Source organism: Malaclemys terrapin, chromosome 6 (genome assembly GCF_027887155.1).
Source record: "Malaclemys terrapin pileata isolate rMalTer1 chromosome 6, rMalTer1.hap1, whole genome shotgun sequence".
NCBI classification, from domain to species: domain Eukaryota; kingdom Metazoa; phylum Chordata; order Testudines; family Emydidae; genus Malaclemys; species Malaclemys terrapin.
This window is the reverse complement of record NC_071510.1, coordinates 62,492,692-62,564,780: the sequence shown is the minus strand read 5'-3', so window position 1 is coordinate 62,564,780 and position 72,089 is coordinate 62,492,692. Positions and strand designations below refer to the sequence as shown.

General features: G+C 43.2%; 1 protein-coding gene across 2 annotated transcripts; it reads right to left on the bottom strand.

Moving 5' to 3' along the window:
* Positions 1-20,542: 20,542 nt before the first annotated feature.
* TRIM36 (tripartite motif containing 36) lies at positions 20,543-70,051 on the bottom strand. 2 transcript variants are annotated; one of them, XM_054033183.1, is made up of 10 exons: positions 69,485-70,051; positions 50,258-50,495; positions 34,287-34,612; positions 30,842-30,988; positions 29,121-29,216; positions 27,617-27,870; positions 25,976-26,100; positions 23,542-23,835; positions 22,912-23,209; positions 20,543-21,500 (listed from the first exon to the last, which is right to left on the bottom strand). In XM_054033183.1, exons 1-10 carry the CDS (start codon positions 69,719-69,721, stop codon positions 21,146-21,148), a joined length of 2,370 nt encoding a protein of 789 aa, XP_053889158.1. In that variant the 5' UTR covers positions 69,722-70,051; the 3' UTR covers positions 20,543-21,145. The 2 variants fall into 2 exon arrangements, with proteins under 2 accessions (XP_053889158.1, XP_053889159.1); XM_054033184.1 differs by lacking the exon at positions 69,485-70,051 and adding an exon at positions 52,010-52,119.
* Positions 70,052-72,089: the final 2,038 nt, after the last annotated feature.

Below are 72,089 nucleotides of genomic sequence, written 5' to 3'. Positions count from 1 at the left end.
CCCCTGCCAAGCGCCGCCGGAACCCCCCTCCAGCACCATGCCCGCGCCGCCCCCCCCGCCGAGCGCCGCCGGAACATCCCCCCCGCCCTCCGAGCGCCGAGCTGCCAGAGCCCGCCCCTGCCCACCGCCAGAACCCCCCCTGCAGCACCGCGCCCGTGCTGCCACCCCACTGAAGCCCCCCCCACGGAATGCCACACCGCGCTCCCCCTGCCACCCCTAACCAGGTGCCACCCCAAGCATGTGCTTGGGTGCCTGGAGCCGGCCCTGCACTTATAACACAGTAAGATTTTTGGGCTCCCAAGGACAGCATTATATCGGGGTAGAGGTGTACCTAATATACATCTGCAACCAGAAGCGCCTTAGAAAGTTTTTTAATGATTTGTAATATTGATTATAGCTGCATATTTTAAATTGGTGTCCTACTTGGGCCTTCATTTTTCTTGTCCCATCTCTCCTAACTGTGGTTGTCTGAGATCATGGCATACTGCGAAGGAACATAATTTTTATTTTGTTATATGGTTTTGTATGAACAGTCGTCTAACCAGATTTGCTTATGGGCATTCTGGTCTATAACCAGTATTCAACTTTACAAATGGAGAAAAATAAAACTTTACAAAGTTACCATTTTTCACTAACATAAAGAGACACTATGCTGTACAACAGTCCACAGGCAGTGCTTGGTTTTACACCAGAGGCACTGGGTACAGGTTCACAGTAAGAAGCAAATCCAACCCCAACCTCTGACCATGGATACTTCTTAGGCAGTGGAATGGGCATGGTCCTACCAGGCTAGGGAGAGGGCTCAGTATGATGGAGAAACTGCACCCCAGTGCATGCCCCCATATAACAGAGTCCTGTGCCACATGAACTATCTATGCAGCACTGCCCAAGGCCAGGACACAGACAGGCCATGGGAGGGTCATAGCTGGGGAATCTGTATTTAGGATGTTCCTTTCATTCCCTCAACCTTCCTGATAGATGGGGCTTGAGATAGGAATAGTCTGTCTGCCCACTCTGTATACAGCTACTTGGCCCAGGAGCTGGGCCGTGGCATGTAGCCTACATTATTCTCACACTCTTAGCTGCTGTCAAACATTGGGGCTCTCTTTTTCCTAGGAAGAGTTGCTACAAGTTATTTGTTGGTGATTTTTCAAATCAGCAAATGCAGTGAAAATTAATTTACAGCAGCTATTTCCAGCTTTACAGTATTTTACTAGGAGATTAAGTCATCTGTATTGAAAGAATAACTTCACAGAATGAGTGACTGGGTGCTTCTGGGTAGAAGTTATTCATGCAAAAAAATCTGCTTTTATTATTAATCATTTTTCCAATAATCTCATGAGCTATGTTTTGAGGCTCTAACTAAACGTCACCTAGATCTGTTAATAATAGAACTTCTGGGTTTCCAGCAGTAATGTTTAATGACTGCAGCCTAGTGAAACTAAGCATAAAAAAAAACCCACCACACTACACACCACACAACTTATTGATATTAACAGTCAGAATTGAAAAAGCCAGAGAGAGTTTCCTCTCACCATCCCAGTTGCAGGCCACTGTTGGTCAGTTTTCATGTTTGGGCTGCTATGTGGGAGTAGGCCATCAGCAAAACGTTAAAGACATATGACTTTTCAACTAAAGATTACCTTACCCAAAACAGACCAAAAAAAGTCTCTTATGGAAATCACCAGCAATTTCACATAATCCCTCCAAAAAGACTATATTAACTGCAACAAACAATATCTCTCATAGATCAAAATTCAACAACAGGCTTAAAACTTGGCTTGGCACCAGAGCCACAACATGGAAGGAGAAGTAAGGTATCAACAGAAGTGGGTGAAATAGGAGAGGTAAGGAAGTCAGAGGAACAAGTCTGATAACTCTCGTGGAAAGCTTATGCTCTAATAAATTTGTTAGTCTCTAAGGTGCCACAAGTACTCCTGTTCTTTTTGCGGATACAGACTAACACGGCTGTTACTCTGAAATCTGATAACTCTGAGTGCTTTGATGGAAAGAACAACAGATTAACTGGAGATCTCAGCGACAAGATTTCAAAACGGCAACTGAAATATCAAGAGCCCCCATTCAGTATTCCTAAAGCAAGTGAGTTTGACTTGATTGGAACTGCAGTTCCACAACATAATTGTGTCATAAGCTTTGCCCCAAGAACATATGGATACTTCCTTTGTCCCCCAGTCCTTTCTCTTACAGCAGGGTTTGCTGTAGAGTTGGTCTGAGGAGCAGCTATATCCCTCCAGCTACACCCCTTGCTGGGGGTTAGCAGTAGTCTAAACCAAAAAGGCAAAACTGAACAGTCCTACAGCCTACACACAATCTGGGTTCACCGCACTCTTTGCAAGGCAACTGGATCAGCAGTCTCCAAGCTAGAGCTGGGTTTATAACTGCCCTTCAGTCTGAGGGGCCCGAGCTGGGCTTCCTAGGCTCTAAGGAAAAGAAAAAGAAGAAAAAAATAAGGTAAATATTTCTCTACTCACCCAGAGGGTCCAGGCAGCAGAGACTCTGCAGCAGCAGCAGCAGCAGCAGCCCTCCTAGCCAGCAATTCTCATCCTGGGTATTCAGGGAGCTCTAGCTTTGCTTCTCTCACAGTGCAATTCCTCACTATGCTTGGATTCTCCCTTTTAAGGAGCTGCTTTTCTCCAGGTGCAGCAGGCCTCACAGGTGCACTCGGTTGGAGCTGCTTGTGCCTAGATGAACTCATTAACCCCTTTCTGACTGGAGTGGGACAGAACCCCACCACAGGTTGTGAAAAGGAAAACACACAAAGCATCATGAGTACGTACTGCATAACCCCTTTCCTAAAACAAAACGAGGTTTGCGGAATCTGAAGAAGGCTATGGAGGTTTCTTTTCAAGGGTTTATTATTTTAAGTATGCTAGGGACCACAGCTGCTACAGTATAGGAAGGCATTTATTGTCATGAGGAGATACAGACCTTGATTCTTCAAAGATATCCATTTGGGCAGACACCTGCTCCCATGTGTAGCCCCCCTGAACTTTATTTAGACTTGGTGGGAATATATTCTTTTTGGCCTCTTTCAAGGGTCTGATCCTGCATTTATGAAACACACACAACTCCCACTGACTTCAGTGAAAGCCCCGCTCAGAAAGGGCTGGAACCTAAAGCAAAGAATATGAATTTAAATAACTTTCTCAAACTTTGCCTTGTCCTATTTGTTTGGATCTCTCTCCCAGAAAGCTTTTGTATGGAAGATGGCAAATAATACAATCAAAGTTAATCAATACCAGCAATTCAAAACAGTGACAAGAAGTGAACAAGTGTCTGATAAGTTAGTCACCTATCAACTTTCAGCCATCCCTAATTGCTCAACCATAAGTGAGGAGGCATGACAATAAACTTTAACTTTTCTCTCTGGGCAAACTTTTTGGCCTGAGGACCACATCTGGGTGGGGAAATTGCATGCAGGGCCATGAACGTAGGGCTGGGGCAGGGGGTTGGGATGCAGGAGGGAGTGCAGGAAGGGGCTCAGGGCAGGGGGTTGAGGTACAGGAAGGGTGCAGCAGGAGGCTTAGGGCAGGGGGTTGGGGTGTGGGGTGTAGGCTCCGGCCTGGCACCGCTTACCTGGAGCGACTCCAGGGTGGCAGCGGGGAGGGGCTCCGGGTGCTTCCCTCCCCTGCGGGTACCTCCCCCGAAGCTCCCATTGGCCACGGTTCCCCATTCCCAGCCAATGGGAGCTGCGGGGGTCGGTGCCTGGAAGCAAGGGCAGCGGATGGAGCCCTCTGTCCCTCCTCCCCCAGGGGCCGCAGGGACATGGTGCTGGCCGCTTCCAGCAGGGGCGCGGGGCCTGCGGCGCTATGGGGGTGCAATCCCGCGGGCCGTATCCAAAACCCTGACAGGCCGGATCCGACCCATGGGCCGTAGTTTGCCCACCCCGAGCTAGAATATGGTGTGCTGTGTACTTCCAAATGAGATAGGTGATCATTCTGAATATCATTCAGATGCAAAACATACTCTCTTTCTCCCTGCTTTTAAAGGATAGTATTGTCTTTAGCACCAAATGTGCAACATTTAGGGTGTGGGTCTTATTTTTTGTGCATTAAAGGGTAGCAGTCACAGTATTTCTAATGTCTCCAAGTTCTGGACATAGAATATTTATCTGAATAATCTGGTTTTGATGATATAGTGGGGTATACGAGACTTTAGTTAGTTACAAATCTCCACAAAAGCATTTATACCTTTTGTGACGTTATTGACATAAACTGGGACCATATAGATCATTGTTGCAACCAAGGTCCTGTAGTGGCACCCAAATCTTGTATAAAGGGGGTCAAATGGGGTGTCTAGGACAAGGTTATGGTTTACTGGTTATGATTATGCTGTCTATATGTGTGTATCAGTTTTGTAGTCGAAGTTATGAATATTGGCTCTATACTGTCTGTATGGCAAACTTATGCTATGCTTCTGGGTGACATCCCAGACAATCTGAGATTAGCTCTGCCTAGCCTGCTTGATGGCCCATTAAGGACCATCAGCTATACAATGGACCCATTGAGAAAAGGCAGATACGCCTTGTACCTCAGCAAAGTATGCAGGGACTGGCCCATGTGACTCCAGACTCCATTTTGCTGTAATTTTCCACAGTAAGAACAAAGAGGTGTTCTTACACCTGGAAAAGACTATATAAGGCTGATGCCTGATCTCCATCTTGTCTTCAATCCTGCTTCTTACCTCTGGAGGGACTTTGCTACAAACTGAAGCTCTGAACAAAGGACTGAGGACCCATCCCAGCTGGGGATGTATTCCAGAGACTTGATTTGAACCTGCAGTTTATTCCATCGCTGCTGCAAGCCTGAACCAAGAACTTTGCCATTACTGTATGTAATTGATTCCATTTAACCAATTCTAACTCTCATCTCTATCTTTTTCCTTTTATGAATAAACCTTTAGATTTTAGATTCTAAAGGATTGGCAGTAGCGTGATTTGTGGGTAAGGTCTGACTTGTATATTGACCTGGGTCTGGGGCTTGGTCCTTTGGGATCAAGAGAACCTTTTTCTTTTACTGGGGTATTGGTTTTTATAACCATTTGTCCCCATAACGTGTGGCACTGGTGGTAATACTGGGAAACTGGAGTGTCTAGGAGATTGCTTGTGAGACTTGCGGTTACCAGTGGGATGAGACCGAAGTCTTAGTCTGGCTGGTTTGATTTGCCTTAGAGGTGGAAAAACCCCAGCCTTGGGCTGTAACTGCCCTATTTTAGCAATTTGTCCTGAGTTGGCACTTTCAGTTGGGTTCCGCCAGAACCGCATTGTCACACCTTTAATGGTGTGGGTTTAACCCTACGGTGATGTTTTGAATATGGTGTTAAAGCAATACTATCTTCTGCATCGGTGGAAGCAGCCTGTAAGGACCAATTGTGTAACTCACACAGAACAATTTTGTGGAAAGCAAAAGGTTGTTAATGTTTATTGCATCATGTGTTAGCTACAGAGAACCAACTTGCAGCAGATTAGTGCCCATGTAAAACAGAACTTTCCGCCTTTCCATTCAGCAAGTAACGTGACAGCTGTCAGGCTTTTAAGTTGTAACACTGTGTCTCCTTTGCATCCTGGCTGGGAGAGAAACCCCAGACTTTCAAACAAATATTGCCCGTGTGTCTGCAGACATTTATGCCTCCTAAAATAATAACAGCAATGAGGCGTGGTTTCATGGTACAGTGAACAATTCTGGTGTAAATAAAGCCAGGACCAAAAAAGGCAAGTTTCTCTTGTACAAAGCCAATGACATTTATTCAAATGTTTTCTGTGAAAATTTCCCACCATTTCTTCCCTCCTCCCTGTAGTTCATCCCTTTAGTGACTTTAGGCCATAGTCCATTGATGTCAATTAGGCTGAGCCCATTGACTTCACTGGACCTTGGAACAGGCCTGGTGGATATGTCCACATAATTATAACCAAGTTGGGGGCCCTGGTTACAACATGGTTGTCCTCTGACCCACTTAAACACAATTAAAAGCTGTAGTACAGATGAAACCTAACCAAACTCTGTCACTGGGTTAAAAACACGGCATGACCTCGACCTTGACTCCATGATAGAACACGGTTATGGCCCTATCGTCACTAAAAATGATACATTTGTTGTAACAGAATCGGGGGATAACCTTTAGTAACTCGTCTCTTAATTCGGTGCTAGTTGCAGTATAGATGGGACCTTAGTGTTCATTTTGTAGTCCGTTGAGGAATTTTGACATTCTTTTGAAAAAAGAAAAAATGGTTTTTGAAGATATAAAATTTCTATTTGCTTGTTATAAAAAGGCACCAGGAAAAAAAAAAAAGTGGTTTTACACCATTTTGGCAAAAATCAACCAAAAATGTGAAATTTGCCAGTCTTGCTGTATGCCAGAGGTGGGCAAACTATGGCCCGCGGGACCCTCCTGCCCAGCCCCTGAGCTCCTGGCTCGGGAGGTTAGCCCCCGGCCCCTTCCCCACTGCTCCCCCTTCCCCACAGCCTCAGCTCGCCCCGCCACCGGCGCAATGCTCTGGGCGGCGGGGCTGCGAGCTCCTGGGGCAGCGCAGCTGCAGAGCCGGGGCCTGACCTGGTGCTATGAGCTGCATGGTGATGTGGCTGGCTCCAGCCGGGCAGCACAGCTGCCTGTCCTGGTGCTCTGGGCAGCACAGCTGTAGTGCCGCCAGCCACCAGTGCTCCAGACAGTGCGGTAAGGGGGCAGGGAAGGTTGGATAGCGGGCAGGGGATTTTGGGGTGATGGTCAGGGGGTGAGGATGGATAGGGGTCAGGGCAGTCAGAGGGCAGGGAACAGGGGGGTTGAATGGAGCAGAAGTCCGCAGGGGGCAGTCAGGAAGGAAGGGGGGGGGTTGGATGGGGTGGAGGGGGCAGTCAGGGGCAGGGATTCTGGGGGTGGTCAGGGAGAAGGGTGGTTGGATGGGGAAGGGGTCTTGGGCGGGGGCAGTCAGGAATGAGAGGAGGGGTTAGAGGGGTGGTGAGGATTCCGGGGGCTGTCTAGGGACAGGGAACAGTGGGGTTGGATGGGGCAGGAGTCCTGGGGAGGCTGTCAGGAGGCGAGAAGCAGGAGGGGTCAGATAGGGGGCGGGGCTGGGCCTCTCTTGGCTGTTTGGGGAGGCACAGCCTCCGCTAACTGGCCCTCCATACAATTTTGGAAACCCGATGTGGCCCTCAGGCCAAAAAGTTTGCCCGCCCCTGCTGTATGCACAAAACTTCTCATAGTTTTGGTTTCAAGAGCAGTTCATGGACATTTCACCTCATCCAAAATACAAACACAGAAAATTATATATTCTTCTTATTATTCAGGGACATGTCTAGGTGAGGGTTAAACCTGTTAAAGAATCTTTATATATCAGTGACAAAATGTAGGAAGCTTGATCATTTTTAGTAACTGATCAAGCTCTCCTGATCTTCAGGGAAAAGCATTTGTAATCCCTTCTGAAGTTAGCTGGCTTTAGTAGAACTGATTATTTGTCTTCATTTTTAACTACTTGATTAATTATATATTCATTACTCTCATTATTCTCAACAGCACAGCAACAAGAAAATCCAACAAGTGACTAAGAAGTGACCTTTTTGACAAGGTAAGTTATTATTAGGTTAAAGTCTTATAGTTAAAGTCCAGTAGAATTCTCAACACTTTCCAGATTAGGTTTTGCTAAACTCTATCTAGATTTTTCAGGTACAATCTCTTTTCCAACAAACTTGAGTCATTTAAAATAAGAGAAAAACTAACATGAATGATGAAAGTATTCTGATACTCAGAGTGGGTCATTAAACCATCAGTGCACAAACATTTGACTGATGTGGGTCCAACAAGCAGCACTGCCCTGGACAGATATGCATAGTTTAGGAAAGCGTCTGTACAACTAGCATAAAAAAAGTGGAAAGTAAGAATGCGTCATTTTGGTCCCCTGCATCTCCCAATCCTTTTGATTGCCACTCTCTACCATTCATCAGCCTTGTGAATGCCATGTCAAAGAAACCGGCAGCCACAAGAGCAATGGCAACACTATTCGGTTTGCATTTCAAAGGAGAAGAAACATTTCCCAGCTTTACTTCAAAGCAATCATTCAGTGTGTCTTTGCACTCATGTATATCCTCTACTAAATAACAATGCTACCAGCATAATTGAAACTAGATTAAAAGAGAGGGTTGGCTCCATGTCAAACACCACCTCGAGCAATCTTAAATCTTGTGCCTCTTCCCTCAGAACTAAATAAGTACTTGTGAAACTGCTGGATTGTATACAATTAGACACACACACCCTTACTTGACTTGGGCTTCAGAGAGCAGACATATCATGTTTCCCAATACTGGGATGCTGCTACTGGCTGCTCTAACACTACCTATTTTGCTCTCTTCTACCCACTTCCATTTTTAATTCTCCCCCTGAGTCAGTACATCCATATGTTTCTCTCTTTTCTATGCACATTCTGAATAGCTTCAAAGTGCTGTTACACAGTTTAAAATTTGTCCATTTGCATGAGGGCAAATCCTGGTCCCCACACATCATGGAGGGAGAAGGACCTGAACCTAGCAGAACAGGTGAAGGAAGATGAGGAAGCCTGCACAGAGAATCCACACACACTGCTGACATAAGTTGGTCTACCCAAGCTGGGAGGTTTGCTCCTAGCTGCAGTGGAGATATCCCCTAAAGGGCCAGCCCACCCTATGCCACCTGTTTACATTCCTGTAGCTATGCTATTCCTGTACAATGCTAGAGAAAGACTCAGCTTTAAAAAAATATTGGCTAGGATAACCTTGTTTTAAAAATATTCTTACACATGTTCACACTCAAAGTTTGCATGATTTATGACATCACATTTTTACTACAGCATTGCCTAATGAAGATTAAGGCCCCCACTATGTTAGGTACTGTACTTACATATAATGGACTGAATCCAGCTCCTACAGACTTTAATGAAGTTGGATCAAGCCTAATAAGAGACAGCACCTGCCTGGCAGAGTTTACAGTCTCACAGCTTGATCCTACACTCACTGAGGTCAGTGCCAAAGTACCCATTGACTTTAATGGCACAAGCTCAGGTCTTTAGGCCTTGATCCTGCAAACACTTAGGTTTCAATTATATAAAGTTGTGTAAAAACATATACAAGTCCCATAGTCTTCAATACTTTTCATACTTACAGTTCTTTTTCAGCTTTCCATTCTCAGCTGCACCCAGCTACTTTCTTTAAACTTTTTAATGGTCTCCTGCACTCTGACCTGCTGACTAGAAGGGAATCAAAGACAGCTGAGTTTGTTCTCAGCCAGCTTCCTGCTTAGTCCATGCTCCCAGCACTTTCCCTCACTGCAGAGCAGAGAACAGGTAGGCCTGGCATGGCAAGGAGGGAGCTTTACCTGGGAGACTAGCTTTCCTTCCCCTCAGCCAAGCAGCTCCTAGAAATGTGTCAACAGGGAAAAATCCTGGGTCAGCAGCACATAGTGTGTCCTTTTTTAAAAAGGAAGAGCATGGAAGGGATGAAAGCAGTGAAAAGCATCCTGGGAAGAGGGAGACACCTCAGGTGAGGAGAGGAGGGAGCAGGACTGGAGAAACTAGCATCCCCTAGGCAAATCTTGCATTTCACGGGCATGTACTGGTCCACTATCAGGCACAGCAAAGCTCAACATGGAGTGTTGCTAGTCCAGCCCCAGCTATGTGCATCTTTCCCAAAACATTCAGGGCAACAGAATGGGATATTCTGGGGGAGCTTAACTACTTTAAAAGCTTTCTTTTTCTTCCAGACACTTAATTAGCCCAAGAGACTGAATGTCTAAATAGTTCATTGACACACAGCTTTGCTTTCTGCTGGCTGTACACATGCCAGCAAGCAAATTTCACAAGTGTGTGAAAGAAAAACAGAATCTTGTTAGCTACAAACAGTATGAATGATTATAAAGAATTTTTTAAAATGATTTGTTACTTTTCAGAGAAAATTATCCTTCTGAGGATTCTTTCTATACTCAGGCAAAAATGCTAAAAAAATAAATCAGTCACCATAGTTGGAGATTGATAGGATTCAAACACATTGTGAACTACTGAAATTAATAAGTTTATTTAGAGAGAGGTAAGGTTCCTGGAAGAGAGAGCAGGCTTCCAGGGATATATTTGTTACATGTCTTCAAAATGTCATGACATTAATAATCTAGGCCTGATGTAATAAATTATCATTTTACTCCGAAATGAAACTAAAAGGTCATCCATGGTGGTTTCATGGATTTTCTCTTAGGCCTTGTCTACACTACGAGAGTAGTTCGATTTTACTTAAATCGAATTTTTGGAATCGATATTGCAAAGTCGAACGTGTGTGTCCACACTAAGGACAGTAATTCGACTTTGTGAGTCCACACTAACGGGGAAAGCGTCGACATTGGAAGTGGTGCACTGTGGTCAGCTATCCCACAGTTCCCGGAGTCCCCGCTGCCCATTGGAATTCTGGGTGGAGCCGCAAATGCCTTCTGGGTAAAAAAAATGTGTCCAGGGTGCTTTTGGGTAACTGTCGTCATCCGTCCATCACTCCCGCCCTCCCTCCCTGAAAGCGCCGGCGGGAAATCAGTTCGCGCACTTTTCTAGTCAGTGACAGCGCGGACGCCACAGCACTGCGAGCATGGAGCCTGCTGCAACCATCACTGCAGTTGTGGCCGCTCTCAACGCCTCGCAACTTATCATACACCTTTCCCTGAGGCAGATGCAGAAAAGTCAGGCGAGGAGGCTACGTCAACGCGGTGATGGCCTGAAGTCTGAGAGTAGCACAGACCTCTCAGAAAGCAGGGGACCCAGCGCCGAGAACATCACGGTGGCAATGGGTCATGTTGATGCCGTCGAAAGGAGATTCTGGGCACGGGAAACAAGCACTGAGTGGTGGGACCGCATAGTGCTGCAGGTCTGGGATGAATCCCAGTGGCTGCGAAACTTTCGCATGCGGAAGGGAACTTTCCTGGAACTTTGTGAGTTGCTGTCCCCTGCCCTGAAGCGCAATGACACCCGGATGCGAGCAGCCCTGACTGTCCAGAAGCGAGTGGCCATAGCCCTGTGGAAGCTTGCAACGCCAGACAGCTACCGGTCAGTCGCGAACCAGTTTGGGGTGGGCAAATCTACCGTGGGGGTTGTTGTGATGCAAGTAGCCAAGGCAATCGTTGATGTACTGCTGCCAAAGGTAGTCACCCTGGGAAACGTGGAGGCGATCATAGATGGCTTCGCAGCGATGGGATTCCCAAACTGCGGTGGGGCCATAGATGGAACTCACATCCCTATCCTGGCACCGGAACACCAGGCCAGCCAGTACATTAACAGAAAGGGCTACTTTTCCATGGTGCTGCAAGCACTGGTGGACCACAGGGGACGTTTTACCAACATCTACGTGGGATGGCCGGGCAAGGTTCATGACGCTCGTGTTTTCAGGAACTCTGGTCTGTTTAGACGGCTGCAGCAAGGTATTTACTTCCCGGACCACAAAATAACTCTTGGGGATGTGGAGATGCCTATAGTCATCCTCGGGGACCCAGCCTACCCGCTAATGCCCTGGCTCATGAAGCCCTATACTGGCGCCCTGGACACTGAAAAAGAACTCTTCAACTACCGGCTGAGCAAGTGCAGAATGGTGGTGGAGTGTGCTTTTGGCCGTCTCAAGGGGAGATGGAGAAGCTTACTGACTCGCTGTGATCTCAGCGAAACCAATATCCCCATTGTTATTGCAGCTTGCTGTGTGCTCCACAATCTCTGTGAGAGCAAGGGGGAGACCTTTATGGCGGGGTGGGAGGTTGAGGAAAATAGCCTGGCTGCTGATTACTCACAGCCAGACAGCCGGGCGATTAGAAGAGACCAGCGGGAAGCGCTGTGCATCCGGGAGGCTTTGAAAGCAAAGTTCCTGAGTGAGCAGGGTAACCTGTGACTTTAAAGTTTGTGTATTGAGAAGCTAAACCTGCCCCCATTTCTTTGCCCAGTTAATGTTGACTATCCTATCCAGTTACATACCCCCTTCACCCCACTTCCAACACACGTTTCAAAATAAAAATAGTTCTACTTTGTTAAAGCACACCGTTTTCTTTAATACTGTATTCGCGGGAATTTTTTAAAACTGGGACGCAGACTGTGGTGCGGAGCGGGTGTACTGTAGTGGCGCGAATGCAGCTTCTAAACTCAAGGATTGACAGGCTCCGCTGCGGTGGGATGGTTGTTTCAACGGAGCCTGTCACCCCTCCTGATAGGGACTGTGTGTATGGGGGGGGTCTATGTGACTTTGTGGCAGGGGGAGGACGGTTACAGATCCCCTGCTGTGTGGCTCTGTGATCCTGCCTAAGGACCGCCGCTTAAGATCTGTAACTGCCCTCCCCTGCCACAAAGTCACAGAGCAACCCACCCCCCACCACATAACATGAAAACAACCTCCCAGACTAACCAGGGTAACTAGTCACTGCATCACTGCACTATGTATGTGCCCTGCTGCTGTGCCTGCCCCCGACTATATACCCTGCCAAAGGTGACTGTCCTGTCGAATTACCAACCCCCTATCCCCCCCTCCTGCAAAAGAACATGATGGAAACAGTAGTTAACAGAAACGTATTTTTTATTATCAACCAAACATGGAACTGGGAAAGTGAAACTTGGACGGGGGCTTGTGTCAGGCGGGAAGGAAAGAACTTGTCAAATTTTGGGGAATGAGAGCCTTCTGCTGCTCGAGCTCTCTGCAGGGGTGGAGTGAGAGTTAGCAGGGACTCTGCCGCCTCTCCTTCTGTGCACTTTGGGTGAGGGGAGTATGGGACTTGGTGGCGGGGGAGGGCGGTTAGAGATGGACTGCAGCGGGGCTCTGTCCTCCTGCCTCCGTTCCTGCAGAACATCCACAAGGCGCCGGAGCGTGTCCGTTTGCTCCCTCATTAGTCCAAGCAGGGTTTGAGTCGCCTGCTGGTCTTCCTGACGCCACCTCTCCTCCCAATCCATGTTGGCTTGGTGCATTCGGGTCAAGTTCTCCCGCCACTGGGTCTGCTGTGCTGCCTGGGCTCTGGAGCAGGCTATAAGCTCCGAGAACATGTCCTCCCGTGTCCTCTTCTTCTTATGCCTAATCCGCGCTAGCCTCTGGGAGTGTGATGACAGGCTAGGTTGTGAGACAGTCGCAGATGGGGCTGTGGGAATGGGAAAAAGGGAGTGAATTCCTCAGAAAGATAAATGTAGTTGTGAACAAAGAACATAGTCTTTCTCTGTTAACAAGACCATGCACAGCACCTCTCACATGCGCACTCAGCACAAGGTCGAATTCTCGGCCTTCGCATTCAGTGCCTGGGGTCTTCTACAGCACATTTGAGAAGCCTCTCAGGAGAACGGAATTTCTGTTGCAGGCAGACATGGTAAGCCGTAGACTTGTGGCAGCTTAAAACTTTAATATTAGCAATGGCCTCATTTCACATTGAAATCAATGTCGGTCCCTGCTGCCAGCAATTCGGCAAGCAGGAAGTCTGCTCCTGTCCCACACCCTCGCGGCTGTCCCCGGGAACGATCCCTTTCGGCTGCCCCTCTCCCGCCTCCACCGCGTGGCTGCAAACCAGCGGTTACAGTTCTGTAAAGGAACGGCAAAGCAGTCCCAACACTAACATTCCCCTACCTCATTCAAAGCAGGTCATCATGAGCGACATCACCCTCATGAGGATCTCTGACAGCGAGAAAGAGAGAATGCTCCGGGAAAGCCTGCAAAGACCAGGGCCGTATGCCGCCATGCTGTGCAGAGCAATGATTCCAGAGTACTTGATAGTCTCGTGGCGTGGCAACGTGTCCTACTACGGAGGACCCAATAAGGCCGCTCTCCCCAAGAACCTAATGCAGCGGATTTCCAATTACCTCCAGGAGAGCTTCCTCGAGATGTCACAGGAGGATTTCTGCTCCATCCCCGGACATATAGACCGCATTTTACTGTAGCTGCTGTAGCAGTGACTAACCAGTAGAGCGGCTTGGGCAGGACAATCATGCAAAACCGGACATTGCTAGATTTTTTTTCAATAGTTGCACTGCCCATGACTGAACCGTTAAGCTAATCAAACTAATCATGAGAAACCCATTTTTTAAATTGTTAATATTCCTGTTCTGTTACAAATAAATGTTTAGATTTTTACAACACTTACTGGCTGATCCTTCCCCAGATTCTGTGTCCGGGGTAACGGCTGGGGAGGGTTGGTAGGGGATCTCTGTAAGGGTGATGAAGAGATCCTGGCTGTCGGGGAAATCAGCGTTGTGAGCGCTGTCGACTGCCTCGTCCTCCTCATCTCCTTCCTCATCTTCCCCGTCCGCTAACATGTCCGAGGATCCAGCCGTGGACACTATCCCATCCTCAGAGTCCACGGTCACTGGTGGGGTAGTGGTGGCGGCCGCACCGAGGATGGAATGCAGTGCCTCGTAGAAACGGGATGTCTGGGGATGGGATCCGGAGCGTCCGTTTGCCTCTTTGGTCTTCTGGTAGCCTTGTCTCAGCTCCTTGATTTTCACGCGGCACTGCGTTACATCCCGGCTGTATCCTCTCTCTGCCATGTCTTTAGAGATCTTCTCGTAGATCTTTGCATTCCGTCTTTTGGATCGCAGCTCGGAAAGCACGGACTCATCGCCCCACACAGCGATGAGATCCAAGACTTCCCGATCAGTCCATGCTGGGGCCCTCTTTCTATTCTGAGATTGCACGGCCATCACTGCTGGAGAGCTCTGCATCGTTGCCAGTGCTGCTGAGCTCGCCACGATGTCCAGACAGGAAATGAGATTCAAACTGGCCAGACAGGAAAAGGAATTCAAATTCAAATTTTCCCGGGGCTTTTCCTGTGTGGCAGTTCAGAGCATCCGAGCTCGTACTGCTGTCCAGAGCGTCAACAGAGTGGTGCACTGTGGGATAGCTCCCGGAGCTATTAGCGTCGATTTCCATCCACACCTAGCGTAATTCGACATGGCCATGTCGAATTTAGCGCTACTCCCCTCGTCGGGGAGGAGTACAGAAGTCGAATTAAAGAGACCTCTATGTCGAACTAAATACCTTCGCGGTGTGGACGGGTGCAGGGTTAATTCGATGTAACGGCGCTAACTTCGACATAAACGCCTAGTGTAGACCAGGCCTTAATGTTTCTCCCTCACCCCCACTCCTAAGATAGCCAATAGCAGATGTGTGTCTTCTAAACCCTACTCCCTCACAGAGTTTGGCACCTACCTCTAGTGGTGCAAGTAAGCTGGTACAGTCAGGTATGCTGTACCATTAAGACATTTATTGCTGGTACACTGTACTGGAAAGACACATTCAATATATGCTGAATACCACAGGGCTCTCCATGGAACCGCAGCAGCAAAAGGAGCAGAACATGAGACCGCCAGCGGTCCCCTGCCAGCAGCGCCCCCGGAGCAGCTGTACCGCCCCCAGCCCTGCCCCCAACCCTGCCACAGAGCTGCATCTCCTGTCTGGGGTCTGTACAGCCATGCTGGAGGAGAGGGCTGGGAGCAGGGTGGGGAGGAGTCATATGGGGGGGGTCATGTGCCCCTTTAGCTGGTGACCCCCTTTGTGACCCTCCCATGAGTCACCATACCGGTAGCAGTTACTTGCACCACTACCTACCTCCAGGCTGAAGTGAAGTGCCTGTCTCTGCTAGCAACAAGCGCAAACCCTCACGTGAACAAGAGACATTTGGCATCCAAGCTGTTTCTTGTGAGAACGGCTTAGTGTTAGTGCTTAACTCCACCCCAAAAAAAAGGCCAGAGTGAAGCCCCTATACACTGCTAATGGTGATTCTGGGGTGGGTGGGACTCTCTTGGGTTTTTCAACAGGATTGTTTCATCCTGATATAGAATGGGGAAACTTCTGAAATAAAAAAAAATGTTATGAGATGGAAGACTGTTTCCCACCCCTGTGTGCATGTTCTGGCTAGAGCACTGCTGGGCTTTGGTGGTCACTGTGTGTGCACATGCACACATTCTGACTGGAGCACAGGTGAATTATGTGGGAGGGGGGGAGTAAAGTGGCAGGGGGGACTCACATGGGAGGAGCAGAGAAGGCTTGGGTGGAAGAGAAGGAGCTTGCTTCAGTTCCACTATATCCTTGGTCCAAGGTTTCAGGTTGCCAGTTCCCTCTAGGCCAGAGAGCCCTGGCCTCTCTGGAATCTTCCCCACAGCATGATGCCTAGACTCACTTCTCTTTCCTCCTGGTTAAAGGATTCCACAGCCTTCCTTCCTGGGGCTGTGCTATGACTCAGACAGGCTTCCCCAGCCCTCCAACCTCTGCTCTGGTTCTAGTTCCCATCCCAGAGAGCCTCTGTCCTGACTCTATGCTCCCCTATAATTCTCCTCTCTGGGCAGTCACGTAACAGCTGGGTTTTATTGTTTAAAGGCAGTACCTACCTGATTAAACAATTCCCCAAGCTAGGCCTCAGCCCTGCTGTCCCTTAAAAGGGGACAAATGACCCTGTTATGAGTTTACCACCACCACCAAGCTCAGGTACCACAACCTAGTCTGTGTAATTTCTTGTCTTAACCAACAAAGAAAATAGAGGAGAAGTGGAAAGCAAATCCTCAGATAGGGCTTATAATTGAGAAGCTGTAGTGTTGCCTCATTCTAAGTGGAATGTAACATGATGTAACGGTATTGAACAAAACCAAATGTGGATTGGCCTTTGTATATGCCTTATGCAGACATCTCCCATTAACACTGAATAGTGTGCATGTGAAGAGGGACTATACTATGGAAAAGGATATATTGCACGTAACGTGATTCATCATGCCACTAAAGAACATCTACACGTGCATCCGATTCAGTAATATGCAAAGTCCTAAATAAGGATGTTATCCCTTTGCCACCGGTTTTCAAAGCACATAATGTATTAGTAGTAATGGAGGGCTCTTGGAACAAGTGCCAGCATGAATGAACTGACTCAGGCGTATGCTCTACTTTATCAGCCCAGCAATTTCTTAGTGAGAAAAGGATGGAACAGCAGCACTTCATACTCCGTAATTCACTGCTTAGTTTGGTTACTTGGATAAATAGATCTAGACACAGTAAGAGCTCATGCTTATTTCTTGAGCTGGTCTTGCACATGTGGTTCTTACCTTCATTTATTGAAAAACTGTATTTAGAAAGCACTTATGACTCCTATTTATTTGTAATAGTAGGAATCTCTTTCACTTCATCACTTTTTTGTAGAGTAAAATGACTAAGATTTAGTTTTGCTCTCTTATAGCCCTTTTAAATGGCCTCATTGCTCACTGGGAGACGGACATCTTCTTAAATCAAGTGATGCAATCAAAGAGGGACCATATAGTTTCCTATCTAGTGCAGAGGCAGAGAAAAAGCACTGGTTTTAAACTGGAGTAGGAAGAGATATTGCATTAGGGCAGGGGTTCTCAAACTGGGGGGGGCGCGTCGAGAGCCCTCCAGGGATCATGAAGGGGTTTGCGAGTTATCGGCTTCCAACCCAAACCCTGCTTTGCTACCAGCATTTATAATAGTGTTAAATTATATATAAGTGGTTTTAATTTATAATGGGGTGGTTATACGCAGAGGCTTGCTCTGAGAAAGGGGTCACCAGTACAAAAGTTTGAGACTCACTGCATTAGGGCTTGTCTACACTGGCAATTTTAAAGCACTGCCGCGGCAGCGCTTTAATGTGGCTTGTGTAGTGGCGGCACAGCACTGGGAGAGAGCTCTCCCAGCATTCTAAAAAAACAACAACCCACCCCCACAAGGGGCACGTCTCCCAGTGCTGGTGCACTGTCCATACTGTCACGTTACAGCCCTGAAACTTGCAGCACTCGGGGTGTTTTTCCACACCCTTGAGCGAGAAAGTTGCAGTGCTGTAAAGTGCCAGTGTAGACAAGCCCTTAGAATCCTTAAGACAGAAGTGTGAGAATCTATCTAGCAGAGTAGAAGAGGGAGGGAGAAAGGGGTTAAGAATTCAATAAAAGGACAGTCTGTCAAACTAGACAGGCCAGCGAAAACAAACGAATCCCTTCATCCTCAGTTGGATTTGCCTAGTGCAATGTTTATGGTTGGTAATAAAGACAAAAAAAGCCTTATTGCAGTGCCAAGGAGCTAGAAATATTCCTCAGGCCATGCCAAAGCCACTTCTCTCAATTTGTACTGAAGTCTCACATTGAGTTTTCTCATACAGATATACATTTATAGTAATGTTTTCCTAAATCTTAAAAATCCAGCTCCAGTCAGAGACCATAAAGTCTTTAACTATGCCCCTCAAATTACGCGCTTCCAAGAAGTACCAGCAAACTCTACCTCAACTCAACTGACACTCAGAGAATGCTTACTTGTAGTCTGACAGTTGCTCTCCCCTCACCCCCAACATTTATTTTAAATATCATTTCTCATGTTAAAGGTACATCACTCAAGGCACTTTACACAAAAAGTTACAACGTATTAGTGCAGTCACTATAAAAACAAGAGCAGCATTTTTGCCTTTAACAGAACAACAGTGTTTTGAGCTTGTGTTGGCTAAATTTGGACTGCCCCCTTACCTCTTTGAAAAGGTATATGGGATCATTTATTTGCACAGATGAAAGGCTGGTAAGACAGACTGTTCTTTAGTCTCTGTAGAGAGTAACTCTAATGGCCAAGCAACCCACGAAAGTCAGCACTGCGTATGAACCCAACTCCTTGGGTGAAACATGAACCAAACCCTTCTGCCTCAGAAGTGAGAATCCAGCTGAGCCATATTGACATTTATTTGTTTACAGTTCACTAATTTGTTATATAGTAAACTTAACCATAGCTCTCAGTGTGCAAAAAAAAAAAAAAAAAAAAAAAAGACAGATGCAGAAAACCCACTGCCACAAAATAGGAGAAACTTGGGAGTTGTGAAAGCAACAAATTCCATGTTTAAGAAGTCTCATATAACTTCATTTTCATGGTGCAACATAGGTGAAGTCAATAATTATCAGAAACTGTTAAATCACTAGGGTTACCATATTTAAAAAATAAAAAAAAAGAGGACACTCCACGGAGCCCTGGCCCCGCCCCTTTCCCACCCCAGCCCCGTCCCAACTCTGCCCCCTCCCCTGAGCGCCCCCCATTCCCCCTCCTCGCCATGCGAAAAGGGCTGCCCGAGCTCTACCGGCTTCATGGTTTGCCGGGCAGCCCCCAGACCCTGCGCCCCTGGCCAGCGCTTCCCCAGCGCAGCTGGAGCCCGGGAGGGGAAGCGCCCAGCTGGGGGCGCAGGGTCTGGAGGCTGCCCGGCAAACCATGAAGCTGGTAGCGCTCGGGCTTCGGGCAGCCCCCATGCCTCCAGACCCTGCACTCCCAGAGCCCGGTAGGGGAAGTGCCCAGCCAGCGGCTCAGGGTCCGGAGGCATGGGGGCTGCCCGAAGCCGATAGCGCTCGGGCAGCTCGGCTCTTTTCAAGACAGAGCCGAAGAGTCAGGGGAGGAGCACAGCAGCTGGAGCCCGGGAGGGGAAGTGCCCGGCCGGGGGCACAGGGTCCGGAAGCATGGGGGCTGCCCGAAGCCGGTAGCGCTTGGGCAGCTTGGCTTTAAACAGAGCAGAAGAGTCAAGGTAGGGAGCACAGCAGCCGCGGGAGGGGAAGGGCCCGGCCGGCAGTATTTTTCCCAGCAATTCCCCCCGGACGGGGGTTTGATTACCAAAAAGCTGGAGATGTCCGGGAAAAACCAAACATATGGTAACCCTAATTTATTAGTCATGGTCTAATAAATAAGTTCTGGCATAGGTGGCAAATCTCAAATAAAACATTAAACTTTACCTTGCATTCATTTAGGTTTATGATCCAGAATGATTAATACCCTCAATCTTGGATTAGAAAAAAAAAAAAAAAAGAAAATACTGTGATTTTCAGGTTCCGTTTAAGTATTTACTTAAATACTATATACTTAATAAATGTGTGAAGTACATTTACTATTTACATCCATCAAGACAGACAATCATAACCAAACAAGAACAGTAAGTTATTAAATATCTTGTATTTCAGGAATATTTTCAATTTTAGAGATTCATGTTTCTTATAAGCTACGGTAACACTGCAGATACTTAAACCATTTTTGCACATACTGCTTTCAAACATATATAAACACCACAACATTAGAAAATTTTAATACAACAAGGAAATGTTTGAGCTAAACAGACATTAAGGCAAAAAAAGAATGTCTCAAATGTAATCAGTGCCTTTTTCTAACACATTCTTACTAAAAACAATCCTTTATTGAAGACAAAGTTAACTTACAAAACATGTATTAACACAAAGACCTGAATTTTTTAATTAAAAAGTTGTTTATGTATTTTATCATTTGTGTCAGTTCATTATTTGTTTTTGCCCAGCAAAAGACCAGGAACCATTATTACATATTATACATACCGATAACTGAGTTTCATAGACATTGAAGACCAATGTTTCAGACAAATTGCACTTTTTTAAATATACTTTATACAGTCCATACTAAAAACCTGGGATAGTAAAGATATTTAAGAACCTCATTATTAACCACTTGTACAGTTATTCACCAGTTTCTGGAAGTCATAATTTTAGTTTATAGTCAATCTAACTGTATATCAGATACAATAATTGCCCCCCCCCCCCACACACACACACACCCCAAATATAACCTATTCAGTGCAGTTTTGATTTCCTACTGCTTTGCATTTTCCATTGGTGCAAACATTATTTAGCACAGAAAAATCCATCTCACTGGTGCTCATGAGTCAGTTACAAAAATGCCTGACCACTCAAATGCATTCAGACGAACTCCTTTTAAAATAAAAGGACACACAAAAGATAATCACAATAAATGCACTATTATGTGGGCCCTGACTCCATTAAAAAACAAAAACAAAAGTGAAACCAGCAGAGCCAGCTAAGTAAGGATATAAATTATATAACAAACAGGTTTCCAGCTCATGAAAGACAATTAGGTTGCTAATCAAACTCTGAAGAGCAAGTTTCACCACACAATCAAAGAAAGGCAGGAGAGCGACTGGAAGAATGTCCTCATGGGCACTATAAGTTGGTAAAAAGGTTGAAGAGGTTGGACAACAATTTTTGTTTCTATGATTAAAAAATGACCCAAAAGCATGAGTGCAGCAAAAGCACTTAGGAGATATGATGTAATTAATCAAGACTTAATGCTAAGGCAGATCCTTCTGCTCACATTTTTCATCTCAAAAACAGTACCAGTAGATATTTGCACTACATATCATCTTGGTATTCCAAATACTTTGTTGTGATGGCTTCCTCAAGATGAATTCCTGCACTCCCCATTAATGCAAATGCTGGATACATTGTACCAGAGCAGTCTACCTGGCGCTCATAGAGGCATTTCATGTGGTCTGCATCATAGAATCCAACTTTGCCTCTGTCACAGTCAAGGCAGATTCCTATACAAGATGGCATTGGAAGAATTCTATTTGCAGAATCTTTGGGAGCAGTAGATGCCTTGGGAATAAAGAATTTATTCATGCCTAAAGTAATCAATGTGAAAGGCTGTGATGAGTCAAAGCAGGTATCTTCACTCCCACTGTCGTGACCACTGTCTTGTTCATATCTAGAATCAAAGAGTACAATTTTCTCAACGACCAAATCATAGTCAGAATGCTTTACGTTATTTTAAACTGAAGTATTTTATGAACAGATAACACTATATTTAACTTCTGGCTCTGCAACAGATGCTCAAAATGGATGTTCAATCTCAAACTGTTTTATGAGCATTGGAAGGAAAAACGTTTGAATTTGGACTTCCTCACATGGTATACACTGCTCAGCATTCAAACCAAACAATTCTGCTAATCTTTCACTGACTCAAAGATTGGTTAGGGGTTTTCTGATTTTTGGCTTTTATAAAAGATTGATGCAGCTAGTCCCATCAGGCTGATGGGTTCTTGCCAGAGTTGACAACTCAGATGTGGTGCATCTCATTGACATTAGGAATTCTATTTTAAAGAGTTCTACATAGTTCTCATCAGTATAGTATCTGACCTCACCTGAATGTTAGTGAATTTAGTTTCACAAGAACTTTGTGAGGTAAAATAGAACTATCCTTATGTTGCAGAGAAAAACTGGCACCAGCATCATGAATCGACCAAGGTTGCACCCAATCTGTTGCAGAGCCGGAAGTTAAATCCAGAGCTCCTGATTCCCAATCCTTTTCTTGACCACCAGACCATTTGGAAATCTGTCCAAGTGGCAAGGTTCCAAGATTTCTTGCACAAACCTCTTGCCGTGCTCTGGTTCATACAGCATCATCTGTGACGTTTTGGTCCCTCCAGGAATCAGAATGCCCTGAATGTATAACCTCTTCACATGGATTCTCCATCTCACGGTAGATGCATCCATGATTATTACAGTTGTGACTGAATATATTTGGAAGTCCTTCATTTGTACTTTGCCCCTTGACTGCTACCAAGCCAGCAAATCTTACTCCAGTGCAGTGCTATGCCTGCAACCAGTGAGACTATGAGGTCCACTAAAGTAGACTATTACAGAAACATGTCTCAGGTATTATTACAGTGTCCATTCCAAGACCTAACAGGCCCACTGAACTCTGGGAAAGCCTTCTTACCACAGCCTATGATATCCTGGACACTTGCAATGGCTGAAAAGTCATGGAAAGCTATGTAAAGACAGACACCAATATACTTCAATTGTCTCCAGGGGACAAACTAGGGTTTTGGATAATTTAGACATCAATAGTAATTGCTAGCTTCTCAGGAAGTCAACCAACTGCTGAAAATGTACAGTAATTTTTCTTTAGATCAGAGGTTCCCTGGACTGCTTCCCATCTCTTCTTTCACCCCTCCACCTTCCCCCACATGATTGCTGAAGCTAACCAACTGGAACCAATTAGAGGTAATTACGGTCAACTCTTAATTCTACCAAATGGAAAGCTGTCCCTTTAAATTTATTTTAAAAGATTCACTCTTAAAAAAGAAAGTTCTACAAAGATCTACCACATTTACCTTGGGCTGGTTACATCACGGGGATTATGGAGCCATTCTTGTAGTTTAGTGTTAGATGCAACTCCCACTTTCACCAAGTATGAATAAGATTCCACATGAAAAGCCCAAAAGTGCTTCCCTTTTGTGATTCCAGTGTCTCCAATGATGTAGTCCAGAGTTGTGTAACACCCCACTTGGATACGTTCAGCCCCTAGCAGCAAAGGAAATCCAGCCCTACTTTCCACAGAGGTTCTCCTTGGATTCAGCATGAGACGTTCACTGTTGAAGCCACATTTATCATCAAAAAGAAAACTAAAGACTTAAAAAAAAACAAAAAAATTCACACTAGGTCAATATTTTACCATGGAGTTTTTTGTACTTATCTTACATTTTTCTAAGATGTGCTAACATAAGAGATAAACTACTAGTAGTGCGATACAAGACAGCGTAAAACTCTTACAGCTGATTGCCAACTAGTCAACCTTAATTCATGAAAAAAATACATGCTTATTTATTCATTCACACACACGTGCGCCATAAGGATGACAGCAGGTTGCAAATTTAAAATTTACTTGAAAATGAGCATAGCTTAAAGAGAAACTGTAGGCATTGTATATTATTCCGTTATGGAGTAACTTATACTTGGTATACCTGGAGCTGCAGGTGTGTGTAAAATAACTTCCCTGCTCCAGGGGCTACAGATAGATCCTTTATATCCTCTGACTCTAAAGGCATAGCTGCTGTTATTTTCAAGGTCAGAGATTACTTTACTCTTGCTGCAGGCTTCAATCTCTTGCCATGTTGCATTCTCCTCTTCTCTATTAAGTTTATGGTATTCAAGGATATAGGTATCAGCTGAATCTTCCTTCACTAGATGTTCCCAACAGATCAAAGCTTTATTATACATTCTGCTCTTCTCCTCATTGATCTCTGGTACATCTAGACCTGGAATAGCCATAAGATACAAGAAAAAACAAAACAAAACATATTTTTGTATGTAAGCAGCTATTAGTATTAGTTTTAGAACTACATACCATTGGTGTACAAATGGCTTATGAAGTAATGGAAAGTTCTTCCTCCCATGATGAAAGACATAGAATCAGAGATTATTAGGGTTGGAAGGGACCTCAGGAGGTCATCTAGTCCAACCCCCTGCTCAAAGCAGGACCAATCCCCAACTAAATCCCTAAATGGCCCCCTCAAGGATTGAACTCACAACCCTGGGTTTAGCAGGCCAATGCTCATGTTCTCTGTACTCATATTGAAAGTTTCCAGAATTCCTTATCTATGTATTTAAAACGTCAAGAAACTATAGAAAGTTAAAAAAAAAAATCTACGTATGTTGTGCGAGGCACAAAAACTTCTAGTTAGACCAAGTATTATTGCCAATCTAAAAGATACTTCTAACCATCAAAGAACAATCCTGATATAAGAGTATTAGCAAATAGCTACTGAAATAGTTTTTGGTGCCAATACCGCTAAACACAAATGTCAATTATTGTGGTTACTTATAAAGTTGTTCTGTGTTCCAGGTTACATTAGGTTTCTATTGTATCTCATTTTTACCCATGCACACACACTAATAGTATTTTTCCATTTTCGGTGTTATGATGATACTGCGTGTTAAGGTGGAGAGAGTTCCACTCATGCTCTCAGGCCTAGTCTATGCTTAAAAATTAGACCCAAGCTACGTCAGTCAAGACTGAAAAATTTTACACCCAGGGCATCATAGTTAAAGCTAAGATTTTGTTGCGGTTATTTTTAGTAAAAGTCACGGACAGGTCACGAGCAATAAAAAAAATTCATGGAGCCCATGACCCTGTCCCTGACCTTACTAAAAGTAACTAGAGTCAGGGCTAAGGGGGGAGGAATGGAATCGGGGTGAGGTGGGAACCAACAGGCGGGCACAGCCCCAGCCCCAGTGGCCGCAGCGGATGATGAACAGCCCTCTGCTCCAAATCTGGCCACAGCTGTGGGACAGGAGCACGTGGCCCCAGCTCCAGCCCCTGCCAAGCTCTGGAGGCAGCCCTGGGGAGACATGAGGAGGATACACAGCCCCCATGGCAGCTGCCAGACAGAGACATGGGGCTGGGACGCAGCATGGGGGGCGCATAATCCCCACTCTGGAGCTTGCTGTAGTTGTGGGACGGGGTGCATGGCTGCATCTGCAGCCCCTGCCAAGCCCTGGGCGTGAGGGGGCACATGGCCCTGGGACACCACGAGAAGGGTGCATGGCCCACAATGAGGTCCCTGCCACGGGGCTGGGTCACATGGCCCTGGCTGCAGCATGCTCCCCACTGCAGCCCCTGGTGGAAGCCACGGGACTGGGATGCTGTGGGGGGGCGGGGGAGAGGGCAGCGCAGCGCAGCCACAGGGACCACACAGTTCCTGCTACGGAGCTGCCTGCAGCCCCTAAACAGGGGCTCACAGCCTGGCTGCAGCTCCCCACTGTCCCCCTAAGCTGCAGAGCAGGGGCTGCAGGGTACTGGTTCCAGCCATCCAGCCCCAGTTGCAGGGTTGGGGCACACAGTCCTGCCTCCAGTTCTGGCTTCAGCTGCTGACAGCTGAAGTGGAAGAAATCACGGAATCCATGACTAAACCATAACCTTAATCACAGTAAGGAGGACCTAAATTCCTGGTGTAGACGCAGCTAGGTCAATAGGAGGATTCTTCCGTGACAGGAACTTCTCGAAGGAATTATATGAACTACATTGATGCAAAAAAAAAAAAACACACCACACACCACCCTTCCATTGATCTAGGAAGCATCTACACTATAGTGACACAGCTGCAGCACCGCAGGTGTGTGCTATAGCACAGTCATACCCTTAGTAACCATGGCGCTACGAGACTGAGAAGCTTGAAGTTTCAGAACATATTGTTGGGAGTGTAGAAATCTGTCTCCATAAAAAGTTTTTTCCTGATGGAAAGCAGCTTTTGGGAGGCGCATCAAGGATCTCTGCAGCCATGGTCTGAAGAGCTTAGGAATCCTACCTAACCCTAGCCTCCCATCAGAGCTAGCACCACCACCTGGGCCTCAACTCAGGAAAGAGGTAATAGAAACAACCCCCTTTATTGAACTTACCACTGGAGTAAAAGGACAAATCTCCAAGAACCTCTTCTTGCTTTGTTATATCAACCACATAATCTTCAAAAGAAGTTTGAGCTGCTGGCCTGAAACTCTTCAGAGATTCAGTAGCTTTTTGAATTCTGAAAGGGAAGCGGGGGGAGGGGGGGGAGAAAAGGGAGAAGATACATAGAGATATAATTTAGCAAAGTAGGGCTACATTCACAAGGGGAGTGGGATGAGACTTTGGGTATGTCTACACAACCAAAAAGGTCCTGTGGCAAGGAGTCTGAGAACTCAGGTCAACGGGTCCATGCTATGGGGCAAAAAAAAAATAGCAGCGTAGATTTCCCTGCTGAGACTGGAGTTGGGCTCTGAGACCCTTCCCCCTCACTGGGTTTCAGAGCCTGGATCCCAGACCGAGTAGGAATGTCTCCACTGCTATTTTTAGCCCTATGGACAGGAATCTGAGTCTGTAGACCCAAGCTCTGGGATTCGCTGCTATGGGTCTTTGATTTTGCAGTGTAGACGTACCCTTAGGCTCTGAGTACTGCAAAACCAAACTTTTAGGCTTCCTAAAAGGCACCTACAGGAATTCACTACCCCAGACACCCTATACAATGCATGGGAACAGTTAGCTGCCTAAGAAGGGATTCAGAGAAGCCAGCATGCTGAGCAGACAGCCACCTAAGCCAGCTGACAGCAAATGCTAAGGAGAGAGGTCTAAGCCCTGCCCCTCAAAAGGATGTTGGATGCCTAACTCCAGGCCAGAAGAAGCACGCTTACCAGACTGGACCTGGCAAGAAGGAATAGGCAGAGGAACACCTGGACTTAGGTGTAAGCTAAGGTGCCAAATTTTTCAGTACTGTCAAGACTTAGATGGCTTTGCATATACCCACCAACAGAAACTTAGACATCTAGGGAACTTAGGCACCTACAAAAGAAGGGTTTTGTGAATGCTAGTAGTGCCTAAATGTTGGTCTTAGGCACCTAACTATCCTTTAAAGCACCCTTGTCTCCCCTGTGAATCTGACCTGTAGTGTATCAAAAACAGCATTAAAATACAAAGCATGAAGTCCTGCTGTCCAGGGCAAAACTCCCATTGATGCCAGTGGAGCCAGGATTTCACCCAAAAAATTTTAACACTGTACACAGTGACAGAGAAATCTGACAAGGTAACAGATTAAAACTGATATTTCTGTTTACACATTTCAGTTTTGTAAACATGCCTCCACAAAAGCAGCTTAAAGAACAAGATGAATATTCATTACCCCTAATGGAGATCAGCTTTTAGGATCAAAGAGGTTAGAGGCAGAAGATACCTATTAGATCATCAAGTCTATCCCTTTGCAAATTCATATATAGTCTCCCTGCCAACAGTAGGATATGTATTCATCCAAGAGTGTTCCACTTTGTTTGTCACTTTGCAAGGGATGAATTTTTGACTTTTCATCTCCATAAAGTGTTTCCTGTATTACGATGCAACTTAAGAATTGCCAGCTCAATAAGATTGAACTCATTAAATTAACCTCTACACAATGAGCATCAGCTACATCCAAAATTTTATTTAACAAACAGCAATATCTTAATACACGTGAAAAATATGATAGAAATAAGACAAAACTTTAAAAACACTCTTTATAACGTAAGATAAAATACCTAACATGGAGCTGTTTTGCTGTTTGAACAAAGCAAGATTGGTCTGTTTCTTTAAGCACTTCTTGAGCATATCCCACAAGACCATTGTTTTCCAGAAGTCCTTGATATTCCTCTATTTGGGTTTGGAGTTTCTCTAGTCTTAAGTTCTTGGATGCCTCAATTGCCCTCAGAGCAGCTGATCTCCTCTCTTCCAAAACCTCGAACAGCTTGTCAAAGTTATTAGATGCTTCTTCTTTAGCCCTCTCACCATTGCACTATTACAAAATACAAAGTACATTTAAAAAACAAAAGAACTCATTCTGTAGTACTTTGAAATCTTATGGGAAGCAATAGAAGGTTTTATGAAAATTTTTCAAAACAGTATTGCAAAGTTCTACTCATTCATGGCAAATAATTTTTGATGGGCAAAACAGACGTCAGTATTTTCATCATCAAAATAAAGAGCAACTGAGTAGATTTTGTGCCTGAGTTGGGAAACGGTCATGACAATTTCACAACTTTAATGTAGTTAGGTAAATGGACAGGAAAATGCTTCTCTGCTCATCCAATGCAAACCCTCGAACCATGCAAGGCATTTCTCCACCTACATCATCCCGCAAGGATTTAAACTGATTCTTGAACAACTTCTGTGATGGCAGCTCTACAACTTTATGTGAGAGTGGAATAATTTAAGCCCTGGAGAACACTAAGAAGTTTCCTTAGAGCTAATATTCATGTATATTTCCCATGTATACGGAGAGTTATTTCTATTATATGAGAGTAGAAACACAATTTTTAAAAGAATTTCCTGGTGTCAGCTGCTCTTTAAGCTTATATATTTCTCCAAGACAGACACTAAAGCTGGATTTTCTAAAATATGGTAAGTGAAAACTCCTGGACCTATTATATTTTCCATTCTCTCTGCACACTGTTTACTTATGTAATACCAGCTTCTTCTCAGCCCCTTATGTCTTATATATAAGCTTTTTTCCCAGCCTGAACTTCCTACTTTCTCATTCTGTTATTTCCTTAAATTTTATTTTGACTGCATTATAGTCTAACTACAATTTAAGATGGAAGAGACCTATTAGATCAAGTTCCTCTTCTGCAGGACAGTCATTGAATATTATTTCTATTTAGCTATAGAACATAGCACCTATACATTTCTAGTTCAATGGGGACCCAATGCAGATTGGAAGACATTCCCTGTCCTAAAAAATATATAGCATAATGGGATGTTATCAGATATTAAATTTAGTATATTAGTCAAAAATGGTTTAACTCCAGACAAGCAACTTTTGATTATTTTGTGCAATGTCACTCACACTGTAAAGTTCTACTTTGAAACATCTGTTCATCCCAATTTGCAGAACATATACAATTTTTATTTACAGTGTAAAAGATGACACAGTCTAGAGAAAATACATAAGAGCACAACCTTTTCTTTGAGAGAGAGAGAGAGAGAGAGAGCGCGCGCACGAATGTCTAACAAAAAAAAAAAATCTGACCAATAAGTTATTCCTACCTCTGTTTCTTTCATTAAAAGACCCAGTTCAGAAATTTGACCTTTCACCTGGCTCTCCTTACTAATGAGGTATTCTATGTCCTTTGAAAGTTTTTCCTGTAGAAACAGAATAGTAAGTTAGAAGAAATAGGATAATATACCTACATTGGCAGTTGGTGCACGTAAGTCATCTACAAGACAGACGTCCAATGCTCAATTTGAGTTGTTCAGTTAAATTTACCTATTTACAGAAGACCAACAGCCAGCCATGGATTATATATAAGCAATAGATTACAGGAACGACAGGTCACTGATCAGCTCTACCTGGTGATCTGTATGCAGTGTCAGATGTTTCCAAGGATGGTGAAAAATCTCTATAATGCACCTAAGTTCATGCTATAGTGTACCATACGCCATCGAAGGACATTTCTTCCCAACCTCAGAAACCAATTTTCTCATACCCTGAAGAGTGAGATTTAAGGTCTTTGTGATAATTACTAATATTTATATAAATAAAATATAAATGTAATATCTTAAAAACACTAAGGTAATTAAGATGATTAGGACTGGCAAAATTTGACTTTATATTATTTTGATAATACAAATATTTAGTTTTAAGCATTTTTATTTTTATCTATTTAATTTTTCACAGTTGCAGGATATTACTGGGGGGAGGGGGTCATAAAATAATTTAATTTCAGTAGACACTGGGATTCAAAAAGTTAAATTTTTAACTGTAAAAACACAAAGTGTCCTTAAATTAAACTCTAGTAAGTTCCCATGGAGCCTTTTTCTTACTTTGCCTACATGTAAATTGTGATTATCCATCAATGGAAGTTTGTGCATTGGTTTGTGTACACAGTGAATTTGACTTTAACCAAAAGTTACCAATAAAAATCTTCCAAGACTAATTAAGATTGAGTTTAGAGTTTCTGAATATTTTGCTTCTGTACCTCATTATTTTTCACCAGAACCAGAAAGTTGGAAATACTGCAAGGATAGTGTAACATAAATGAATGGAAACTGAATGAAAAAGAAACCCTATCCTAGACCAAGTAGCTCGGATAAAACAACACTCCCACTTCCCTACCCCACAAAAAAGGAAAAACAAATATTTTAAGTTTGCTCTATAGTCCTATATACATATACATATATATATATATATACACACACACACACACACACACACACACACACACACAGAGTAGTTCAATTTTGGTTTAATTTAACTTGTGGTTCTTTTAGGCTTCTAGAACCTGCTTCAGCTATGGGACAAATTTGCTTTTCACTATTTAAAAAACAATTTCATCATTTGAAATTCCGTTTGCTCCTTTGATTTTTAGTCAGTTCCTCCCCAAGTCATAAGACAAGAGTCTGTTTTACCTGAATAGCTAGAGTGGGCTGAGCTATACTGGCCAGTAGTGCCATGTTCTTAACTTTTTTGAAGTCTGTACTTTACAGTGAGCTAAAAGAAACATTAATGGAAACATTTTATAAAGATGGGCAGATAAGGTTTATCATTTTAAATGAGCCAGAGTATGTAGTTTATTGTTTTAGATAGCATTAACACCCACTCACATGATTGAAGAAACTAGTTACATCATCATGTTGTATTGTGCAAAAGTCACATGGATAAGGCATTAATTACAACATCCTCTAAATGCAAAAGCCTGGGAGTGTTTATAACATGCAATACCTTACACAGTTTTCTTAAGACAAACTGAAAAGACATTTAGTCTTACCTTGAGAGTTTTGTAGGCAGTGCTCATGGTTGTTACTCTATGATTTGCATGAGACCCACCCAATTTACAAAGATGACACACAGGCCTTCTGCAAATTTCACAGTACATGTTTACCCTCTCCATTTCATGTTCTGGACACATCAAGATCTGCCAAAAATAATAAGAATGAACTGTATTTCAGAAAAACATTTAACAGCTCATTAAGGTACAGTATAACAGTAAACCAATCCCATAGTCACTGGACAAACTCAAGTAATTTACATTCATCTTATTATAATCCATTGCATTATAATCCATTGCAAGTAATATCAGGAGGGAGGAAAAGAAATATTGCCCAGTGGCCTGTGAATAGAAGAACAGAGGTGAAATGAGCAAAATATGCAGTCCTCAAATGAAGCAAACTTTTCCTTTGAATTCCAAGTATCAACTTTGATCTTCTTTAGGCTTTTCACTGAAGAGGACAACCTGTTTACCAAGGTGCTACTGAGACAATTTCAAGAGTGCATCATTACGCTAGAAGTATGAATATTTGGGATTCTATGGTTACAAACTATTGGGCTGGCAAAAAGAAGGGAAGCCCTAATAAAATTCCTTTAAACAGACCTCAAAATGTGAGGATTGAATTAATAAGGACATTAGCAGCCACTGTTTGGAAGACAAGCCATTTTTCCACAGGAATGTCTGGCCTTCATAACAGATCACATTTCTACTCCTCATCTTGTCTCTTACTACAATCAAATGAAAGTTACAGCCCTCCAACAAGGTGCAGGTGGAAAAAACCAAGAAGATTATCTTGTCCTTCTCTCAATTCAGGAACAATCAGTCAGGGCCGGCTCCAGGCACCAGCTTAACAAGCAGGTGCTTGGAGCGGCCAAGGGAGAGGGGCGGCACCTGCGTCAATTCGGGGGCAGCAGGTCCCTCACTCCCTCCAGGAGCGAAGGACCTGTCGCCAAACTGCCACTGATCGCGGCTTTTTTTTTTTTTTTTTGGAGCGCGCTTGGGGCAGCAGAAATGCTGGAGTTGGCCCTGATCATAGTATATGCTTCTCTGATCCCCACCACACGCATCACCAAGTGCTATCAAGTCTGGTTTTAAATGAATCAAATAGATGACTGGGAACATTGTTTAGAGGACTAATACTTCACGCATTCAAGTCATGGCCTAACAAAGCATGTGATGCAAGTGCACATTTAATTTTACATAAGAGTGCTGGCATCCCTTAATAAGGCCATCACAAAAGCTTTAATGTAGCTATGTTGGTCTCTTCTCATAGGGAAGCCTGTATAATGATGTGTTTAAGCCATAGTCATTAAACTGTATTAAAAAAACATTTCAAGAACATGTCTATTTCCATTGTCAAAGCTTCCCCTTATACATCACAACCATATGCGCACACAATATATCGAGGTCTAAAGGCCCAAAATCATTCTCTCTTCCCCCTTACTGCCTCTGCCTGCAAGAGAGAGATTTGGTTTAAGCTTTAAATCCTTTAAAAAACAAAACGTAATATTTGTAAATAGTTACACTCATCAGAACTTATGGAAGAATTCAGAAAGACGTCAAAGTCACTAGAAGTCTTTTTTTTTTAAATAAATTAAAACATCTATTGAACTTAAATAAATGACAAGGATTTGCTGCAATGATATGCTGTATTAGAGGAGAATTAAGTAACATTTGTTGATTATTGATCAGATTACTGAGTCTAGAGATCCAAAGATCACTTTTTTAAAAACTGACATCACAAGTAAAAATGTTTGTCAGTAAAATGCCTCTTAAAAACAAAAACAAACAAACAAAAAACACCACACACACCACACTTTGGCTTTAAAGAGAGTGAGAGCTTGGGTCTGTGTTTTTTCTTCCCAACATACACAAAGTCTTTACAAGTAAAAAGAAAGAAAGTATAGTAAGAAACATGTAAATAAGGTTTTGTTTCATTCAGTTACCTATTTTACAATATTATTTGAATTACATAGTTTTGTATTGTTAGATTTTCTGTCAGATTGCAGGAATACTATTAATTTTTTTCGTGTAAATTAATCTTAAATGGAATATTTTGTTTAAAAAAAGTCACATTAAGTTAATTAACCCTACAATACTAAAACAGAATTATTAATAATTTCAGGATTTCCATCTGCACTAAACTTGGATCAGCCTGCTTCTCTAAAGGAGAAAGATTAAATAACTATAGCAAAGTAGAAGCAGCTAGAGTAGTCTGGATAACAAGAGATAATCTGAAAGAACATTAATTGGTTTCAAATTACACAAAACTTCTGCAGAACTATAACTCAGCTTCGCTGCTAAGCCTTGATTTCCTAGAATGTAGACCCATTAATGATTAGCATGACTAGATTTTAACCTTAGAGTCCTGCTTAAGTTTAAATATATATTTTAAAAAGAGCTGCTGCTAGAAAATATGTAGCTGTTAGCATAAAGCTTCCAGATGACACAAACCTTTACATAAAAAGCAAATCCACACTTGTAAGTCTATTTGCCACCCAGATTTTATAAGTACTTTACGTTTTCTCTAGGTCAATTACTTGACGCATACATATGTGGACCAAATTAGACATGCCTTCCAGCCTATAGTGAACCAAATTAAAGAGGAGAAGCTGTCCCCAGATTAATATCTGAACTAGCAGATTAATATTTTAAGAAAGCAGTACTACACTATCTTCGGTACACAGACACAAGAGCTACACAAATTCAGCAATATTTTTGGTGCTGTAGGGACCTAATAAGATACAAAGATGATTGGGGACATTTATGCAGTTTAAGCTACATTTATACAGCTTAGGTTTTAAGTTTGGGGACATTTATACAGTTTAGGTTTTAAATTCAACACAAGAACTACACATTCCACCACACACCTACCACATAATTGTACCAGGGACTCAACCTTCTGTTACTGCTAAGAGTGCAGGAAGAAAGCAGCAAAGGAGGAGAGAGAAAGAAAATACACTTTTATATAAAAGAAGCCCCATGCAAGTAATGTCCAAAGGGAACGTGAATGGAACTGTTGCTACAAACCTCTGGTTATTGTGCTACTTCTAGAAAAGACCCACTGTAATGATTTTTTTTTTAAAAAAAAAACACATTATTTAAGGCCACTAACACTAAAATTATTAACACCTTGTTCTTAAAAAGCCCCATACCTTCATCTGAAAGAACCACACCCAACACATTTAATTTGATGAAGTCAAAGTCTATGGTCCACTTCCAATATGTGCCCCGTGCATTTGTCACCACCTACCTCTTTGGCATCAGATGAATAACTTTCATGCAAAATCTTACAACTCATTTAATAGATTATAGTGATGGAAACCAAAATGTAAGATTATGCGATAGATAATTGCTTTTTATGGGCAACATTTGCTCTGCAGCATCAGGTCAGATGCAAGAGATGAAAAGATCTGTAAGGTATGCCACATTAAAAACCACTTACCTTGGGCCTGAAGTTAGTAGTTGGTCCTACATACTCATGCTGGGCTTTTACAGTTCCCCAAGGATGATGTATTTTGAAGCATTCGTTGCAATAGCTTGCACTGCAGTCCATGCAACTCTTTGTAGATTCTTGAGGTGGAGGTTTGCAGGCATCACACATAATAGCAGTGGCTGCCCTGGCTGCCTGCCTATATCTTTCCACAATAGTTTCCAGGGTGAAATTTCGAAATAAGCCATTGATGCCACGTTCTCCCAGATCCACATCATGCCGGCAGCCAGGACAAGGAAAAATGGTCGTCTTAGGAGTCAGTGAATTGCGTTTCCAGCCTGTATAGATGGCAAGTCCTAGTTTAGTTACAACATAATAGGAAGAATGATTAACATGAGAAAGGGGGAAAGACAGAACCTAACACAAGAATCCACGAGCCTAAATTCTGAGGAAATCCTGAACTACTTTAGGACATGTCATTCAAAGTGGTATAATGCGAATTCAGGTGAATTCTGCCAAGCCAAAGAAGATAACCTTTGTTTTAAAATTAAACAAGGCATGACCCCTTGTTGGATTCAGAATATAAAGTAAAAAATTAATTTCAAATGAAATTGCAGTAAAACTATAATAATTCTGACTCCAGAATTGCAATGTTGCAATTTTGTTTCTTGCTATAGTAAAATATGCCAATAGTGCTACACTCATGCCTTTATCTTCAGAGTAGGCACTGTATGTTCCAGTCATTCTGAAAGACAATACCAGTTAAATTCAGTGATTAATCTCGGCAGAACTGTGCACGATGCGGAAAATGGCCTAATAGGTCTGTATTCATTCCTGGTGGCAAGTCACTTTGGCACAAATGCACTCCGTCCAGTTACTTAAACTTGTCTGATTTTACACGGGAAGGGAATATCTACCCTACTAAGCTTGACAAATTTACATGGTAATTACATGAATGTGAAAAGCTGAAACACAAATCACTAACAGACCAAGAGTTACCATAATAAATCTAGTTTTGGATACCACATGGTTAAAGTCTCCGACACATTCTGGAATTCACATTAGTGTTTGGGGTGACTCTGTCCAAAGTGGAGATTGTTTAATCTCAAAAAGTAAGAATAAATAGCAGATGTATGTAGTTGAATTTGAACTTTTACAAGTTTTATTATGGCTGCAACATATCCCAAGTGGAGCCACAACTACAAAACAAGACAGGCTGGACATTTAGAACACTAGAAAATCCCAACCAAATCACCCAGTCAATCACAATATGCACAGACTGATTTGGCTTTTCCCAGCTGAATTGCTCAGAATATAGCACTTTTAAACAAGAGTGTCAGAACCATCTCTGTGAAAGGAAGACTACTTCTAGTAAGGTTAAATGAGACAACAGCTCCAAGTCTAGGGGGCGGGGGGAGGAGGAGCTAAAAGGAGTTCTTACTGGCAAGAAGTAATGTTCTGTCCTACAACAATAGAAGTTTCAACATAGCCAATCAATTGGCTATTTTCATGGCTTCAGTTACCAGTCAAGGGGAATCCGAGCACCAAGAAGAGGTATCTAGTTTTTTTTTTTTTTGAAGGTTTTATAGTTTCACCTAGTCTGTATTAAAGAAAATATCAGCTTACTTAGGCTTAAAGGAATTTTGCTCTACTTTTAGTTGGGGAATATAGTGCATTATGGTGACATCAAATAACTGTGCACAAAACCCAAGAATTCCCCTGCTCCTTCTCTCAATAGCTATTGCATCTTCCCTTGTTCAAAGACTGGGATAAGTGGCTAACTTCACCACACACACACACACACCTGTTTCCATTTCGAGTCTGCAAAACCTTGGGATAGCTCAACATTCCTACAAAGCCTCAGACAGGAAGTACTTAATTTATTTCATTCTTGTGCAAAGAAATAGGAGGAGCATCAGCCAAAAGGAGGCAATTTAAATAAATTCAAAATTGACTAAACTGGTATTTAGGCATGGTGCATATCCTCCCCTCCTTCTCCTGCCATTAAGCTTGAAGTGATGCTTCTGTAACTAGAGCATCGCATTACCACCCTTTTCTCAAAAATGTTTTCAAATTCTGAGAATTGTGTTGCTATGACTCATGCAACTGTAAATTAAGGCAATTTCCTCTTTTCTTTTTATGCATATGTTGGATCCCTTACCACCAAATTCTAAGGGAGAATGTCTCCCACCAACATAGCTTCCACCTCTCACAGAGGTGAAGCAATTATGCTAATGGGACAGCGCTCTCCCATCGGCACAGCGCTTCTTCACCAGACGTGCAGCTGTGCCAACGTAGCGCTGTAGTGTAGACTTGCTCTAAGTCTTATAATTTATTAAGATCATTTAATTCTTTTCAAGAATAATTATTTTCTAAAAGGAAGTTAGACAATATCTCTATTTAGTCAGCTGCCTTCATTCAGAAAAAAATTATATAGTTTCCCAGAATTTTGAAAGTTTCCCTCAAGTATTAAGATTCCATTACATGCAAAGCTATCTAGCGGTGCTGATCTCTAGCTGCCCCTAATATATCAACCAAATCAGAATTTTCTTCACAACTTCCAGCATTCCGCAACCTTTCTTTAAAAATATTCACACCAGGAACTAAACACCCTTTTTATAACCTTTACTTTAGGGTGAAAGAACTGTTTTTCAAAATATGTTCGATATGGCAGGTATGTATATGCTTCTGGAATTGAAAGGCCCATAGAGTGAGCAAGTGTGCACAAGCAGACAGTGATCTCCAATTCAGTAGGTTCTGTATTTCTGTCTAGACAGCCTACAGAAAGATGCCCAGCTCAGATTTATGAATAAATACAATTAAACTGATTAGTGTAGTTAAGGCAACGTACAGATTTCTGGCTACAAAGGAATCCAAAGTGTTTGGGTACTTACTTGCAGTGAATTTAATAACCCAAGCCGGATGCCCTGCAAGACCTGTAACTTGGCATAGATGAGCAACACACATGTAATGGATGAAAACAGTACTGATTTAAAAGCCTTATTTAAATGTACGCCCAGACATATGCACTTAAGTTTAAATAATGCACCTTCAGACACTTCAAAGAGAGCCTGAAAGGTCTGAGTAGAAGGATTATTTGGCATTCAAACCATGCAGTGAAGAGTAGCAAGATAAAAGCAAGAGAATACTCACGTTCACTAATTAAGCAAATAAATAATGTAAAATAATGGTAGCTTGTAAAAACACGGCACATGAGCAGTTTAACATGCCAGCTAAATGAGCAATGACAAAAAGCAAAACAACAGGTGAAAAAAGTATAGTGCAGTGGTCACGTTTAAAATCAGAACAATCAAACTCTTATCCAATAGCGTGCTTTTGAAGTCTGGACCAAGTGACACACAGAAGTGGCGTTAATATTTATTTAACCCAAAAGTGAGTTAGTTGCCAACCAATTGTGGCCTTTCATTCTGTCACTTAAAACACAAAATCAGACCATGGTAATGACTACATGCTTTACATATATACTGGTGACACCATACCTAGAACACCACATTCAGTGGCTAGGAAATCCAAAAGATCTTAAAAAGATGCTCCATCCCTTTTTGTTAAATTTACTCCAATAATTTGATTTTTCTTAGACTCGTGACTACTTCATGGCATTTAAGCCCTCTCAAGAGGCGAAGATAATTTTTCTAGTTAAAATAGCACCATATGCTAAATAGTTTTAGATACATGAAGAATTAGCCTCATCACTACTAATGGCTGCTCTCTCCATTTTTTTTTAAGTCAATATAGTTGTTAAAAGATAAGATTTCTGTTCCAAAGATGGCGTAAATTGATCACAATGTGTGATGAATAACCAGGTAGATTAATATATTATAGTTAATGAGATGGGTTTTGTTCCTCATTCACAAAAGCAAAAAGTTAAATTTTGCAGATATACAAAATCCAATTCTGCCAACAATTAATCACATGCTTATGTTTACTAACATGAGTAGTAAGTCAAGGCATTAAAATCGCACACATTTTATCTAAATCTTTTTTTTAAATGTTTTCCTCTAAGAGTGTGCTAGGTCAACATTTACAACGTAGAACAGCATAATATGTGGCAGTTAAAACCAGAAAAGGGATAATGCACCTTAAAAATATAAATTGCGTGTTTGTGTTTTTCAGATAAAATATGATATCACCAGTATTCTGTGATTATGGTGGATATGAACACTGAATTTGTGGAGGGGTTAAAAAGATTAAAGGATACTTTAAAGGTCAACTGGATTTAGGGTGACCAGAAGTCCCAATTTTATAGGGACAGTCCTGATATTTGGAGCTTTTTCTTATATAGGCTCCTATTACCCACCACCCTCTGTCCCAATTTTTCCACACTTGCTATCTGGTCACCCTAACTAGATTCAGCTACAAACCTCTTAAATGAATTAATATTTCCACCTCCCGCCCACAATTAGCATTTTTGTAAGATTCTTAAAAAAAAAAGTTTTAAGTATTGACTTTCCTTTCTTTTTAGAAAACATAGCTTCACTCATATTAGGTACTGCATGAATTTAAAATCTTTCAGTTATAATAATTGTAGGTATTGCTTATAACTAGAGCAGACATATAGCAGAAGTGATTTTTAACTTTTTTTTTTTAAGGCTATTTGAACTGTCTGCAAACTGATGGCAATCTCTATTTTGATAGATCCTTCATAATTTATTCCATATCATATTTCTAAAAATTTGAGTGAAATAAGTTATATTATTTTTTCCTCCAGTTTGATTTTTAGATTTGTGTGTTTAATGTGAAGTTTGGATTCAATTAATAATTTTCTGAAATCCATTCATTTTTTCTCTTTCAACAGTATATACCCAATTTAATCTCTTATAGGTGTACTATAATTTGCAAGACCACAACATTATTTCTCCATTTTTCTGTTTACTTTGTGCATTTGACGATATTTAAATAAGTGAGTTTCAGTGCTTCCCCTGTTTGTGTGGGTCTGTCACACAGCAACAAAAAGGATTATTTAGCAAGACAGGAAAGTGCAATCATAAAACCACAAAAATTGGCAGGGAAACTAGGGAGCAGGTTTAGTAACTGAAACTATATATTTTTTGTAAATTGGTTATACTTGGGGTTGACTGTGTTCCTTTAAGCACTCTGAACATTTATAAAACAATATGTTTTTTGGGTATATACAGAAACCAAAGCAGAGCTTGATAAGGAAACGCTATCTAAAAACTTGAATTCCTAAATAACAATGTACTGTTACAAACAGCAATTTACAATTATCACTTACATGTAGTATCACTTAATCTTTAAGAAAGCTACAAGTGAATTTTCATAATTATAATAAGAACTTGTCAATGTTTCAGTGTAGGGTTACCATATTTTGTGCCTCCAAATGGAGGACACTCCACGGGGCCCCGCCCATGCCCCAACTCCGCCCCCTCCCCAAAGTCTCCGCCCCCTCCCCTGCTTCCCGCGAACATTTGATTCGCGGGAAGCCTGAAGCAGGTAAGGGGGAGTGTGGGGGGAGGAGGCGCGGCCCAGGCTGGCCCCCCGGCGGCTCCAGCCTGGGTCGGCTCGGGCCCTGGGGTGCCGGCCCCCGGCCGACCACCCCCGGCCCGCCCAGCACTGCTGGCCCCCGGCGGACCCCCCGGCGGCCCGGCCCCGCGGGCCCGGCACCGCGCCCCCGGCCCCGCGGGCCCGGCACCGCGCCCCCGGCCCGGCACCGCGCCCCCGGCACCGCGCCCCTGGACACCGGCCCAGCACCGTGCGCCCGGCCTGGCACCATGCCCCCGGCCCCGCAGCGGCCCCGGCCAAAGAGGCCCCGGCCGAGCCCTCCCTCCCTCCCGATTTTCCCGGACATGCCCGGCTTTTGGGGATTTCCCCCCAGACGGGGATTTGAGCCCCCAAAAGCCGGACATGTCCGGGAAAATCCAGACGTATGGTAACCCTATTTCAGTGTCCCTGTGATGAGTGTTGGTATATCACAAGAAAAGCTACTATTACACTACTACTTCCCAGCATTAATTCCACTCAACATTTTGGAACTGACAGGAATAGTCATCTCAGTATTTGAATGTCTGAAGAAGTTGTATAACCAAAGCCCTTCTAAAACAAAAGTCACACCGAAACAAAAAAAAAACAAAAAACAAAAAAGGACACACACACCACCAGATATTGGTATATCATTTTGAAGTCTCCTATTTTCCTCACGCTGAGATTCATTTCCTGGATCCCAAAACTACCTTATCAGACTGGCAAGATGGCAGCTTCCTCTTTAGTAGTTATGTATTACATTAAAGTAGGGCTGCCACCCATGACAGTCCGGGTTTTGGCTTCTGTATCCCAGTGCCATTGAGGGTTGCCAGGTGCCCGGTTCTTTTCCAGAAAGTCTGGTCAAAAAGGAGACCTGGCAGTGTCTGGTCAGATGTGCTGACCGGACACCAAAAGTCCAGTTACCACAGGGCGGGGGGAGGCATGGGGTCATTAACCTATGCCAGCCCCTGCTCAGCTCGGGCTACTTTCTACCTGCAGGCAGGCTCCTTGTCAGGCTACAGAAGCTCTCATTCCAGCCCAGTAGCAGAGGGACCCCCGCTGGAAGGGAAAGTAGCGGAGCACAGGGCTGGATCTTGGGAGTCTGGTTACCAGCCATTAGACAGGTAGCAACCCTATATTTAAGAAACCTTTAAAAAACTGTTTATTCATTCACTCTTCTTTGTGATGAATTACAAATTTATATTGCCATTATTTTCCCTTTAAAGAAAGGATTATAACCGACCATAATTAACAATATATAGAAGATCAATACTTTAATTAGGTATTACTGGAAGTAAAACTACAATCAATTTTACTGGAACCTGGTTTTATAGCCTCTGAGGAAATGATTCCTTAGGAAAAACAATAGACAGAAATTTTTGGATGGTATACTACAGAAATTAAGAGTAACACTGACAAAAAACATTCTACAGGTTTTAGTCCAGTTGACCTTTAGATCAATTGCAAAACAGAATGAAAAGTTTTTCAGATAATATTCCATAACTTTGGTCAAGTCTACAAAAGTGTAGCCGGACACGGATATTTAAAAACTATATGCTAACCAATTATATTTAAATTAAGATCTAAATACTACACTATCTACAGCCAGACAAAAAGTGAAGCATTTCTACCTCTCCACTCAAAAGACCTCCGCTGCGTGGCTGTGAACAATGAACAGAAAGCTGTTTTTAGAAACGGAGAATAAATTCACCATAGGTTTACAAAAGATAAAACAGCAACTCTTTTCTTCTCCACTGCAGTTGCCAGGTGCCCAGGTTGCCAGGTGAAATTAAAAAATATTTAGTTTCCTAATACTCTATACAGTTATAATGCATAAATGGGGGAGAAAAACAAAAATCAAGCTCTCTTTTACTGTATTTCAGAATCATTCATCATTTACACAGCATTGGAGACCTAAACACTTCATATGATTTTTGTAGTATAATGGCATTATACTTAAATATTTGCTTTCAAAATTATAAACCACCCCATATTAATTAAATAATCATAAATTCTCCAATCCATAAAATCAAGGCCAGGATTTTTTAAAGTAAGCATTTGTGTACAGTTTAAGTTAGAGGATAAACCATTTACCAATTTCAGACCTTTTTGGCATTATTATAGCAAACAGCATTCGTAAAAAGCAAGTTATGCAGATAATAGCTCCATAATAGAAAACAATTTGCTTTTGGCACTTAAAGAGTTAAAAGGTCAAGACAGCAATGAGTTTTTACTACTTCACATTAAATTAATTAATTCTTTATTAATCATGTTTATGCCATATATATAGGCTTGGCAGAATTTTTATATACAAAATCAACAGATACCAATGTTTATTTTTGAGCATTTTTTTTATTGGATTTAAATTTTCACAGTTGCAGGAAGTTATGGGGGGAGGGTCAGACAATTATTTAATGACAGTAGATGCTGAGATTCAAAAAATTAAAATGTAAAGCTTTAACTCACATTATCAACATCATCTGTCAAAATATATAAATAGCCTTATGTCAAACTCTAGTAAGTTCTCAGGCAGTGTTTTTCTTACTTTGCTTATCTTTCTATTTCTATTATTGCCAATGAAAATGTTTTTTCGTTGTTTTGTGTATGCATTGTGAAATTTATTGGTAAGTTAATAAATCTTAATATAGTTATTATAGGACTGGCTACAAGCATTGTCCTTGGTGTGAGATCTAAGGCACAACTGACCTGGGTAAGTGACTGGTCCTTCGGGACTAGGAGTAACATGAATATTGCTGTGATTCTTGGTCTTAAAAGACCATCTATCCTGGAAATACACTCACTCGCCAGGGTGACAAAACAGACCGGAGTATCCTGGGGACCGTCAGTGAATCCATTTAAGGCTGTTAATGTGCCTGAAGAGTTTGCACATGGTACAGTTGGTTGGGGAAATCTACATTTAGAACTCGCAACCAATTTAGGGTTTGTGTCCTGTTTTTTCAAGTCTGTCCTGAGCTTGGTTCTCATGCTCTTTGGCCACCGTTGGGAGCATTACAAAGTCAATGGGAGCTTTACACATAAATTAGCATTTTGTACCAAGTACTCTGAAAAATCAGTCCCTAGGCGTCTCAGATTGGGCACCCTAAATTACTTGTCACTTTTTTTTTTTACAATATTTACAAAAATATAATCTCTGTATTTCCAGTTTTTCATATGTAAAATGGGGATGAAAATACCACCTCACCTCAGAAGTGTTGTAAAGATTAATTAATTAATATTTGTAAATAACTAAGATGTTTGTGAAGAATTAAGGTACTATGATGAGAGTACCACAGAAAATTTCCAGAGGAAATTAATAATTCTGTGTTCAGTGCAGAGTTTGGATGGCATGTGGCAAATAGTGCATGGGGTTACATACTGAATAAGCTACCCATTCAATGAGCACTGTTCATCCTACACCAGGGGTCGGCAACCTTTCAGCAGTGGTGTGCCAAATCTTCATTTATACACTCTAATTTAAGGCTTCGCGTGCCGGTAATACATTTTAACGCTTTTTAGAAGGTCTCTCTCTAAGTCTATAATATATAACCAAACTACTGTTATATGTAAAGTAAACAAGGTTTTCAAAATGTTTCAGAAGCTTTATTTAAAATTAAATTAAAATGCAGATCTTTTCAGTTTAGTGTGATTCTTGCCCTTGCTTTTCCTTGCTGAGTTTTCCAATGTCTGGCATGTATTTGGATACTTTAAGCTGCACACAGGCTTCTGAGTGATCAGTTGTTAACCGGCTCCGAGAGGGACAGAGGACAGATTTCATGTGTGAAAATACCTGTTCACACAGGTATGTGGATCCAAATGCTGAAAGCATTGCAAATGCAATTTTCTTCAAACAGTTAAATTTCACTGGCAGGGACGTCCAGCAGGTCAAAACAGAGGCCCCATGATCTCTCTCGGTAGCTTCAAGTGCTCTCCACAGATCCACAAACTTTGATATCCACAATTCTGAGCTTTTTAACTGAATGAGGTGCATTTCGAAATCTTCAACACCCATCCACTGAAATACAGACAAATAAATCCAAGTCGCTTTCGTTGAACTTTTCAGGTTTAATTAGAAAAGAAAGCATTGGGCCAAATCGCTGGAAATCTTGAAATCTGTCAGAAAATTTGATTCCAGTTCTTGCATGTACTTTCCAGTCTATCGACATTGACAGTGCAACGTGTCGATAGCTCTTTTATGTGTTGGAAGTTGCGGAAAGTAGAAGTTTGAATATCCCTAGAAAAAACTGCTAGTTTCACAACAAATGCTTTCCAGGCTTCATAAAGATCCAGAACTGTTTGCCCTGCACCCGGGAGACAGAGGTTAAGTTCGTTCAGGTGAGCAGTGATATCAGTTAGGAACATGAGCTTACACAGCCATTTGTCATTATCCAGTTCGGGGTAGTTTTGTTCTTTTTCCAACAAAAAGGCCTTGATTGCCTCAAAACAGTTTACAAAGAGCACCAAAACCTTGCCACGACTTAGCCACCGAATGTTGCTGTGAAGTGGGATGTCGTTATAAGCACTGTCCATCTCTTCTAGCAGTGCTTGAAATTGTCTGTGAGTCAAAGCAGATTGAGCAACAAGGAAATTCACAATTCGCACCACTGTATTCATCACATTATTAAGCTCTGAATTAGAAATTTTTGCACACAGGTTTTCTTGATGGATGATACAGTGAAATTTGACTGTCGGATGGCCAATTTGATCTTCAAGTAACTTTACAAATCCCTTCTGTTTTCCAACCATGGCAGGAGCACCATCTGTTGTCACACAAAATATTTTTCTGATGTCAACTCCTCGTTCTTCAAAATGGTTTACAAAACTTTCCAGTATATCTTCCCCCTTTGTTGTGCCATGCAGGGGTTTTAGGCAACAAAGTTCCTCTTGGATTTCATCGGAAGCACAGTATCTTGCAACAATTGCCAAACGTGAACGTCGTTTATATCCACGCTCTCATCAACTGCAACACTAAACACTGCTGGGTCTTTCAATGCAGTCGTCTGCTTTTCCTTAATGTTTTCTGCCATTTCACTTATGCGTCTCTCAACTGTTCTGGCAGAGATGGGCAGTTCTTTTATTCTAAATATGATTGTATCTTTATTTGGCAAATCATTGAACAAAATCTCTGAACTGCTGAGAAAAACTTTTTATATATTCCCCATCTGTAAATGGCTTTCCATTTTTTGCAATGCACTGTGCAATCTTGTAACTTCCTTCTGTAGATTGATTTTTACTTACACTTAAGCTTTTAAAAACCACTGCTTTGCTTCTCATAGACTGCTACTGCCTTTTTGATTGATTCAGTCTTGTCTGCTTCATCAAGAAAGGTTCTCGTGCTTCGTTTCAAAATGTCGAACACTTGATGTGCAACAAACAACACCTTCATAACAGAAAGCACAAATAGCACGGTCCTTCTTTTCAATAAATCCAAATGCATATGTCCAAGCAGGCTGAAATGATCGGACATCTAGCTTCGCTTTCTTAGGAGCTGCCATTTTGTCAAAGGTTCCCTTCAACTCTCAGTGGGGAAAAAAAATGGCAATAGAAGGCAGGCACAAGGTCCAAGGCAGTGTTGTCTAAGATAAGCAATTTTAAGATGGGGTGCTGAGCTGCACCCCCTCTTGCCTGGTGTGCAACCCTCACTGTCCCAGGCTGGGGACAGTGGGCCACAGCAGGGAGGCTGAAGAGGACTGATCCAAGGCCAGGTGCAGAGCCCAGGGTGGCCTGCTGGGACTCCAGGCCCGAAAGCAGGCTGAGCAAGGGCTGGAAACCAAGATTGGCAGCTGAGGTGAGTGGAGTAGGTGGCTGGTAGGCCTGAGCAGGGCTGGAGGCCTGGACCCTGTCTGCAAGAGAGCCTCCAACTGGAAGCAAGGTGAGTGGAACTGCGCGGTAGAGACCCCTGCTGGCGAGGGGCCAGCAGCCAGAACCCCAGAGCAGCAACTGGCTCAGCCTGCCGCCACTCTGGGGTTTCTGTCCCCAGCTCCTGCCAGCCGGGGTCTCAACCCGCTGCCAGCCTGGGGTTCCTTCCCCCAGGCCAGCAGTGGGTGCTGAGTTGGACCAGTGGCAGGTCCCGCAGGAGCCAGCAGCTGGCAGCGGGAACTCCAGAGTGGCAGCAGGGCTGAGCAGCTCAGCCCACGCCGCATGCCAATAAAAATTGGCTCGCGTGCCAACTTTGGCACGCATGCTGTAGGTTGCCAACCCCTGTCCTACACACTGAATGAGGCAGGCATCTTATGGATAAAATAATATGTGGTCATGTAATTACAGACAGTTTCATAGTGCATATGCACAAAGGGGCCCAATTAAGGTTGTATGGTCAACACTTAGTTCTGCCATTTCTTAGCTTCCACATGCTTGATTTTGCAACCCAAGTGTTCTTTTAACAAGTTTGTTTTTGTTTGTGTTTGGTCTGGATGTAATAGTACACAAAATGTGAAGATGGTAAATTACTGTATTAACATCACAAACAGGATTGCTAGCCTCAGAAGTGCAGGATAATGTCTCACAGAAGGCAATTTTCAACAAATCTACAGTGAACATGATGTGCCAGTAAAGAGATACTATAATTGACGTGTCCTTGCAGAACAAGAACCTCTCTGAGACTAAATATCTTGGACACTTCCTGGGCGACAGCAAGCCAAAATGCAAAATATTAGAGGGTAACTAATTTCAGACTAGAATTTTTTTTTTTAAATTAGCAAATCCAGATGTGCAACATATTGGTCAAACTTCATCCTTTTGGGGGGTGGGGCAGGAAAGAGGACATAAAGAGGTATAACTAGCCACAGTCCTAATTTAAGTGTTCTTTAAAAGATGATGGTGATGTAAGTTTCTGCTCTTGAGAAATGAAAGACAAGAATTTAACATTGCTAAAACCTGAGATGCAAGTTTTAGGATTTGTCTACACATGGAAGTTATTCCATAATAAAGGTAGGGCTTGAATTTAAAGGGAATCCACTTTGGAATTCTGCAGACAACTTTTTATTTCAGAAGGTTGAAAAAGCTAGTGGGGGGAAGCTGTTCTAGACTTGATTTTAACAAATAGGGAGGAACTCGTTGAGAATTTGAAAGTAGAAGGCAGGTTGGGTGAAAGTGATCATGAAATCATAGAAGTTCACAATTCTAAGGAAGGGGAGAAGGGAGTACAGCAAAACAGAGACAATGGATTTCAGGAAGGCAGATTTTGGTAAGCTCAGAGAGCTGATAGGTAAGGTCCCATGGGAAAAACAACTGACGAGAGTTGGCAGTTTTTCAAAGAGACACTATTAAGGGTCCAAAAGCAAGCTATTCCGCTGGGTAGGAAAGATAGAAAATGTGGCAAAAGACCACCTTGGCTTAACCACAAGATCTTGCAGGATCTAAAAAATAAAAAGGAGTCATATAAAAAATGGAAACTAGAACAGATTACTAAGGATGAATATAGGCAAACAACACAGGAATGCAGGGGCAATATTAGAAAGGCAAAGGCACAAAATGAGTTCAAACTAGCTACGTGAATAAAGGGAAACAAGACGACTTTTTATCAATACATTAGAAGCAAGAGGAAGACCAAGGACAGGGCAGGCCCACTGCTCAGTGAAGAGGGAGAAACAGTAACAGGAAACTTGGAAATGGCAGAGATGCTTAATGACTTCTTTGTTTCGGTCTTCACTGAGAAGTCTGAAGGAATGCCTAACATAGTGAATGCTAATGGGAAGGGGGTAAGTTTAGAAGATAAAATAAAAAAAGAACAAGTTAAAAAAATCACTTAGAAAAGTTAGATGCCTGCAAGTCACCAGGGCTTGATGAAATGCATCCTAGAATACTCAAGGAGCTAATAGAGGAGGTATCTGAGCCTCTAGCTATTATCTTTGGAAAATCATGGGAGACCAGAGAGATTCTAGAAGACTGGAAAAGGGCAAATATAGTGCCCATCTATAAAAAGGGAAATAAAAAAAAAAAAAAGCAGGAAACTACAGACCAGTATTGGAGCAAGTAATTAAGGAAGTCATCTGCAAACACTTGGAAGGTGGTAAGGTGATAAGGAATAGCCAGCATGGATTTGTAAAGAACAAATCATGTCAAACCAATCTGATAGCTTTCTTTGATAGGATAACGAGTCTTGTGGATAAGGGAGAAGCGGTGGATGTAGTATACCTAGACTTTATTAAGGCATTTGATACAGTCTCGAATGATATATTTTTATCAATAAACTAGGCAAATACAACTTAGATGGGGCTACTATAAGGTGGGTGCATAACTGGCTGGATAACCATACTCAGAGAGTAGTTATTAATGATTCCCAATCCTGCTGGAAAGGTATAACAAGTGGGGTTCCACAGGGGTCTGTTTTGGGACCGGCTCTGTTCAATATCTTCATCAACGACTTAGATATTCGCATAGAAAGTACGGTTAAGTTTGCAGATGATACCAAACTGGGAGGGATTGCAACTGCTTTGGAGGATAGGGTCATAATTCAAAATGATCTGGACAAATTGGAGAAATGGTCTGAGGTAAACAGGATGAAGTTTAACAAAGACAAATGCAAAGTGCTCCACTTAGGAAGGAATAATCAGTTTCACACATACAGAATGGGAAGAGACTGTCTAGGAAGAAGTAAGGCAGAAAGGGATCTAGGGGTTCTAGTGGACCACAAGCTAAATATGAGTCAACAGTGTGATGCTGTTGCAAAAAAAGCAAACATGATTCTGGGATGCATTAACAGGTGTGTTGTGAGCAAGACATGAGAAGTCATTCTTCCGCTCTACTCTGCACTGGTTAGGTCTCAACTGGAGTATTGTGTCCAGTTCTGGGCACCACATATCAAGAAAGATGTGGAGAAATTGGAGAAGGACCAGAGAAGAGCAGCAAGAATAATTAAAGGTCTTGAGAACATGACCTAGGAAGGAAGGCTGAAGGAATTGGGTTTGTTTAGTTTGGAAAAGAGAAGACTGAGGGGGGACATGATGGCAGTTTTCAGGTATCTAAAAGGGTGTCATAAGGAGGAGGACCACTTGTTCACTTTAGCCTCTAAAGTGATAGAACAAGAAGCAATGGGCTTAAACTGCAGCAAGGGAGGTTTAGGTTGGACATTAGAAAAAAGTTCCTTTCTGCCAGGGTGGTTAAACACTGAAATAAATTGCCTAGGGAGGTTGTGGAATCTCCATCTCTGGAGATATTTAAGAGTAGGTTAGATAAATGTCTATCAGGGATGGTCTAGACACAGTATTTGGTCCTGCCATGAAGGCAGGGGACTGGACTCTATGATCTCTCGAGGTCCTTTCCAGTCCTAGAATCTATGGAAGTGGATTAAGCTAACTCAGGAAAACACACTCTGATTCCAAAATAAGAGTGTCCACACTCAGGCCTGGTCTACACTAGGTGTGGGGGAGGGGGCGAAAAATTGATCTAAGATATGCAACTTCAGCTACAAGAATAGCGTAGCAGAAGTCAACATATGTTAGATCGACTTAGCTGGACTTACTGCGCGTCCTCGCGGCGCGGGATCGATGGCCACCGCTCCCCCATCGACTCCGCTTCCGCCTCTCTCCCTGGTGGAGTTCCGGAGTCAACAGGGAGCGCGTTCGGGGATCAATGTATCACATCTAGACGAGATGCGATACATCGATCCCCGATAGATAGATCACAACCGGCCGATCCGGCGGATAGTGTAGACATACCCTCAGAGTTATTCCAAAGCGATAGCTATTCCAGAATACCTGCAAGCGAAGCCATCCCTTGTGATTTTTTTTTTGAAGTGTTACAGAGTACTTTTACACTTATTTAAATTTACATTTAATAAGGTGTATTTATTTTACTTAACATCTATGAATATTTAATTAATTGAATAATAAGGTTAAGCTAAGTATGTTCAAGATAAAGTCAGACATGAAATAACAGTTAAAGAAACCAGTAATTAAGTATTCCTTGATACTTTACAAGAACTCTGGTTCAATCTTCTTGCAAAGTTTTCTGCTTGAAGAGTTCTGATATCACATATGGAAAGTAATCTACTAATATACTTAGTGAAATGCATGAAGCAAAAGGAGATATATAGTTGGTGCAGCTTTTCTAAAAAGACTCCAAAGGAAACCAAAGCCACCAGACTGTGAGCAGCATAAAGCCTGGAGACCAACCCAAACAAAAAAACATGGCATTTTCTAAAGATATCTAAGATTATGTCACATTAAACAGCCATAGTGACTAGGATAATTTAGCAACAGAAAAATAGTATCCTGTAAATTGGTTCATAGCTATTATATTTAAAAACTATTTTATATATGTCCACTAGAGTAACTCAACTTTACAATAGGACATTTCCACGTCCAATATTTTTTTGTGCATGCTATAAACAAAGACCGAAAACTAAACCATTATGAAGTTATTCATGTGACAACATTCAACATTAAAAGTATCGAGATGACACCTTTACTAAGGCAAAGACCATTCATATTAAATCAGTCTTCTACATGAAATTCCCAGAGCACAAACAATATTCTGGTACATACCTGATCTATTAACCCTGTCAATTCTATCCAAACTAGGAGAATGGATTCGAATACGAGGGCTACTTTGACTGGAGGATTCAGAGCCTAGATCAGTGAAAGAGTCTTCAAGTGTGAAGAAGAGAATTTCTTTTACACATTTGTGACAGATACTGTGCTGACAAGGGAGGATCAGTGGATGGGTAAATAACTCCTTGCATGCTGGGCAGATGAGCTCTCGTTCAATATTCTTAATGGTAACCTTGAAGAGAGAGAGATGAGGAGGAAAGCAAAATTAAGAAAAGATCAGAATCTGAGCCAGTAAGACTCACATTATATACAAACATTCAAAACTACATTTACATCTTACATCAGAAAAAGAAAGTGGCTCCAAAAATATAAGCACAACAAAGCTAAGGCTTGCATCTCAGGTCCTCCAGCAAAAATGAGAAGTCTACTGTAAAAACAAAGCAGTTTTTTTTTTTAAATTAATCATAAAGTTCCTGTCTTTTGGCTTTGCAGTTCATCTTCTAAAAGGGTGAAAAATTCTGTAATACCAGATTCACTATCTACATTACTAACACCACAGATTAAAATGTAAAGGCTTGAAACTAATTTATTTCACCTCCTATTCTGTGATTATTATCCAAAGGGAGTGCAAACAGTAAATATAGTAAGCAAAAGTGAAACTATCTGGAGTCAATATCAACTCCTTTTAGTTCTACTTCTCCTGCTTTGCACAATAATCTGCATAAGAGCTGTAAATGACATTTAAAAAAAATAAACGAAAAATGTAACAATCGTGAAAACATGAGGTTTTGCATGGGTTTTTTTTATTTTTTTAAGTAAAAGCCATGTGTTCATGCTTTAATTACCTGAAAGTATCACTTTACTATAAATAACTGTTAATCAATTGCATTATTCAATTTATTTCAGTATATTTGGTTACAAAAATTTCTTCCACAAGAAAGATCCAAGTTCTCAATAAGTAGCTCTGGATAAACTATTCCTCACATATCTACTTAAGCTTGCTTTTCTCTAGTGTGCATTCAATAGTTGGGTTTACCCTTCTTCCAAGATCCTAACAATCACGAAGAATACAAGAAAGCACATTGTTTCTAAGGAGGCGGGGGACGGGGGGAAAGGTTCCTGTCCCAATTACAGTCCAGTCAAAGTAAATTATAGCCTGGTTGAATGAATTAGGAGAAACGCTCTGCAACGCCCTAGGAATGGTGCTTTGTGAACTGGGTTTGGTGGGGTGGAGGAAAGGAGGGAGCTTGGCTGCTAAAGAATCAGTGAGTAATGGGCAACCTTGCTTCGGTCCCCCAAAACAAAGGCTTCTCCAGCCACACCCCCACGAGGGATTTCTGGAGGGCACTCTCCAGGCAGGGCTGTCAGACGGGAGCAAGGAAGGGCGGAGAACTGCAGCAGGATGAGTCTGCAGAAAGCCTGCAATCCACGCGCCCAGGTTTCCAGCGCCCGAGAGGGACGCAGCCGGGAGCAGCGCCGCCGCCTGCAGCTCTCGGGCTGGGTGCGGCGGGGCAGCCGCTGCAGTTACAGGAGCACGGGGGCAGTGCGACACGCCAGGGGCCGGCAGAGGGGCTGAGCGGTGCTAAAGGCAGAAAGTTTGGGGGCGTCCACGAGCCCCGCCGGCTGGGGGAATCTCCCGCCGTCTGAGCGCCCCGGCACCCTCAGGGGCCAGGCACCCACCGTCCGCCCGACCCCCACCCCGAGCCGGCAGCCACGGCCGCAAGAACCCCCGCGCCCCGCACTCACGGCGGGCTCCAGCCGATCGCCCTCCATCCTGGAACCGCCTGGGCTCGGGCTCTCCTGCGGGCGGAGAGCGGGGCCGGAGGCGGCTGCAGGCTCCCAGACAGTGCAGCAGCTGCCCGCTGGCCGGGGCGGGGCGGCCTGGCAACCGCGCCCACCGCACAATGAGGGGCGGGACGATACCTGGCACCTTTGTCCGGGAGGAGGGAGCGCGAACCGCCCCCCGCCGGCCCGGCTCCCGCCCGCCGAGAGGAGGGCAAGGGCAGCGCCACGGGCTGGCCGGGGAGCCTGAGCTAAGGGGAGGGGCGCGCCAGGGACCGGCGCTGTCCGGCAGGGACTGGCCCCAGTGCCACCGCACAGCACCCAGGGCCACGCCCCGCGAGGCAGGCGGAGGGCAGGAGAATCGCTGCTTCACCCCGCCTCAGAGAGGGGACACAGGGCAACTCACAAGCTCTCTCCCTCCCCGCTCAGCCTGCTAGAGACTAAGCCCAGACTGGCTTCCCTTAAAATCTATCCTGGGTGAAGGCTTTTCCCCCTCCTCCCCCTGTAAAAGAGACTTGGCCATGCACTTAAACTCTAGCAACAAGGGAAGAAGTTAGAAGTGATCAACAGGGGGTTTTTTCGTGTTTTTTTTTTTTTTTAATGAAAAAAGTCACACTGGAAGAGGTGGTACAGAACGGGACAGTCACACCTGAATAGCCCAACCTCTCCGTTTACTCTTGACTATTTGTTTTCAGTGGAGGTAGGGGAAGAGTTAAGTATTTTTCAAATATAACAATACAAACTTGAAATGTTAATTAATCACAGTATCGACTATTTACATATGAACATACTCCATGTGTACACTACAATAAAGTGCCTAAATCTGTGACTGCAGACATTCAGAAAACTCTTAATACTACCTTACACCACAAGGAAAAGTAAACAACATCTCCCATCTACATTTTAAAATACTTTGTGTTTTCAGTGCCAAATTGTCCAGGTGGTGGTAGCAGGCTTGCAGATTTGCCAAGGCTGCAAAAGCTCCAGCTGGTGCAAAATGCAGCTGCCCACTACTTGTATGGTTTATGCTGCCAGGAGCACATCAAGCACCTCCCTCCCAATGCACCACCCTTGCCAGTTCAAGGCTTTGGTCATAATCTTTAGAGCCAGGAATGAACCAAATTCCAGATGCATTACAGTACACAAAAGGTAACACTTTCAAAGGTGCCTAAATCCCTTTTGAAATCTAGATTTAGGAACCTAAATCTCAATCTCTCTTGAAAATGGGATTTATGCATTTCCAAAAGTTTTACTCAATATCTCTATTTATGAACCATCAAGACAAAAGCACTTCTCTGGGACAATGCAGATCATAAAACTGAGGGAAAAAGCATGCGAGAGTTGGAAACAAGGTAAACAGAACTTGTCTACATAGGAAATTGACTGGATAAGTGCCCCATGTGGACACACTTATTCCAGTGTAAGAGTTTCCACACACAGAGCTATTCTGGAATAGATAGTGCTTTATAGTCATACTCTACCTTATACAGTAATAACTTCCCTGTGTAAACTAGCCCATAAGCCCTGTCTTTATTAAATAAATTTGCACCAGTGTAATGATATTGATGCAGTTATACCAGTAAGGATTTGCCCCATAAACATGCTGCATTGGTGTAAAGCAGTGCTTACACAAGTGTAGCTTGATCCTTTAACATACCAAACCAAACTCACGTAAGTAAAATTCCTTAATGTAAACAGAGCCTTTGTCAAAGGTATCCAGCTGTGAAGTAAAATCAAGAGACTAGGTGAGTCTAGAATCTGACCATCTTTAAGAAACTGCAGTTACCTCTCTCTTTGATCACATTTTCCCCATGACCAAAACAACATTCTCATCTATTTTTTCTCTCCCTCCCCATTCTTTCCCCCCCTCCCCAAAAATAGAACCCCACTCCAAGCACAGACTTCAAGGACACCAAAAGGGAGAGTAGCCACTCTACGATGTTCAGAGACTTTGCTATTGTCAATCTAACAAAATGCTCAGGTTCTGAGGGGATGGGGGGCAGTAAAAAGTTTTTTTTTGTTTGGTTTTTGTTTATGTTGATAGAACCTCAATTCTATCAGCAATGGAGACACAGGATTTTCTCTGCAAGAAAATGATATACTATATTATGGGGGAAGAGAGAGACAGATACACTTTCTAGTAGCCATCATACATCTCAAAAGCATTTAAATAAGACTGCTTAGGATGAAATGGAAAATTCTACCAGCATAGGCATCACTGTTCTATGATCAACGTATGTCCTTGTTGTGAACTAATCACAGAACAGTGGTGCCTATAGTGATAGAATTCTCAGTTTCATCCTACTAACATTGATACAGAAGCACCATCTTGCACCTATCATTGTAGCCAAGGAACAACTAGCAATAAAGGAATGATTCTTCTTTGCAGCAGGATGGGCCTTCTGCAGTCTAGTGGAAGTACATCATAGTTCAAGACTGGGTCTTAGGGCATGCCTACACTTACCTCCAGAGTGATCGATCCAGCAGGGGTCAATTTATCGCGTCTAGTGAAGATGCGATAAATTGACTGCCGAGCACTCTCCCATCGACTCAGGTACTCCACCGGAGAGCGAAAGGCGCAGGCGGAGTCGACAGGGGAGCATCAGCAATCGACTTACCACAGTGAAGACACCGTGGTAAGTAGATCTAAGTACGCTGACTTCAGCTACCTTATTCAGATAGCTGAAGTTAAGTAACTTAGATCGATTCCCCGCCCCCTCCCCATGTCAACCAGTATTGTACTGAGAAAATAGCTTGGCAAGAACTCAGAAGTTTGTGGGGAGAAAAGCACCAGATGTCATTTTATAGTCATCTGAAAAAGCACTGCAAGGTACCTCTTCTCAACTGGTTTCCTGGGAGCGAGAGACTGGAATTCAAGATTTTCCCCAAAAGGGAAGAGGGGCAAACAAAAAGGGAGTTGAATGAAGGGGAAGGGAGAAGGAACAAATACAATGAACTGATTGTGTCCAAAACTAGAAGAAGTCAGGAATTCCCACTTAATCCCACCTCTGCTATTAACTCCCTCTGTGGCAATGGGAAAAAGCACTTAACTGCTGTGATTTATGCCTTCTATACTAGAAAAGTGCATCAGTTTAAATTAAATTAATTTTTACACTGAGCTACTTAAACAAGTGCTAAACTCTAAAGTAGACACACGTAATCCAATTTGACCCTTGTTTGTATCAATTTACCTTAAATAAGTAGTTTAACATAAGGTAGGATTGAACCTGGTTTAAGTGCATCGTCTTTATGAATTTGCACTAGTTTAACTAGACTGATTTTTAAAAAAATAAACTAGGTCACTTTTCTGGTATAGGCAAGGTCCTAATTTTTATCTAGATAAGGGGATAAGATTATCTGCCTCCTAGGCTGTGCCCATGCTAGACTATTTTGGGAAGTTTCCCACCATTGCTGCATTAGGTTAGATTAGGAAAAACAGAGGGTGCACTCTGTGCCAGGCCAGCTCATCTTGCTTAGAACAGGTCTAGACACATAGGCATGCGCACAGGGTGTGCCCGGGCACACCCTAATGCCCATGGGCCGGATCTGGATCTGGCCCCTCAGGGCTTTAGATTCAGCCCGCGGAATTTGCCCCCCGTGGTGCCGCAGGCCCCGCGCAGCTTTCAGAAGCAGCCATTAGGGCACCATGTCTCTGGGGTCGGGAGGTTGCTCCAGGCACCGCCTCCCGAAGCTCCCATTGGCCAGGAACGGGGAACCGCGGCCACTGGGAGCTTCAGGGGAGGTACCTGGAGGCATGGCAAGGGCAGCATGCAGAGCCCTGTGCTGCCCCCTCCCCTCCCTCGGGGCAGCGCGGGGACATGGTGAGCGGTGCGGCGTGGGGCCCTGGCAGGCAGGGAGCGCACTGCTGTGTGTAAGTGGCGCTGCGCCTGCACCCCCCCCCCCCCCGAGGCCCCTGCCTGCACCCTGTTGAGCCGGGCTCCCCTTCCCCAGGGCCAGGCTGGCTGCTTTAACAGCCCCATGTGCTCCCTGAGAGCCTCCCACCTAGCAGCACCAACACCGCCACTTAAGGTGGCCCGCAGGGGTGCTGCCACAGCCCTCCCCCCAAGGCAGCTGCCCCCCTCCAGCACCAGGGCCCCAAACCCACCTGCGGCTCCCCATGCTGGCCGGACGCCTGGGCACCACCCGAGGGGGTCAGGCCACCCCTGAACCTAGCCCACCTTAAGTGGGGCCCGGGAGCCAGCAGGCCCGGGGCAGGGGGCGAACCCGGCCCACAGGCCCCCCCCACAGCCCAGCTGCGAGCTCAGCTCCCCAGCACTGTTCAGGGGCTCCGGCCCAGCACCCTCAGCCTTGAGTCCAGCCCTGGGAGCAGCCCAGCCCCTCTGCGATCCGCCCTGGCCCCCTCTGCCCGGCGTGACCCCCGAGCCTGCCTGCCTGCCGGGTCAGGGGAGCCCAGATACCCAGCCCCGGGCCTGCCTGCAAACAGCCTACCATCCTGCCCCCCAACTCCCTGCCCTGAGCCTTGCAACCCCCTTCCCTGAGCCCCCTCCTGCCCCCCAACCCCCTGCCTGCACCCTGTACCCCTCCTGCACCCCAACTCCCTGTCCTGAGCCCCCCCCGCACCCCAACCCCCTTCCCTGAGCCCCCTCATACACCCCATACCCCTCCTCTGTCCCAATCCCTTGCCCTGAGCCCCTTCCTGCACACAGCATCCCCTCCCACACCCCGCCCTTTATGATGATTACCTTTAAAAAAAAAAAATTCCCTGGGTGCACACCCTAATGAAATGTGCTGTGCACGCTTATGTCTGGACAATGGCAGTAAAGAAACCTGTGTCCTGTTTTCATCTATGCTTGCTGTTGCTACCACTGGTGGGAAATTTCCCCAAAAAAAGTTTAGTGCAGATAAGACCTCAGGGTGTTTAAAACATAAATCTTCAAAGTGCTGTACAAATATTAAGGTGCACTCTGTGTTAAAAATGTACTGGGTGTTTTCTAGTCATCAAAAACAAAAGCAAAAAAACAAAACAAAAACAAAAAGGACATGGTCCTTGCCCCAAAAAGCATCAAATGTATGTCATCCGAGGCATCAGAAAGAAATGTGGAGTGTAATTTTAGAAAAGCGGGGAGGAACAGGCCAGGAGCTCTCTCTTCTTTAATGGCAGTTGAATGGATAAAAACATAAGAATGGCCACACTGGGTCAGACCAAAGGTTCATCTAGCCCAATATCTTGTCTTCCAACAGTGGCCAATGCCAGGTGCCCCAGAGGAAATGAACAGGTAATCATCAAATAATCCAACCCCTGTCACGCATTCCCAGCTTCTGGCAGACAGAGGCTAGGGACACCATCCCTGTCCATCCTAGCTAAGAGATATTGATGGACCTATCCTCCAGGAATTTATCTAGTTCTATTTTAACCTATTACAGTCTTGGCCTTCACAACATCCTCTGACAAAGAATTCCACATGTTGACTGTGTGTTGTGTGAAAAGATATTTCCTTTTGTTTGTTTTAAGCCTGACGCCTATTAATTTCATTTGGTGACCCCTAGTTCTTATGTTATGAGAAGGAGTAAATAACACATCCTTATTTACTTTCTCCACACCAGTCATGATTTTATAGACCTCTATCATATCCCCCCTTAGTCATCTCTTTTCCAAGCTGAAAAGTCCTAGTCTTATTAATCTCTCCTCATATGGCAGCTGTTCCATACCGCTAATCATTTTTGTTGCCCTTTTCTGAACTTTTCCAATTCCAATATATCTTTTTTGAGATGGGTCGACCACATCTGCACACAGTATTCAAGATGTGAGCATAGCAGGAATTTAGAGAGAGACAATATATTTTCTGGCTTAATATCCTATCCCTTTCTTAATGATTCCCAACATTCTGTTCGCTTTTTTGACTGTCACTGCACATTGAGTGGATGTTTTCAGAGAACTATCCAAAGTGACTCCAAGATCTCTTTCTTGAATGGTAACAGCTAATTTAGACCCCACCATTTTTTATTTTTATAGATAGATAGATAGATAGATAGATAGATAGATAGATAGATAGATAGATAGATAGATAGATAGATAGATAGATAGATAGATAGATAGATAGATAGATAGATAGATAGATAGAGAGAGAGAGAGAGAGAGAGAGAGAGAGAGAGTTGGGATTATGTCTTCCAATGTGCATTACTTTGCATTAATCAACATTGAATTTCATCTGCCATATTGTTGCCCAGTCACCCAGTTTTGTGAGATCCTTTTGTAGCCCTTCGCAGTCTGCTTTGGACTCAACTATCTTGAGTAGTTTTGGATCATCTGCAAATTTTACCACCTCACTGTTTACGCCTTTTTCCAGATCATTTATGAATATGTTGAATAGGACTGGTCTCATTTCAGACCCCTGAGGGACACCCTATTTACCTATCTCCATTCTGAAAACGGACCATTTATTCCTACCTTTTGTTTCCTATCTTTTAACCAGTTACCACTCCATGAGAGGACCTATTATCCCATGACAGCTTACTTTGCTTAAGAGCCTTTCAGATAAACAGCTGAAAAACCCAGAAGTTTGTGTCTCTCACCTTCCCGTTTTCCAACATGCTTCCATTTAAAAATATACAGAATACATCCTCTCCACTCACATCCAGGACAAAAAAAATAAATTAAACCCCTACATAATATGGATTAGCGTCTTTAGATATTGGGGGAGGGGCAGAAACAATACCATCTGTGGTCATGTATAGTTAAGCTTGTGAAAAAAAACACATTAGCTAGGAAATTCAAAGTTAAGACATACAATGTCCTTAATTCACACAATGGAAAGAGGTTTAGTTAATTAAACAGATTGAGTTATGGCCTGAGTTTCAATGTTAAAAGGCTGTCCAGTTTGATAAGCCCTACATTTGACCTACATGTCACTCACTCACTCACACACAACCCCACAAAGTAAAGTCAGTTTAAAAGAATGTAATCAAGATAGTCAGGTATGTTTTTCCCCGAAATTCTTTAATGATGTTACTAATCCACTTCAGAGGATTCATTAATACCAAAAAAATTTAAATAGTAATTTGTTTTTCATCATTATTTACTTTACTGGGCTCGAGCAGTGAAATTTGACTGGTAAATTGCATTTGCTGGAAATGGTGAACACTTTGGTGAGCTTTTTGCATTTTCAGCATTGCAAAGGAATATTTATATTCAAAACAGAGGAAAATGGTTTATTTATTTATTTAAAAAAAGACAGATGCAGCCATTTTATTTCAAGTTCACTTTGTAAACCACTCTCCTAACTTTAAGTACAACATTCTGGATTTTGTTATGGCATTAACAGTGTCACTAATTTTTATATGCTTTTTTAACTGGAAAATGTCAGTTGGCCAAATCTCATGTAGCCCTGTAGCACAGACAAGGGAGGAAAAACAGGTTAGTGAGGAAATGTTTTATTGTCAAGCTTCCAAGAGGCTAATAAACCATGAATTAAGACTTAATTTGGAAATTTATGAGTAACTGCATTATCCTTTAAATTTAAGAATTCCTTGACTCTATAGGCATGTTCCATCAGAGCTTTGAAAGTATTAGTCTTTGAAAGAATCACCCAGTTTTGTCTACACTAGCAAGAGTACCCATTGCTAACAACAGACATGACTGAATTGGTGCTGAATACGGTTCAACTATCAACTGCAGCCAAGAACAAACCCTGTTCAGCACTGCCACTATCTCTGAAATAGTACTGAGCAGGGTTTGGCGTTGGCAACTCTTGCACTTACAACAGTCCACACTAGTTCAGAGGTACCCTTGCCAACACCTGTTACCAACAACGGTTAATTTTACTAGCACAGATAAGGCTATACCCCTACCTCCCAATTGCATTGTAGTGCCAACAATTGTTATTGTCAGGATTTTGTGAGTGACTATTTGTTCAATCCTATAATCGATCATTAAGGTATTAACTTGTTTGTGTGCCTGTTTACTTTGACTTCAAAGTACTTTGAGAGCAGGATTTTAATTAGCTGGGTCTCCCCAGCCTATTAAGACATTGCATGGATAAAAGATCTGAGAGGCCTGGGCTCCAACTAGTAGATCTGGAAAGGAGAAGCACATGTTCTCCCTTTAACGCCTCCCCTTTAATCCCCCTGGACATCTAATTTACCATCTTTTTGACATCCCCTGACTCCAGAACTACTGCATTCTCAGGGCAGTTTCCCCTGCATCATTTTTGTTCATATTGCTGCATCACGGAAAAGGAAGGGGCAGGAGAAGGGAAGCACCATTAAATAAATTAGTCAGAAAACCACCACCAGAGTAGGTGGCTTTGTTAGTTGTCTCTGCAGAAAGGTCAACCAAAAACTGGAAAGCTGTCCAAATGGGAGTCCCTGGAGCTTGGGAGTCCCTATGCAGCATAGAGTTAGCTACACTATGTTTTCCTGGCCCCCTCAGCATAGGAGGTATAGCCAGAGTGCCTTGCATTCCCATGATGCATGACTGGCAGAACCATTAAACTGAAATACATTTTATGATCCATTATCCTTGCTTTTCCCTCCCATGTCCTTAAACTGTATTTGTTAACTTGTTCACTAATTCACAATAGGTCTCCCAGGCATTGGTCTGCACTGGCTTTCAGGTAATTTCCAGGTAGGATATGAAGTACTAGTTTTAAGTAAACTAAATTATTTAGCTAAATTGTTTTTCATTTGTATTGTGATAGTGCCTAAAGACCCCAGTCCAGGACTAGGCACTTTACACACAACACAAAGATGGTCCCTGCCCCAGAGAGCTTAGAACAGTTTGTGACCTGGCTACTAGAGACACAGCTCTCCCTCTGTACAACACTGTGGCATTTGCAATCAGAATGGATGTGATAGAGTTTGAGCTCAGAGTTTGTTGGTTAAAAACAAGGAGGCGAGTGGCAAAGTGTTCTCTGCGAATTGTCATTTTTGCTGATTACATCCCTCCTAGGTCCAAAAAAGTTGAGCTTCAGAACATATGGCAAAGCTCATTTGTTTTCTTGGGCTTTTCCTAAATGTAAGGGTTTCAGGATGCAGGTTAATCTAGCAAGGAAGGTTATTTAGAGTGGCTTCACTAAAGGTGCTATTTTTAGTTTGGGAGATATAACTGGTTTGGAGAGTATGAGCTAGTCTTTGTATTCTAGATATTTATCCTTCAGTTGTGTTACTCTGAAGAGTGGACAAGTGCTTTGTAAAATAAGCAGAGAAGAAAGAATAAGGTTTTGCTATAACATACACACACAAATATATTTAGATAATACCATTATTTGGTTGCTAAAAGGAAAGGGGATCACTGTTCTAGAGAATGTTTGCTTAGTCTATTATTATACATACATAGCCATTGTCACATGAAGGCTGTAACTAGCTTCCCATAATAACTCAAAGTTTAACCATTCAATCCTTTCATCTTCTCTAATTTTTTTCTTCAGAATAAAGCCATTGTGCCTGGAAATTGTTATGGATGGTATTCTTAATTTTTAAGTGATTAATATATCTGTATATTTTATTTTCCAAGGTCTTTCCAGGTGACTTTATGAACTCCACAAGGAATAGTGGCACCCACACAGGAGAGGTGCAGTGCTTAGATCTTTATTTAGAGTTTATCAGAGTTTAAAACATCCGTCCAAAGTTCAGAGGGCTTCCACAATAGCTATGTTTTGTAGTTTGGTTTGGTTGTTTCTAAACATAATCCTAGATTGTTTTTTATATTAACATCTCCCCACTCCATTCCATCCAAAATGTGGCTACCAAAGTCATTTCTTTTGCTCCTTACTTAGATCTTCTCATCCACCTACCTTTGAGTTACTTCATTGCCTCCCATGGCACTGCACAGAAGATTCAAATGCTTTGTCCTTGCTGCCAAGCCCCTACATTGGGCAGTTTCTCCCTTCAAAGTTGTTTCCATGCTGTTCCTAACACTTAAAACACGCCCAGAGTCCATTTGCTAAGGCCTGGTCCCCACTAAGTCCCCCCTTCGGACGTTAATAACGTAGCTGAATTCAAAGTACCTTAGTCCGAACTTACTGCAGGTCCAGACGCGGCACGGAGGCTCCTCTCGCCGAGCTGGAGTACCGGCATCGACGGCGAGCACTTCCGGGATCGATCCGGGATCGATTTATCGCGTCTTAACCAGACGCGATAAATCGATCCCAGAACATCGATTGCCTGCCGCCGGACCCTCCGGTAAGTGAAGACGTACCCTAAGCCACCTCACCGACTACATTCAATGTGATGGAGACTATGGCTAGTGAGATGGAGGATAGGCAATCTTAAAAAATTAACCATCAAAACGGCTCAAGTGCTATAGAGTCATCCTCCTCTTCCTCTCTGGTCCCCCACTTTACCTGTTTACGCCCCTCACTAATTGTATCATGCTGAATTCAGTTTGCATGCTCTTCAGGGCAGGGATGCAAAATTAAAATAAATTTAAAGGAAACAATGGATTTCTGATTAATACATGCAGCCAACACCAAAACCATCAGCTTCATCCTTTGCCCTTCTGAAATACAAGGTGGAAAAATGTGAGATCGACAGAATCAGAAGACTGGGCTGCACTTAAAACTTAGATAAACATAGCTACACTTCTCAGGGGTATGAAAAATCCACATGCCCGAGTGGTGTAGCTAGGCCAACTTAAGCCCTGGTGTAGATGAAGGTAAGCCGATGGAAAAATGCTTCCATTGCTTGGGGAGGTGGTGTTCCTATAGCAATGGAAAACCCCTTTCATCACTGTAGGTTGCATCTACTATAGGAGGTTATGCTGAGAGTTATGCTGACATAGTTATGGCACCATATTGTAGACATGGCCAGAGAAGGTTTTAATTTCTATGGACTCTCTCAGTGTACTAAGCCATTTATAGGCTCTAAACAGTCCTTGGGTCTGGCAACTCAATCTCCAGGAGCAGAGATGTGCTACAGGACCTGAACCCTAGTTGGTCTTACAAACTCTGCTAGGCCAGTTTATAAATTTTCTCAGCTGAACTGCACAGGTTCAAGGTTACATTCGTAACTGATGCAGATACAGCACCATGGAAACTGCTCAGTTGCTAAGGCCTCTGCTTTCCAAAGTCCCAGGATGTTATGATCCTCTTCAACTATGGCGAAACGAATGCAGCTCGTACCAGTGCTTAATTTGTACCAGGGCTGAGCCCCAGCATCTTTAGGCTTGGCAGTTCATGGCCCCAGCACCTCTGGGCTTGCTGCGTCAGTTATGAATGTAAAAACAAGTGCTTGAACCCCAGCACTTAATTGTTGGAGCCCAGGCATCTCATTCATTACAAATTAATCACTGTCTAGTATGCTTCTACTACTCTGAAGAGTAAAGAGAAGTTCAGCACATCTTTTCTGCTCCAAACCGGTAGCATCCTGCTTCACATCAAGGGCAACCCAGGGAGCAGCAGCAGCTGCCCCGCTTTGCTGTGCCAAGTGATCCAGGAAGCAGTAGCATACAACAGGTCCAATGGATGAGAGCTTCAGATCTGTTGGTGCTGTTGCTTCTCTACACATCACCTGGAGCTTGAAGAGTACTCACTTGCCATACAAATGTAAGATATATTGTGAAAATGTAGCCACTTTTAATATTATAATTTTAGAAAACATCCAAACCAAAATACACTTAATTAAGACAGAATTCAATCTGCCAAGAAGTAATGGCACTTAGATCATTGTAGTTATTTTTAAAGCATTTTGAAGTCTGGGAAATTCATAACTAAGGTTGAACAAGCAACTTTAATCCTGACCTCATAAAACCAGACATAAAACGTGCATAAATTACCAAACAGATACCCAATGATGAATTTATCAATGCTTTTCTATTCCCACTACCTCCTCCTTATGTTTTGTCTTCCCATGTCACATCATGTCCTTAGCTCCTGTAAGCTCTTCAGAACAGGACAAAAATCCATCTGGGAAATGATTAATGCACCTTCAGGTGCTGTTTAAAAATAATATAACTTCTTCTAAAACAAAGCACTGACCCCCACCAATTCAAACACTCACCCATTGATAGCAAGAAACATCTGAAGTCTGGTGTACACACACACACACCACTAACTCCTGTTCAATTCAAGTGAGTCAATATGTCTACACAGAATTTTGGAGCAACCCTCCCAGACTGAGTCAACAAACTTAGGCTAGCAGGGCTGGCAAGACTCTCTAAAAATAGCTGTATAAGAGCACTTGGAAGTTGTGACTCTGCCTGAAGCTTGGGCTATATGGCTGCTAATAAACGCTATTATACTTTCTCTTTTCAATTCCTCACACAGCTCAGTTTTTGTACCACTGCACAGAGCCATAACTATATCCGCTCCTAAAATTAAGCAGGAACTGCAGCATAAGACAGTTATCAATGTACATACAGACACTATTCAGGAATGGATCAGAAACAGGAATACAGAGGCAGAGTTTAGGTTATTTGAATAGCCTGAATTATGAATTTCTGAACTTCCAAGTGCCTTTTAAAACACTGTTTAAAAGCGATCATGTTCTAATAAGGGTTTTGGTTTGTTTTTTAAAGTATTCTTTATTGTACAGTGTTTTGTCTAGAACCAATATTTTTAAAGCTGCTCATTATGAATCACAGGCTCTCTGGAGAGCCAGATAAAAGAAAGAAAAAAACTGCAGTAAAAGGAGTGAAGAAAAGAGCCTGGGGAATTGACCAAGATGTTATATATGTTGTGCCCCTTATATTAGCAACAAAAAGCTACAGTTAAAAATAGTCATGGATAAACTAAAATATCACTTACATTTTTCATTGATTTATAGTCTCCTCTTATAGAGCCAGGCAAGAAGACATTAACTGGAGCAGGGTCAGCACTAAACACTATTTCCAGAGTTGCATTGACATCAGTTATGCCATTACACTAATATATTTTTTACATTACTAGACGTTAAACGTTTATGTCACTGCCATTAGAGAACCCACCATGTGAATTCCAAGATCCATTCCAAATGGAAACAAAAAACCTGATCTATAAACGGGAGACAATTTTGTGAATGGACAGGGGAGGAGATTTGTTTTTATTAAATATTTTCACATGCCACTGTTGCTAAGTGGTATTTCATATACTAGAGAGTAACAAAAAGGAGATTTGATATACAGTATCATTAGCATATTACATTTACTGAAGACAAGACAGGTGACAGCGAGGAAGGATGGTCTTGTGGTTAAGACATTGAGCCGGGACTCAAGAGATCTGGAGGAAGATTAACCATTTCCCCTATGCCACAGTTTTGCTGGCAAACGAGGAGAATGCTTAGCCTCCCGACCTTACATTGAGATACCCAGAGATTGTGATGATTACCATAGAAAAACCTGTAAATCAATAGGTCAGAGAATGCAGAAAAAGGTACCAGTCTTACATTCTTCACAAATCCCAACTTCCCATGTAAATTAAGTGGGAGTTGGGGTGTATAAGGAATGCAGAATGGCTTTTTGTGAAATTAGCCATCAAGTTCTACGCTGACACTCAACCCTGTGCTACCCACTGAAGTACATGTTGTTGCATAGATGTAATGGAACAATTTGTTCTGTGCTGGTAACTGGTGCCAATCATTTGTGGAGGTGGGGATGGAAATAAAACCCTTACAGGCCAGTTCAAGGGTAGGAGGTGATTCCTTCCCTTGGAAACAATTTTTATTATGCACATCATTTAGAGCAATCTGATCCATGACAGGCAAACAGAATTATCTTTTTGAGCCATAAGGCACCAGGCACAAATCCCCCTTAGCAGGGCTTATAGTACAGGCCAGAGAAACAGAAAACTGCACCAGAGGCAGGGAAATTTCCCTCACCCCTAGGGTGACCAGAGAGCAAGTGTGAAAAATCGGGACGGGGGTGGGAGGTAATAGGCGCCTGTATAAGACAAAGCCCCAAATAGCGGGACTGTCTCTATAAAATTGGGACATCTGGTCACCCTACTCACCCCAAACATTTATAATTCCAGATATCATTTTCAAATTACAGTTGCTTATAAAGAGAAGTGGAGAAAAAAAAAAACAATGTCATGAAGCTGACTGAAACAAAACCACTTTTGAGTATGTACAAAGAGTTGATCACTCCTTAAAAATAGAAAGAGGAAGAGTGCCCAAAATCATCCTCTCTGCAGATTAAAGTACTGGGCATGTTCAGATTGTTAAACTATCACAAACTATGGCATAGGCTTTTGGGGAAAGCAAGTCTGACTGAGATAGCCTTGCATTATCATTACATCTATCACATAAGGAAGGGTTTGTTTTTTGTTTTGTAAAATTTTAGAAGATGCAGACACTGCCATTTCCCCCAAGCCGTATCTGCAAGTTCTGAATCATTTCCTGATGCATGGCTATCTTTCCACTACAGCATTACCACACCAATTGTGGCCTTAAAAAAAAAAAAAAAAATCCTCATTTAAAAAACATTGCCACTGTCTGTATCTACATTAGCGCACACAGCACCACAATTTGGTACAGGCAGATAGAATTCAAGAGGTCCAACTCCCAGCTCCCTTCTCCCCTCTCCGCCCCATTATCATAGGACAGAGTTTTCTTCCAGAGATCTTTAACAACCTTTTGCTTCAGAGAAGAATTCACCAATGTGTTCCCCCCACCCCCCAAGCATTGAAATGAGAACATCCGTGACAATTCCACATTCATTTTTTATTCTATCTAGGATTCTACACTGCACACACTACAGTAAGGGAATGATGAAGCAGCAAGCCAATGTCAGAATTTTGACTAGCCCAGATTTAAGTGTAGGCATAGCCTTGGGTTTTAATACTGTAGCTGTCCCACTCTAGCGCTTCAGCACAGGCACTTCCTATGCCAAAGGGAGGGGCTGTCCCATTGGCACAGGTAAACCACTTCCCTGATTGGCAGAAGATAGGTTAAACGGAAGAATTCAACCTGTTGCTGTCTAAGTGGGGATTGAGGCTGGTTTAACAATCTGCCCAGGGGTGTGGATTTTTCACATCCCTGAGCATGTAGCTGGGTCAATCAGCCCTCAGAGACCAAATAACTTAGTGTGTTACTAATGACATAGGCGCCAATCTTGCAAAGGCTTATCCATACGTTTAACTCTGAGCATGAGTGCGCTCTCATAGGTCATGTCTACATGAGGAAAAAAAGTGTGTTTTTAAAATGTATGCTAAACTCTTAGCATAGACAAGGCAAGTTGCAGTTTTCACGCATTAGCTAGATGAGGTGCACACTAATGCAGAGCCTAGGGTTTGCCCTCATCCAGCCAACCCTATTAAAAGGACAGCTTGCTTTGTCCACACTAGAATTAGAACATACATTAAAAACAGACCTTCCCCCCCAGTGTATGCATTGAGTTCAATGGGACTAGTCACATGTTTAAAAAGTTAAGCATTTGTGTACATCTTTGCAGTCCTACTGCATCATCAGTAGAATACATCAATAATGAGAATGCACCATAGATCAGCCTTTTCAGCTTGCTGGGGTTTGAAAGATCCAGAATGTATTACACCGATATCCTGTGAAATCAAGTGTCTAGCTCAGGAGCCAGAATTTACCAATGTACATTGCCAAGGAGCCACAGTAATACAACAGCCGCCTCCCTCTTCCCCCTTGCCCTCCCCCCCGCTCCCAGCGCCTCCTGCCCACCAGCAGCCCTGCTGATCAGCACCTACCACCCCCTCCCCGCACCTCGCGATTATCTCTTTCATGGGGGGCAGGAGGTTCGGGGGGGGAAGGAGTGAGGGCATAACAGGCTCAGCGGAAGGCCTGAGAAGGGGTGGAGTGGGGACAAGGCCTGTGGCAGAGCCAGGGGTTCAGCAGTGAGCAGGGCTGGCTCCAGGGTTTTGGCTGCCCCAAGCAGCAAAAACCAAAAGCCGCGATCGCGATCTAAAAAAAGCCGCGATTGCGATCTGTTGCGGCAATTCGGCGGGAGGTCCTTCACTCCCAGGCGGAGTGAGGGACCATCCGCCGAATTGCCGCCGAATACCTGGACCTGCCGCCTCTCTCTGGAGCGGCCACCCCAAGCACCTGCTTGAGAAGCTGGTGCCTGGAGCCGGCCCTGGCAGTGAGCACCCCCAGCACATTGGAAAGTTGGCACCTATAGCTCCAGGTAGGGTGACCAGATGTCCCCATTTTATAGGGACAGTCTGGATTTTGGGGTATTTTTCTTATATAGGCTCCTATTACCCCCATCCCCGTTCTGATTTTTCACATTTGCTGTCTGGTCACCCTAGCTCCAGCTCTGGGGTTGGTGCCTGTACAAGGTATTAAGAAGTATTAACTTCTGAAGAGCCACCGGTTGGCTACCCTGGTCTAGCTGACTCCTGCGCCATCAAGGGGGGCTAGATGGCCTGACAGGTCCCGTCCATCTCTGTGCCATTGTGTCAGTTACTGTAATTGCCCTTTAGCTCTTGGGGACTAGTTCCTCCCCCTGCTCCCGACGCTTGGCTCGCAGACGTCTCCGTTGGGGGGGGGGGGGGGAGAAGAAGAGATCAGGGCGGATCAACGGCAGTTTCAACACCACGGTCTCGGTTTGGAAAAGAAAGTCAGCCCCGGGAATCCCGCTTCTCCTGCCTCAGCCAGTGAGCGCTGCGGAGCGGGCGGGGAAGCCCTAGTTCGCGGAGTCACCTCCAGTGGCCCAAGCCCTGTTCACACGCCGGCGTTCTGGGCGGGGCTGAAGCCTGGGTCTGGATTCCAAGGGCGACCAGCCGAGCTCGGAGCAGGAGCGGCGGAGTCGAAAGCGCTGCTGGAGCGGACGCTGCCCCAGGCAGCAGCTGGCCGGGCGGCGCTAGGCGCTCTCGCACACAAAGCAATGGCACAGCTGAATTTAATTGTCCGCAGTAACCGACTGGCTCACGCCACTACTCAATAGGTGTAAACAATTCCGGAGTCAAGTTTAGACGACAGCCCTGGAGAGTCTTTTCTCCTCCCCTGGGCCCCAGTAAGGCGCCACCATGCAGCACCCACAGAAAGCTCGGGGAAGAAGAAAGGCATCCCGATCGCGTGAACTCTTATTTAGTGCAAACCTTGTTGCCTATTGTGACTACCTATTAAGAGGGTTTCCCATTATCCACGGCCTAACGGGCTGGGAGGAGAACTCGGACCCATTGCCCCAGGGACTGAGTTTCAGCCCATTAGTTTCACGCTTGAGTCGCGATCTGGTTTTGCTCTGACAGATCGTTCGTTCCACTCAAGCCCCCCATGTAAATCAGTCGCTCGAGTTTGAGCTAATCCAGGCTTTAGCAATAACTCACCAGGTGAAGCGTTTTGAATGCAAATAATCCTACCCCACACCTTGTGCTTTGCATGCTGCAGCGAGCGAAGGAAAACCTACAGTTGATGAGTCTAAACCCAGCCCTGCCTATATGTTCTGACTTTGCACAGTCAAATCTATTTGCCAACCACAGTAGAGCTCTAATCTGGAAATACCCGCATCACCCACAGGCTGTACCTTCCCAGAGTCTAACAGGAGGGGAATTAACCAAGACAGTCTTCCGAGGAGTCGTTTCTGGGTCCCATTTTCCTTACCTTGCCTTTTTCTATCAACTTCATTATGTAGGCAAACTCACTCCCTTCATCTGACTCACACATGATTAGTAATGCATGCAAACAAATAAAAACGAGGAAGCAAACTCCTAAAGACAAACGAATTTCGAGAGCATTGGCTTTCGCCGCTGGTCTTGGCCGGAGTTTTGCCAAAGAGAGGAATAAGACCCCGCTCCGCGCGCTATCAAGGAATAAAGAAAGGAGCTGCGCCGTCTTCATTGATTCTATTTGTGATGCGGTCAAGGAGAAGATGAGCTAACGGAAAAAACGTGAGAGGCTGTCTGATGTGAAAATGTCATTAGATGAACTCTATCTCGGGACATTCAAGCTCCGCCTACAGAGACTGACTATTTTCTCCTCCCCCTCCGCACGGGGTATAGCTCATCAGCTGGGAACAACACAACTCCAAGCCAGTCAATTTCCAGAGGGTAATATGAATAAATGTGTCTAATCGAGTCTTCAGATCTGGTTTATTTATGCAGCCTTTTGATTCGTTTGGGACTTTCAGAATGTCTTCCATGCCTTTTCCTCAAGAACAATCAGCCTATTTTTAGGTTAACAAACAAAAGAAAGGAACGATACACAACAAAGAAAATGAAACAGGCCAGGGCATCTGGAAATTAGGTCCAGCAAATACTAGGGAATCTCTGGAAATCAGCCTATTAGGCCTGTATAATGAATGAAGCTAGGTTTATATTGATCGTTTAGATCAAGTGCAATATTGCTTGGAAAACTAGGAGTGGTTAATTTTTTTTAAACGTAATGGACTATGGCATTTGATGAGCTCAAGTGAAGAGTTACATGCAACAGCGGACTGGAGATTTAAAAGATATTCCTGATCTGTTTATTTTAAAATGACAGGTTAAAAATCAATTCATTACCTGTATTACATTAGGTAATTAGAACTGAGGGTTTTAAAATAGGATTTATTTTTTACATTAATGCTGTTTCTCTACTTTTAGCATTTAATTCACCTTGGACAAGGAAAATAAACTAACACCCTCATCTTTCAAAGACATGTACCTGTTTAACTTTACACACTCTAAAGCAGTCTCACCGAAATCACAGGACATAAATTTAAGTATGTGAATAAGTTCTTTCAGGATCAGGGCCTAAAGCATACCTTCACCCCTGATTAGATATTAAGGGGAGAGGTGGCTTTGAAAACCCGTTGGTCTCAGTGCAGCAATTGGATCTACCAGAATGAACCTTGCTCCCTGGCAAACCTCACAACACACTAACACGGCTACCACTCTGAAACAAGCACAGGGATCAACCACATCAATCTGATTACAGAATCAAGGCCTAATAGGTTATTTACAGAGAGAAATTGACAAGAATGATTACTGTGGAATAAACTATTCTGTAATAGCTATTCCACAATAACTCCTGGGGTGTTTCTATGTGGACACACATTCCATAATAAAAGTAATTTTATTCCAGATTAGTTAGTGCACTCATAAATCCCACTAATTCTTTGGGAATAAAATGATTTTTAGTCTGGAATAGAATATGCACATGGGGAACTATTCTGGGAGGATCAATTTCCCCATGTAGACAACTGAAGGACAATCAGCTTTTCTTTCTGGTTCGTTTTGCACTATAGAATCCTGTTGCAATGTGGAAGCTGCAAACACTGTAGTAGAATGTTTAAATCTAAAGAAACATATTTAAATTAATTTTAAAAGCAGTTAACATATTTTTTCTATTGATAATACATTTTGCAAAACATTTTTGCCTCTAAGAACAAATATTTGTGACTTTTTAAAAATATCTGATAGTGACATTTCAATTTATAATCTCACCTGTCTTTCTTCGCCTGAGAAATTACTGATGTCCTTTCCTAGTTTGTAAGATGGATCACAGGTGTGACTTACAAAGACATAGTATATATTCCTGATGTTTATATGCCTCTTTTCAAAGGGAGTAACTTGACACTGGGGTTTAAAGTGGGTTATGTGGAGTTATAAAATAACAGCAGCTCTTCCATGATTCCACCTTGTTTTCCAAAATCTATGCATTTGGGAGGGGGGAACGAGGCAGGTGACGACTTGATTATACCCAGAACTAAATTGGTATAGCATATATGGATGTAATTTATACTAATTGTGTGCATGATCACACTTGTACTGGTGTAAACTATTGTATTTGAGCCACAGGCCCACACAGGGCTCTGTTGCACTAATTGCAGCATACTACAATTTGGGCAAGAATCCCAGACTTGTGTCATTTTAGGCAATTTTCATGCTAGTTTATGGGATAGGTCGAGGAGGCTGGAGGAACTGTGGGTGGAGGAGTAAGACTCCCATGATCCCCCTTGCTGTGTCCCAGAATTCAGGTGATTGCTGCACAATTTTCATATTTCTGTCACTGTGGAGGAAGCCCAGAGGGATGCTACACTCCTATCCATTACTGAGATGGAAAATCAGCTTCTGTTGTAACTGAGATCCCACCATGTTGTATTTGTGGCAGCACCCAGGGAGCAGGGGATGTTTTGAAATTGCCTGAGATAGACTCTGCAAGGTCCGCTGAAATGTTCACATATGGTAATAAGGCTCATTAGAATGGCATTGGGTGTCTCACTGAG

Bases quoted from the DNA above. Each gene is read 5' to 3' on its own strand.
- TRIM36 (XM_054033183.1), bottom strand. From the start codon at position 69,721: ATGAAGACGGCGCAGCTCCTTTCTTTATTCCTTGATAGCGCGCGGAGC. The intron at 50,496-69,484 runs GTAAGGAAAATG...TCTCTCTTCAAG, and splicing joins AGTTGATAGAAAAAGGCAAG to GTTACCATTAAGAATATTGA. The intron at 23,210-23,541 runs GTATACCAAGTA...TTTTTTTTTAAG, and splicing joins ACACACACCTGCAGCTCCAG to TCTTTAGTTTTCTTTTTGAT.